The sequence below is a fragment of the Hyperoodon ampullatus genome, assembly GCF_949752795.1.
Source record: "Hyperoodon ampullatus genome assembly, chromosome: 2".
Lineage (NCBI taxonomy): Eukaryota > Metazoa > Chordata > Mammalia > Artiodactyla > Ziphiidae > Hyperoodon > Hyperoodon ampullatus.
Window position 1 is genome coordinate 113,218,634 of NC_136915.1, and position 60,948 is coordinate 113,279,581.

General features: G+C 48.8%; 2 protein-coding genes across 3 annotated transcripts; both read right to left on the reverse strand.

Moving 5' to 3' along the window:
* Positions 1-34,885: 34,885 nt before the first annotated feature.
* Positions 34,886-47,732, reverse strand: DENND4B (DENN domain containing 4B). Its single transcript, XM_079697007.1, has 27 exons — positions 47,401-47,732; positions 46,543-46,795; positions 46,221-46,290; positions 45,852-46,021; positions 45,535-45,779; positions 45,021-45,087; positions 44,866-44,924; positions 44,554-44,698; positions 44,103-44,278; positions 43,848-43,948; positions 42,854-43,069; positions 42,167-42,312; positions 41,727-41,866; positions 41,508-41,634; positions 40,882-41,088; positions 40,409-40,537; positions 39,392-39,581; positions 38,988-39,155; positions 38,339-38,727; positions 38,053-38,175; positions 37,683-37,852; positions 37,460-37,601; positions 36,991-37,227; positions 36,339-36,456; positions 36,082-36,247; positions 35,929-35,993; positions 34,886-35,828 (listed from the first exon to the last, which is right to left on the reverse strand). Exons 1-27 carry the CDS (start codon positions 47,715-47,717, stop codon positions 35,683-35,685), a joined length of 4,482 nt encoding a protein of 1,493 aa, XP_079553133.1. The 5' UTR covers positions 47,718-47,732; the 3' UTR covers positions 34,886-35,682.
* A 3,471-nt stretch (positions 47,733-51,203) lies between these two features.
* CRTC2 (CREB regulated transcription coactivator 2) lies at positions 51,204-60,722 on the reverse strand (the record flags this gene model as incomplete). 2 transcript variants are annotated; one of them, XM_079696419.1, is made up of 14 exons in its annotated part: positions 51,204-51,840; positions 51,972-52,158; positions 52,678-52,947; positions 54,267-54,673; positions 55,036-55,280; positions 55,411-55,460; positions 55,562-55,626; positions 55,798-55,827; positions 55,928-56,031; positions 56,202-56,270; positions 56,890-56,943; positions 57,522-57,655; positions 57,731-57,832; positions 60,570-60,722. In XM_079696419.1, the coding sequence occupies 14 exons, from the start codon at positions 60,720-60,722 to the stop codon at positions 51,620-51,622; spliced, it is 2,091 nt and encodes a 696-aa protein (XP_079552545.1). In that variant the 3' UTR covers positions 51,204-51,619. The 2 variants fall into 2 exon arrangements, with proteins under 2 accessions (XP_079552545.1, XP_079552546.1); XM_079696420.1 differs by having other exon boundaries at positions 55,562-55,641.
* Positions 60,723-60,948: the final 226 nt, after the last annotated feature.

Consider the following 60,948-nt stretch of genomic DNA (forward strand, 5'->3'; position numbering starts at 1 on the left):
GGTAAATTAGTGGTAAATTGAAATACAATCTCTAAATGCGCTCTTAATGACCAATTAAAGATACAATCACTCCAACTGAATCCCAAAATCGTTAACACTTGCAATGTCTGGAAGCTTTAGATCTTTCATTTTTCCTTCCTTTCACATGCTGTTTGACCTTCCCTTTGAACAATCCTAACTCTGCAGCAGATGGCAGGGGGAAACTATTGCATTTCCATAATACACGAAATAAAACAAAAACAAGAAATAAAGAGAAAAGAGGAAGAGGACTCAAAGGAATAGCTAATAGATAGTATTTGGTCTATTATCTGGCCTTTTGCTTCTCTTTAAGAGCACCTCCCCCAGGACTTCCCTGGTGGTGCAGTGGTGAAGAATCCACCTGCCAATGCAGGGGACACAGGTTCGATCCCTGGTCTGGGAAGATCCCACATGCCGCAAAACAACTAAGCCCGTGCGCCACAACTACTGAAGCCCACGCGCCTAGAGCCCGTGCTCCGTAACTAGAGAAGCCACTGCAATGAGAAGCCCGCGCACCACAACAAAGAGTAGCCCACACTTGCTGCAACCAGAGAAAGCCCACGAGCTGCAATGAAGACCCAACACAGCCAAAAATAAATAAATAAATAAATAAATTTCTAAAAGAAAAAAAAAAGAGCACGTCCCCCCTCACCCCATACCCTTGGCAATCCTGAATGATTAGAAACAGTCTGGAAAAAAAGAAAAAAGTATCTAACAAATTATAGCTGTTAAATTCAGGAGGCATTTCTCTTCTAGTCACCCCTCTTCCTCAAGCACACACACCTCCAAATCGGGGCAGGAAGAAGAGACTTGGAACAAACTGCTTCACCTCCCAGAAGAGTTATTACTACACTTCACTAGGAACGAGGTCACTACCACCTGGACAGAGAAGCCCTGTCTCATTTTGCCACAACAGAAATGTGTATTTTTGTTTTTTTTTTTCAAATAAAGACAGGAAGGAAAAAACTGTGTGTATGTATATACATCAAAAGGGTATTTTTCTTGCTCTAAGCCTCCCCGTTCCTTGTCCATCAGCACAAGTAAGCAGAGATGACGCAGACTTCCTTATATAATAGCCTGTGATTTCCTAGACTGCAGGCTTTTCCCTTTGTGTTCTGTATACACTTACACATGCGAGTGCGCGCACATTCTCATTGCTTTGCAGCCCCTGGCACGATGCCAGCACTCAGTCAGCTGGTTGACTCCATTCACAGAGCAGCATCGGAGCTGACACGGGAAGGGGGGTGGGTAGTGAGGATAAGGGGGAGCTAGAACCATCACTGCTACAGACAAAAGAAATTTAAAAAAAGATAAAGAAGACCTTAGCATAACATTCCTCTCACAGCTTCAGCTTGAAGAAAACTAGAATCCAGAGACCATTATAGCAAAAGGATGAAGTAGAAGGGTTGAGGATACAAACCAAAAGGAGCTTTGTATGAGAAACAATTATCCTGCAACAAATTTTTAAAAGCAACAGTACTTATTACTTCAACCCCATCAGAAACCTCAGCATATCGCCTTCTACACATAGTGAGGAAAAGGCTGTGAAGAACTGAGTTTCTGCTTTTAGAAAAAGAAAAAAAGGGCAGGGGGTGGGACGGGCAAGACAGTTAAACCGTACTTACAGGTATACATTTTTCTGCTCCCTCCTTTAGCTGCCAGGAAAGCTGGAAACAAGGAAGGGGAGGAAACAGAAAAAGGAGGAAAAAAAGGAATAAGAGATGGGTTTAGGTTTGTTTGTTTTGTTTTTTAGGGGGGGTTCCCTTTCTCTCTTCTATCGTAAGAGAAGCTCTTTCTATTGCACAGGGGAGGCCCCATACGTGCCAGCCCCCCTGGGAGACCTGCACAAACCCGGTCTCCAAGCGGGCACTGCCCTGCCAATCACATGGCGTACTGTTATATTAAACAAAAGAAACAGGGGATGCTTACTTTTACCCATGATGCCTAGCGGGGGCAGGAGCGGGGTGGGGGGGGATAAAAACCAGTTGTAGCCGGTTTATAACCTCAGGACATGGAATTATCTCTTAATTTTTAAAAGTCATTTGTGGTACAAAAGTCAGTCTCCCCACCCTAACTATCACCCCCATTATTCTGGACTAGTGCCAAACTTTGCCTTCATTCATGAGAGCTAGTTTCCTCTCAAATCATGATGCTTTAACTGTTTAGTTTCCAAAGCCAACATCCAAGACAGGAAATCACAGCATCAATACCAAACCCCAAATTACCAAAAAATGAAGACATTGGCAACCAAGCTCCTTTTCTTTATCCCTTATTGCTAGTGCTAGGGAACAGACACTGATAAGACACTAGATAAATTTACTAAAGATTTTTTTCCTGAAGCTGTCTCACAGGTAGATAGCTCATTTAGCCCTATCAATTCATACCACTCAGGGCAGTTGAATCCACATCTAACAAAAATCATATAGCAAGGTTTCACAGCAAAGTAGTCGTAACAGTACATGCAAACTATAAAAATGGCTTAGGTCCTTGTAATATATATTTTGCAACAATTTCTCCTAATTAACATTTTTTTTTGTTTTATAACAAATGTCTCCAATCACTTTATAAGGAGTTTATATTTCCCAAGAGTACTGATTAGGGGTCAGAAAGCGGTGGGAAAGAAATCCAAGCCAACCAAAGAGGAGGTAAGGCAGTGGTAACTGTTTTGGCGATCTACTAGCTGGAGGATCTTTACTCTAGGATCTCTGCAAGAAAATAATTCTTTATAAACAGTAACAGGGAATAATGGGGGCAGGGGAGAGATTTCCTTACTTTTCAATTGATATCTCTTAACAATATATCACCCAAATACGTGCCTCACTTAGGCCCCTGAAACTCAAATCATAACTGTACTTACTCCATCAGAATCTCTCACAAGGGGACTTCCTTGGTGGTCCAGTGGGTAAGACTCCGTGCTCCCAATGCAGGGGGCCCGGGTTCGATCCCTGGTCAGGGAACTAGATCCCACATGCATGCCACAACTAAGAAGTCTGCATGCCGCAAAAAAAAAAAAAAAAAAATCCCGCATGCCGCAACTAAGACAAATAAACATGTTTAAAATGCCTTAAAAAAAAAAGAATCTCCTACAAAACTCGTTTTGTCCAAATATTAAAGCTTCTAGAGTCTAGAGAATAGAGAAAAATAATTGACACCCTACCCAAAGATATTAATTTGTAAATAAAAGTTTTCCTGAGCAATCTAATATTAACTTCAATTTTCAGAAAAGGAATACTGAGCTAAATCTGAAATAGGTGGTATTGATCACTGGCATAAGGCGTTCAATAATTTACAAACTACAAAGGAAAACCCTACATCTACAACTACACCAAGCTAAGCTTCAAGTGGTTGATGTTGTACCATCTCAGTCACCATAAGCTGTACTTAATAGGAGCCCATCAGAGGTCTCCAGATCTAGATACTATCATTTTAGGAGGTAAAGGAAAACATGATGTCTGTGATAAATGGGGGAAAGAAAATAATCAATTTTCCTCTTAACACATTTCCACAAAAGACCAACTATGAATTTCAAACTGAAGTTCACTAGTTTCATGTTTAATTAGGGTAGGGAAGACTGTCCATCTTTTAACAATCATTCAGAGGTCATGCCCATTTAAATCCATACATTTGACTGCATTTAAACATTGGTCAGCCCGTGTGCCACAACTAGAGAGCCCGCGTGCCGCAATGAAGAGCCTGCATGCTGTAACGAAAGATCCCGCATGCCGCAGTGAAGATCCTGTATGCCGCCACAACTAAGACCTGACGCAGCCAAATAGATAAATATTAAAATAAATAAATTTAAAAAAAACACTGGTTATCAGTGTTTAAGATAACATAAAAGGCTTAGATACAGTTAAGCTGTCGGGAGTGATTACCTTTAGCAAAGAGTTAATTCTCCAACACTGTACAGGCTAAGACAGTATACTATGTTTACTACAATGCCTGCCTTTATATTAAACTGATTAGTAGTCCAGAGGTACCAGAGATGCTCTCAAACCAACAGGTATTTTTCTTCAGGATTCTCAAAAATTAAGAACTATCTGGTAGCCAGTGACCCTGCTCTTTTCAGCTAAATCATCATCATCCAAAACCAAAGGTATTTAACTGGGTAAGCTGAAAACTTTCAATTTAGAAATACTCCTTGGTAAATGTTATCCAAGTTGTGATGCTCTGAAGAATATCAAATTCTTTAAGAAAAAGAAAAGATCTAACATTCACGGAGCATGTAATACACTAAATATTTATTTAATCCATGCAACAAATCAGAAAAGTGAGGTCCTTTCCCCGTTTTATAGATATGGAAACTAACTTGGTAAAATTAAGAAATTTGAATGAAGTCACTCATTCAGCTAACTCATTCAGTAGATGCTGGCTCCAATGTCCACACTTGGTCCACTACAGCATGATGACTTGAGCATTTCTTGGCCAAAACTCAAGAGCCCAGTTCACTATGCTTGCTGTGCCAATCTCCATTCTATGCCACTGGACTAAAGAAAATATCAGCCAAATACAACTGAAGTAAAACACAAACTCTTTGATTTCTACTCCTAGAAGACTTCATCCAGGACTTCTTTTGAAAGGCTAATAAGCATATACAATCTAGATATGTACAAAAGACATCTGATAGATAAACATCTGGGAAGGTCAAATCATAAAGGGTAATAATCATCGTGAGGAAAGAGGTGATTATCTATCTGGACTCAGGAAACAGGATTCAAATTAATTATAACTAAAAGCTGGAAGGTACTCCTAAAAGACAAATATGAACTTCAGAGAATCAAATAATTTTTTTAAAACCTCAGCAATATCAGAAACAAATTTACAAAAACTATTTAGTTACCCATCTCTGCTCTTTACAAATTTTATAAGCAATTTGCTAAATTTTTTGTGCCAGTTTTTTTTTTTTTTTTTTGCCGTACACGGGCCTCTCACTGTTGTGGCCTCTCCCGTTGCAGAGCACAGGCTCCGGACGCGCAGGCTCAGCGGCCATGACTCATGGGCCCAGCCGCTCCGCGGCATGTGGGATCTTCCCCGACCAGGGCACGAACCCGTGTCCCCTGCATCGGCAGGCGGACTCTCAACCATTGCACCACCAGGGAAGCCCTGTGCCAGTTTTGATATATATCCTTGGGCTCAGAGAACAAATGGATCAAAATCAGAACCACTGCTAAAGTTTAAAAAATAAGATCTAGTTTTTCTTTTTTTCCCCCCGCCCACCATAAAAAATCTATTTTTTTTAAAAAAGCCAACTGAAAAATGTTAACATACACCTAAGATTACTTTGTATAAAATTCACAAGCTATTTATTGGTGTCCAAAGGAAACAAAAAAACAAAACAAACAAAAAAAACCCCAAACCAAGCTAAAGTTAAAAATCCCAAGCTAAAAACCCAAGCTGCATAGCTGTTAGTCCTCTCCTGCAAACTCCTTATAGTTCTGTTCTCAGTGGGTCTAGTCTATTTGGAGAAATCAGCTCATGATTTTGAAATTACTACTATTACAGTATCAGATCAAAGAAGAGTAGAACCCCATTCATATGATCAATAAGCTTCCATTTTTTCATTAAGTGTAGATAAGCTCAACTAATCAAAATGAGAAGTTAATTCTTAAGGCATGGGAGTTCTTCTCCACATATTTAGAAACAGTACATGCAATCAAGCAGTACTACAAAGAAAACCATTTTGCTGCCCCAAGCTTGATGCACAAATTGGGAATTACTTCCAGAATAATGCACTGATTTAGTCTTTAAAAACAAGTGATTCATGCTCATTAGGTAAAACAGAATAATTCCTATTTTAATGGGGAAAAAAATCAGTCTTCAATTACTTCTGAGTTATAAATTAGTGACTGACTGATGATACTTAAGTGTCTACCACTAATTGGGAGAATGTATTCATTAAAAATTTGGTTAAAGCAAATAAAATCTAACTACGCTGATACAGCAGAATATGGACTGGGTCTTACACAGGTACTAAAGAAAATGAGAACAAGACTTCCTGTTCTGAGATAGTATTTAAATTAAGGAGTATTGGTTTTTTTCAAAGTAGTATTCCTCAATGTGTTCCGTCCTGGGTTTATAGGAAATAAAATTGTTGTAGAGGGAACTCGCTGGTGGTCCAGTGGTTAGGACTCAGTGCTTTCACTGCCAGGTCCCAGGTTCAATCCCTGGTCGGGGAACTAAGATCCTGCAAGCCACGTGGTGTGGCCATTAAAAAAAAAAATTGTTGTAGAGGCGACAAAGATCTCTACTGTTCAAGTACTGCAAATAATAAAAAGTTACTCTTATACCCTACTCTCAATGACTTAATCAGCATATAGAAGAAGCAAATTACATCAAGCATTTCATCTCTCATGAGACATAAAGTGTTCCTAGACCAGCCTTTTCTATGAGGGTGGTTTACCCTCCCAAGGGCACTGGGAAATTTCACTATCCCTAGGAAAAAGAAACATGAAAATCATCTAGAGCATTAAGTTAGTATTTAACACCTACAAAATAATAATTCTCTTCCAAAAGACAAAGCAACTCCAGCGGGGATCCACAAGGTATTTAACTAGTATAGCCTCAGGGACTTTCCTGATGGCGCAGTGGTTAAGAATCCACCTGCCAATGCAGGGGACACAGGTTTGAGCCCTGATCCGGGAAGATCCCATGTGCCGTGGAGCAACTAAGCCTGTGCACCACAACTATTGAGCCTGCGCTCTAGAGTCCACAAGCCACAACTACTGAGCCTGTGTGCCACAACTACTAAAGCCCACGCGCCTAGAGCCCATGCTCCACAACAGAAGCCACCGCAATGAGAAGCCCGCGCACTGCAACGAAGAGTTGCCCCCGCTCGCCGCAACTAGACAAAGCCCATTCGCAGCAACAAAGACCCAATGCAGCCATAAATAAATAAATACATTTAATTTTTAAATAAATAAATAAAGAGTATAGCCTCAAATCCCTAACTTATTCTCATCCTTGTATCAGCAGCATGCTATTGATTCTTAGGGGACCAGGCCTGAGAACATCTCATTTCTTAATACTTGACTGCTGTTTTCATTCTCTCCTACCTGTACCTTCCCTGTACCTTTATAGGGGCACCAAGTTCTTTTCAGACAAGTCACATTTAAATGTTCATACACATCTGACAATAAAAATGCAACTCAAGGGACTTCCCTGGCAGTCCAGTGGTTAAGACTCCACGCTTCCACTGCTGGGGGCATGGGTTCCATCCCTGGTCAGGGAACTAAGATTCCGCATGTCACGTGGCACGGCCAAAAAACTAAACTAAACAGACAGACGAACAAAAAACAAAAATTTCAACCCAAACATCCTAAACACCTGTCATCAACTAAGTGCCACAGAGAAAAGTCATGTTTTAGTAGTCAAATTAATATTTTGTCATAGATTTTCTAAGCACATGGATTCTTTTTGACCTGGCTTCTTCCTGTTACTAGGTATCCACCAGTGTCTCTCCCTCTCTAGCTTTCAAAGGGTAGAGCTCCCAGTCTATGAGCAGCTTTGCTTAAAGCTTCAGATATTTTACTCTGCATTAAGCTTCCCATCTTTCGCTTCTGTTGTAAAGACTGCTCTTAGTTTTATCACTAAATCACAGACAATGCCTATAACATATATATTATATACACACACACACACGCGTGCATGCACACACGCACGCACACACACACACAGAGCTACCCACTATATGCTCATGTTCCACTCAATCTCTGACTTTAAAAGAGCCTCCAGGGACTTCCCTGGTGGTCCAGCAGTTAAGACTGAGCTCCCAATGCAGGGGGCTTGGGTTCAGTCCCTGGTCGGGGAACTAGATCCCTGCATGCTGCAACTAAGAGCCCACATGCCGTAACCAAAAGATCCTGCATGCCACAATGAAGATCCCTCGTGCCACAACTAAGACCTGGCGCAGCCAAATAAACATTAAAAAAAAAAAAAAAAAAAGAGCCTGCAACAAGGAAGAATCTAAGATAAAATAAATTATCACAACTACACGACTTCCATAAACTTTAAAAATCTATCCTCTACTTTAATAATTACCACACTGAATTCCTCTGCTCAACAGGCTATGCTAAAACTAGATCTAACTATCCATTAATGATCAGAGATGGAGAAATCGCTTTGGAATCTAACCTACTGTCCTGACTGGGCAAGTTAAGAATTCACTTCCATCTGTGACAATCTTGGTACACTTATGAGACAACCAGTTACTAGAATTTCAGGACAACCACCTCATATCACACTAATGAGACAAATGGAGGCCAACATAAAAGGAAAGATTTGGAAAGAGAAAAGTGGTAAATGTCTGATTGTCAAATTTAAATATCTTCAAAATAGGTTCTCTGTATTTTCAACATTAAAATTAACAACCTCAGTAATAGTGACACTTTCGGTCAGCTAATTCTTTGTTCTAGAGTCTGTCCTGTGCACTGCAGGATGCTTACTCTGGCCTCTACATACTAGATGCCAGTAGTAGTACCACCACCACCAGTTTTGAGAACCAAAAATGTCCCCATACACAGCCAAATGTCCTGTAGGGAGCAAAATCCTTCCCAGTTAAAAACCATTACATTAGAGTGAACACCACCAACATGATTTTACTCTCAAAGAGGTCTGTGGCTAGTATTACCAACAACCTCAACCCTGAAGTTTAACACAAATACTAGCAGAGGAAGTAAGAAAAGTAAGAATAGTGTCAAATACCTTTAGGGGTGGGGAAGGATAATGACTAGGAGGGAGCATGAAAAAGGCTCCTGGGTGGAGTAATCTTTTCTGTATCTCTATCTAGGTGGTCACCTTATAAAACATTTTTTGTATTTATACTACACCTCAATTAAAAAAAAAAAAGTTTACCAAAAAAACCCAAAACAAAACAGAGGGACTTCCCTGGTGGCGCAGTGGTTAAGAATACACCTGCCAATGCAGGGGACACAGATCTGATCCCTGGTCTGGGAAGATCCCACATGCCGTGGAGCAACTAAGCCCGTGCACCACAACTACTGAACCTGCACTCTAGAGCCCACGAGCCACAACTACTGAGCCTGTGCGCTACAACTACTGAAGCCCGCATGCTCTAGAGCCTGCGTGCTGCAACTACTGAAGCCAGCGTGCAACAAAGAAGTATCTGGCCCAAAGTGTCACTATTACTGAGGTTGTTAATTTTAATGTTGAAAATATAGAGAACATATTTTGAACATATTTTAAAGAGCCCATGCTCTGTAACAAGAGAGGCCACCGCAATGAGAAGCCCGCACATCGCAACGAAGAATAGCCCCCACTCCTCACAACTAGAGAAAGCCCGCACGCAGCGACAAAGAACCAATGCAGCCAAAAAAATAATAAAATAAATAAATATTTTAAAAAACTGATAGGCAAGAAGCTTGATAGTATTTCCTTGCTTCAATGCTGCTAGAAATCAGGTGCAAAAGGTACAGAACCAAGACATCTGAGGAACAGGGAGATGAGTACCTAAATATTTCTTGGTGATGCAATGATTTGCTCTTGAATTCAAGAGAGTTGACAGTATTCAGGTCCTTCCTTTAGCCACACAGCTCCAATTACTCATTCTTTTTTACCTACAAAGCTTTCTAAGATTGATAATCACATCTGAGATTAGGGTCATATATATCCTGTTCACTGAGACTTTCATACCTTTGATTTTGGAAGTTAAGAATGGCCCTTCAGGGCTTCCCTGATGGCGCAGTGGTTGAGAATCTGCCTGCCAATGCAGGGGACACAGGTTCGAGCCCTGGTCTGGGAAGATCCCACATGCTGCGGAGCAACTAGGCCCGTGAGCCACTACTACTGAGCCTGCGCGTCTGGAGCCTGTGCTCCGCAACAAGAGAGGCCGCGACAGTGAGAGGCCCGCGCACCGCGATGAAGACTGGCCCCTGCTCGCCGCAACTAGAGAAATCCCTCGCACAGAAATGAAGACCAAACACAGACAAAAATAAATAAATAAATAAAATTAAAAAAAAAAAAAAAGAATGGCCCTTCAAAAACCCCTCTAACAAGAAAATCTCTAAGTAGCATTAAAGAGGTCTGCATGAGATCAGGTATGAAATATACTGGCTCCTAACACTAAGACAGATGCTTATCCCCAAGCAAAAACCCCACTCAAACAGGAACTGGATTCTCTACTCCAACAAGCAGGGCAGATAAAGGGGATAATCTGAAACAAAAAGGAAAGTAGGAGGGATCATAAAAACTGAACAGCTTGTGTGCTTGTAAGAGTGGACCGGAATATTTTCAGACCAAGAAAGCAATTCCTAATACTGACTGAAATAGTAACTACAGAGAAGTTTAGATCTTCCTATATCCTACTTGTACATCCATATATTTCTTAGAAAAAAAAAATGTCATCAGACCAGATATTTTATGCTTCATTGCTTTTTATATCCAAGGCAACGGTATTAAAATCCCTTATTGAAGGGTCTTTTAAAAAAGAAAAATTCATTAACCAAACATTTCCAGTTGAATAAAAAATACTGTAGCTATGGCTTTGAAAACTAAAACAATATCTCTTAAAACACTTTTTATAAGGAAGAAAACATGAAGAGCACTGATTTTATTTTTCCATTTCTTCTAATATAATGAGAGCAGAACAGTCTTATGTAACCTGGGGAGAATGTGAACAAGACAGTTACCTCAAATAGGATTACTTGACTTTTGGCGCTGAACGTCTCAGACTACCCAATGGAGTGCAAGGGAAAGATTAATGTTTCTCAGGGAAATAAGTCATGACGTTTTTACAAATAATCAAAATTACATCATGTTGCCCTGAAGCGGAAGCATCTGCATAAGAAAAATTTCTTCTGTAGGGACCTAGCACTATGTCTTTAAAAAACACCAACTATACTGCAATGGATTCAAAACACCACTACTGCTATATAGGTTAAGTTCCCAAAACTAAACATTTGGCCAAAGTTTAATACACCTAAATGTAAAAGAAGGATTAATGAAAGAGATGTCCCTACTTCAGTGACTTTGTATGTTTGCATATTCAAATATTACATTCCTTTAAAATGCTGCTGCTCTACTGAAAATTGTCGGAAATAATAAACAATAAGCTACCAAAACACCAATCCCAAATCACAAAGCTCTGGTAGGTATTTAGAACTGTCAAATATCCAAGGTTAAATGAGAATCAGGAACTTTAATAGCAAGTTAAGGAGTGATTCAAAGGGGGAAAATACATTAGATTTAGACTTATTCAAGAAGATGAGACTACTACTGGTCAACCTTTTTTTTTTAATTTTTAAATATTTATTTATCTATTTATTTACGTTGTGCTGGGTCTTAGCTGCAGCACGTGGGGTTGCAGCATGTGGGGTATTTGTTGTGCCATGCGGGCTCTTTAGTTGCAGCATGCAAACTCTTAGTTGCAGCACACGTGTGGGATCTGGTTCCCTAACAAGGGTCCCCTGCATTGGGAGCACCGAGTCTTACCCACTGGACCACCAGGGAAGTCCCTGGGCAACCATTTTTAAAACATCCATGAAAGTCAATATCTGGCTGACTTTTCTTTGATTAGGATTTTCTTTCAAAAAACACAATCTGGGGATAACTACCTCCAACTTATTACAAGTATTCACCAAATAGCAGCTCATCTGCCCAGTTATATCACCATTATTCTAGGAAAAGAATTCATCTATACCACAGATTGGCCTTTTTCTGTAGAGGGCCCGACAGTAAATATTTTAGGCTTTGAGGGCCTTATCTTTTTTTTTTTTTTGCAGTACGCGGGCCTCTCACTGTTGTGGCCTCTCCCGTTGTGGAGCACAGGCTCCGGACGCGCAGGCTCAGCAGCCACAGCTCACGGGTCCAGCCGCTCCGCGGCATGTGGGATCTTCCCGGACCGGGGCACGAACCCGTGTCCCCTGCATCGGCAGGCGGGCTCTCAATCACTGCATTACCAGGGAAGCCCAGAGCCTTATCTTTGTTGTGACTATTAACTCTGATATTGTAGCAGTGTGAAAGCTGTCATCGACAATATGTAATAAATAAGGGTGATAATTTCCAATGAAACTTTATTTACGGACACCAAAATCAGAATTTTGTATAACTTTCACATATCATGAAATATCCTTATTTTGATTTTGTTCAACCATTTAAAACCATAAAAAGCATTCATAATTCTTAACTCACGGACTGGACAAAAACAAGCAGCAAGCAAAGTCTGGTCTACCAGCCCTTAGTTTTGCTGACTCCTGATCTACACTTCTCATTTATTTTTTTTTAAATAAATTTATTTATTTTACTTTCGGCTGTGTTGGGTCTTTGTTGCTGTGCATGGGCTCTCTCTAGTTGCAGCGAGCGGGGGCTACTCCTCATTGCAGTGTGCAGGCTTCTCAATGCGGTGGCTTCTCTTGTAGAGCACTGGTTCTAGGTGCAGGGGCTTCAGCGATTGGGGCGCGTGGGCTCAGCAGTTATGGCTTGTGGGGTCTAGAGCACAGGCTCAATATGGCTGTGGTGCACTGGCTGAGTTGCTCCGCGGCACGTGGGATCTTCCCAGACCAGGGATCGAACCTGTGTCCCCTGCATTGGCAGGCGGATTCTTAACCACTGCACCAACCAGAGAAGTCCCCCTCTCATTTTTTTTCAATTTATTTATTTAATTTATTTATTTTTGGCTGCATTGGGTCTTTGTTGCTGCACACGGGCTTTCTCTAGTTTCGGTGAGTGGGGGCTACTCTTTGTTGTGGTGCGCGGGCTTCTCATTGCGGTGGCTTCTCTTGTTGCGGAGCACGGGCTCTAGGCACATGGGCTTCAGTAGTTGTGGCTTGAAGGCTCTAGAGCGCAGGCTCAGCAGTTGTGGCGCATGGGCTTAGCTGCTCCCCAGCATGTGGGATCTTCCCAGACCAGGGCTCAAACCCATGTCCCCTGCATTGGCAGGCGGATTCTTAACCACTGCGCCACCAGGGAAGCCCTCTCATTTACTTTTATTAAACACTTCAAATTTACAGAAAAGTGTAGAGAATAATATAACAACCATTTACTTATCACACTAGCTTAAGAGATATAACATTACAAATAAAACTGAAGCTAAGGGCTTCCCTGGTGGCGCTGTGGTTGAGAGTCCGCCTGCCGATGCAAGGGACGCGGGTTCGTGCCCCGGTCCAGGAAGATCCCACATGCCGCGGAACGGCTAGGCCCGTGAGCCATGGCCACTGAGCCTGCGCATCAGGAGCCTGTGCTCTGCAACGGGAGAGGCCACAACAGTGAGAGGCCCGCGTACCGCAAAAAAAAAAAAAAAAAAAACTGAAGCTAAGTATTCCAATCCTATTTCTCTTTTCCTTTCCCCAAAGGTAACCACTACACTGAATTTGGTTTATCACTGCCATGGTATTTTTTTGGTTTTTTTTTTTTAGTACTTTTACTTTATGTGTGCAGGTATAACTATATAAAACATATTATATCATTTTGCAAGTTTAAAATTTTTATGGGATTACATCATATATATTTGTATATCACTTTGCAGCTTACTTTTTTAACATTACCTTTGATAATTCATCCAGGTTGATACATGTAACTAGTTCATTCATCTTAAATGGTATACAGAACGCCAACTATGGGATATCACAATTTAGTTTTCTACTTCCTGTTCACTCAACAAATTAATTACATATTATATGGCAGGAATTGTTTTAGGTGCAAGGGCTACAACAGTGAATAAGGCAAAATTCTTCTCTCCATGGAGTTTACTCTGATAGACACTAGCACTTGCTCTGTACTGATATTACCTCTTTCCAAGTGAAATCTCAAAAGTGACCCTAACCTAATTTTATCCAAAGCATAAAAGAAAGTGAAAAAAAAAGCCACTCATTTTATTTAGTAAATGGAAGAGAAATCCTTTCTCCTTCATTAAGGTTTGTTTAAAGATATTTCTTGCTAAGCTAAAAGAGATAAAAGAAAACTTCAAGAATAAATTTCACCCCAAATATCAAAATCATTAAGCTTCCAACATTTTAAAATTAGAACCCAGGGCTTCCCTGGTGGTGCAGTGATTAAGAATCGCCTGCCAACGCAGGGGACACGGATTCGAGCCCTGGTCCGGGAAGATGCCACATGCCGCGCAGCAACTAAGCCCGAGCGTCACAACTACTGAGCCTGCGCTCTAGAGCCCGCAAGCCACAACTACTGAAGCCTGTGCACCTAGAGCCCATGCCGCACAACAAGAGAAGCCACCGCAATGAAAAGCCCACGCACCACAACGAAGAGTAGCCCCTGCTCAATGCAACTAGAGAAAGCCCGCACGCAGCAACGAAGACCCAACACAGCCAAAAATAAATAAATAAAGTAAATAAATGTATTAAAAAAAAATTAGAACCCCGTTCACAGTTGCCTTCATCTAGACTTACACTACAAACAGGGAGTACTGATGATAAGACATCTGGAGCTTCCAGTTCCCGTTCCTCTTCATTTCCCAAAACCAGTGTCAAGCAATAAGGAAGATAAAGATCAGCAGTAGATCTAAATCTTTTGGTCAACAGAAGGAAATATTATAGTAATCCAAAACTTAATAGAACTGATATCAACAGGCCTAGAAGACAAGTTTTGCTCCTTGGAAATAAAATGACAGACTTGGAATTAAACAAGACATCACCACCAACAATAATAAATTAATGAAACAGTCTCCAATGCTCTTTTAATTCCAAAGGAGATGGTAACTTTGAACACATCTCATACCCTTGAACTAGTCAAATTTCCTGTCACTGCTTAAGGATGTGTACGAAAACTAAGTTTGTTTCATTTAACTGCTGCCAGTAGGCCATGAATGTGGGATAAAATAAAGAATGTATGTAGGGTCATGGTACCGCCAAAGGTAACCCCCTCCCTACTCTGGGCAAGTGAAGGCCTACTAATAAGTTCTAAGTTCACTAAACAAAATTTAAATCTACTGAATAAAACAAATCACCTTCACCCTAAAAGCAGAGAAATGCAATGAGGAAGAAGACAAATAACTGAACAATGAGCAGAAAACTAGTTGGAAAGGAAATGAGTCCTATAAGGCATTTGGTCTTATTTGTCTTAACATACCCATTCCCTAAAAACCATATAACCCTGCTGATTTAGCAGTGTTTGGCTTTCTGCCTCTGCCTACTGGGAGTTTAACAAGAACTCCAGTAAGGAGTTTCCATGAGAGCAGTCAGCTGGGAACTATATATGCTCCTTATTCCTGAAGTCATCCTGATTTTAAGACTGTGGTGACAAGAAATCAACTTGTCAAAACTTTTACATTTAGACTGACAATTGAGAGGTTTGAAGGACATTTCAAAAAAGTAAAATTTACTTCTAAAATGCGTACTCGGGCTTCCCTGGTGGCGCAGTGGTTGAGAGTCTGCCTGCCGATGCAGGGGACACGGGTTCGTGCCCCGGTCTGGGAAGATCCCACATGCCGTGGAGCGGCTGGGCCCGTGAGCCATGGCCGCTGAGCCTGCGCGTCCGGAACCTGTGCCCCGCAACGGGAGAGGCCACAACAGTGAGAGGCCCGCGTACCACAAAAAAAAAAAATAATAAAATGCGTACTCTTCTTCCCAACAATTGGCTACAGTTACATGCCCAATAATCAAAATCCAAAGATATCTGCATTTAAGGAAGGAAATTCTAATAAGGCACAAAAGTGCTTTCAAAGGCACTTGAAGACAGTACTCATCAGTGTCCAGCCACACTACTTCCCTCAAATTTAGATTTAAATTGAGTTGTTTTAGAAACTCTCGTAACCTGTTGGTGTGAATATATTAAATATAAATACAAATTATTGGAAGATAATTTAGTATCTAACAAAATTTTAAATGTGCATGCCCTTTGGTCTAGTAATTATATTTCTAGGAATTTTACCTACAGACATACTAAAATGTATAAAGATGTATGTAAGATGTTTCACTGGAACCCTGGTTATGACAGTATTCCCACACACTGGAAACACCCTAAATGTTCCTCAGAGGGGATAGAATAAGTACAAATTAAAATATATCCATACAATGAAATATTGCACAGCCACTAAGACAATGACAAACATTGTGTAATACACACACACACACACACACACACACACGAAGAGTACAGCATAATGCTCAAGAATTTTTTTTTTTTTTTTTTTTTTTATTGCAGTACGCAGGCCTCTCACTGTTGTGGCCTCTCCCGTTGCGGACGCACAGGTTCAGCGGCCATGGCTCACGGGCCCAGCCACTCCGCGGCACGCGGGATCTTCCTGGACTGGGGCACGAACCTGTGTCCCCTGCATCGGCAGGCTGATTCTCAACCACTGCGCCACCAGGGAAGCCCCAATACTCAAGAATTAGAGCGTAACAGTCAAACGTCCTGATTTTGTATCCCAGATCTTTTACTGACTAGGTATGTGACCTTAGGCAAATCACTTAAGCTCTCTGCACCTCAGTTTTTTTTTACCTGTAAAATGGGAATGATGACAGCGTCTACCTTTAGAGTATTGTGAGGATTAAACAAGTTAATTAATGTGAAGTGCTTAAAATAGTGCCTGCACATAGAAAAGCCCAATAAATGTTATTACTAAAAACATATCCAAGGGAATTCCCTGGCGGTCCAGTGGTTAGGACTTGGAGCTTTCAGTGCCGTGGGCATGGGTTCGATCCCTGGTTGGGGAACTAAGATCCTGCAAGCTGCACAGTGCAGCCAGAAAAAACAAAAACAAAGAAACCACATTTCCAAGGTATTAAATGGACATGGGCAAACAATTACAATGGCTAAAACTAAAACAACAAAAGTTGGGATAGACACAGATAGATGGAATAAAGAGAAGTTTTGAAAAAAGAATTTTCAGGATTTGGTAAGCTTAACTCACACTCTGACCCAAGTTGTAAAAGGTGCTGATACGTTGTTCCTCCTATGTTGGTTACTTAATTTATAAATACATTGTATCTAGTATTGCAGTTATTTTAGTATCTGTTTTCTCTTCTGTACTATGTATCTTCTTGAGGACTGAGACTGTATCGTTTATCTTTACATACTCTACAACACCTATGTGTGTGTCTTTTACATAGTAGGTGTACAATAAACACCTAATACCTATGAATGTTCATATGAATATATGAATGGTCAGGCTTTTTCAGTTCGCCACAACCAGCCGATTTAAGTGGTTACAAAGTAAACAGAGCTCCATGGAAAAGAGACCCAAGTTTTCTCTTTAACTGTCATTTTCCTAAACCAAACCAGTCTATGAGAGAGAAAACCACCTGGGGTCTATACTCTAGGAATTGGAAAAATAACCCTGATATTATATATAAAAATAATCACTGATCAGAACCTAGGATTTTCTGACATAATTTGGGATTTAGGACTACCGATGAAATTACAAAACAGACTTTATGAACTACGTAATCAGCATTCCTAAAATAAGTTTAATAACCTAGCAGTACTCGAATTATGTTTACTCAATGCTGTCTAAGAGAATAATAGCAATGAAAGTTATTAAAGAGCAAGACCTGCAGGCAATAGGAAAGGTATACAGCCATAAAGTTGAATATTCTTTCACAACAAAGTTCTGGTATCCATGAAAAGATTTTCACCCTTAAAATTTTCATTTAAAGAATAAGTAAATTCTCTACATATAGATTTGAAAAAAATCTACTATATTATTAAATGAAAAAAAGCAAGACGTGGAAAACTATGCCATCTTTTGTGTAAAAAGAAAAACTAAAAATAAATTAACATTTGCTTGCATATATATAAAAAACTCTGAAATGATAGAAAAGAAAGGAATAACAATGATGGGGCTTAAAACTAAGCAGGTGAGAAACGATGAAAAACTTTTCACTGTGTATCTTGATTTTTTTTTTTAATTTGAACCAAACTTTTAACAATAAATAAAATGTTCCAACCATAACAAACAAATTCATTTACAAGAACGAAAGCTATTCGGAGTAACCTTGTTTCTAATACCGTAGAGAAAAATACTGTGATCCAAGGAGGTAGGTGAAATTAAAGCTCTCCATGATAGGAATCAGCTACCATATTATAGTAACAGCATCCCATTCAGTTTAGCTTTATACTGTTTGGCCCAAAATAAAAAAGAATGTGAACAGAAAAACCCAGTCTAAAATTCATATGGCATCTCAAGGGATCCCAAATAGCCAAAACAATCTTGAAAAAGAAGAGGAGTCAGAGGACTTACACTTCCTGACTTCAAAATTTACTACAAAGCTAGAGTAACTGAATCACTGTGGTACTGGCATAAAGACAGACATACAGACGAATGGAACAGAGACTCCAGAAATAAAGCCTTGCATATATGGTCAAATGATTATCAACAAGGGTGTCAAGGCCATTCAATGGAGAAGGGACTGTCTTTTCAACAAATGGTGCTGGAAAAACTGGATATCCACATGCCAAAGAATAAAACTGGACCCTTACCTTAGAGCATATACAAATATTAACTCAAAATGGATCAAAGACCTAAACGTAAGAACTAAAAGTATAAAACTCCTAGAAGGAAACAGAGGAGGAAAAAGCTTCATGACATTGGAGTTGGCAAAAATTTCTTAATACAACACAAAAAATAGGCAACAAAAGAAAAAGTAAACTGGATCTCATCAAAATGAAAAATTTTGGGGACTTCCCTGGTGATCCAGTGGTTAAGACTCCGTGCTCCCAATGCAGGGGGCCCAGGTTCGATCCCTGGTGAGGGAACTCGATCCCGCATGCCGCAACTAAGACCCAGTGCAGACAAATAAACAATTTTTTTAAAAATTAAAAATTTGGGGGCATCAAAGGACATTATCAACAGAGTAAAAAAATAACCCACAAAATAGGAGAAAACATTTGCAAATCATATATCTGATACAGGATTAATATCTAGTATAAGGCACTCCTACCACTCAACAACAAGAAAACAAACAACCCAATTAAAAAATGGGCAAGGCCTTGAATAGACACTTCTCCAAAGAAGATATACGAATGACCAATAAGCACATAAAAAGATGCTCAAGATCACTAATCATTAGAGAAATGCAAATCAAAACAATGAGATACCACTCCATAGCAATTAGGATGGCTTTTATAAAAACAAAAATTAAAAAAAAAAGAAAGAAAATAGCCAAGTGTCAGTAATAAGAACACAGAGAAATTGGAATCCTCGTACATTGCTGATGGGAATGTAAATGATATAGTCACTGTAGAAAACAGTATGACAGTTCCTCAAAAAATTAAACATAGAATTGCCATATGATCCAGCAATTCCAATTCTGGGTATATACCCAAAAGAATTGAAAGCAGGGACTCAAACAGATGTCTGTACATTCATGTTCACAGCAGCATCATACACAATAGCCAAAAGGTGGAAACAACCGAAATGCCCGTTGACAGATCAACAAATAAACAAAACGTGGTAAAGTGTGTATATATATACACACATATATATACACACACATAGTGTATATATATATATATATATATATATATATATAATGGAATATTATTCAGCCTTAAAAAGGAATGAAATTCTGACACGTGCTACAACATGGATGAACCTTGAAGGCATTATGCTAAAATGAAATGAGCCAGACACAGAAGGACAAAAATTGTATGATTCTACTTACGTGAAGTCCTTAGAGTAGTCAAATTTACAGAGACAAAGTAGAATAGTGGTTGCCAGGGGCTAAGGGGAGGAATAATAGGGAATTATTTTTTAATGGGTACAGAGTTACTATTTGCCAGGCAGAGAGAAGTTAAAGGTCTTACAATTAGTAAGCAGCAAAGTAGAAATTTGAACCTAGGACTTTCCAACTGCAGAGCTATACTTTTAAAAGTGACCAAAACTTATTCTAGTTTAACCAAAGAAGGAAAGATTTCAACTAATTATGTAAAAATACCCCCAAGATTAGTACCAATACTAGACTATTTTCTCATATCCAGACACCAGAATTAAATGTATGCACAACACCAAGAACGGTTGGTTCTGAAGAACAAGAGAGTGCAAAGTTTTTCAGAATAACCAGCAAAACCTAATGTGACACTCTAGGCAACACGTGAAAGATGTGCTAAGCAGCCCCAGTAACAAGAAAATTAAAATGACCACTTTCAAAGGCTTCTTCAGATAATTCTTAAAGCTAGAAAACAATGAGTAAAAATCTCACTGCTTTCCTCCAACACACCTCTGCACCATAAAAGTGCCCCTTATACAGTCATCTTCACACTCTCAACCAAACTGAATCTAGAAGACAGCAAAGAAGTCACACATAACTAGAGACACTTCTAAGTTTTATTTTTTGATACAACTTTATCATATTGTATTTTACTCCCTCCTGTGAATATTATCAGGTATTCAGCCAGCCAGAATAGAAGGTTTAATCTGGAAATAGAAACTGCTCATATTCTAACCTTGGTTATACTCTTCTGTGACATCTACCACTCTGTCTTTGACAAAACTGGGAACCTACAATTTAATACCAGATATGTATCAAGTCTTCGGTAGTATGAATGCAACAGTCTAAACAGTTCATTACAGATGGTACCCCTTCATGTATAATAATTCATTAAATCTCAAAAAAAAATTTTACACCACTATTTAAGCTAGAGACATCTTATTCCCTTGAACCCTCAAGGGTTTTCAAAGTTGCACTTGCTATTTTTAAGATGTTTCTGTCCGCTGCAAGCACAGCTGTAAAAGATCCTTTTCCAGTCACCCATACTCCTTGAAAGCTTTCAGTTCAATATTAATGCATTATACAGAACTCAACTGGGAAATAGCTCTCCAAGCAGAAGGTGAAGAGTTAAAAATGCAGGCTAATGAAAACTTAAGACTGAATCCTAGCGCAGTAAGAGACCCATATTCTGGGCTTCCCTGGTGGCGCAGTGGTTCAGAATCCGCCTGCCAATGCAGGGGACACGGGTTGGAGACCTGGTCCGGGAAGATCCCACATGCCGCACAGCAACTAAGCCCGTGCGCCACAACTACTGAGCCTGCGCTCTAGAGCCCGCATGCCACAACTACTGAAGCCCACGGGCCTAGAGCCCGTGCTCCGCAACGAGAGAAGCCACTGAAATGAGAAGCCCGCACACTGCAACGAAGAGTAGCCCCCGCTCGCTGCAACTAGAGAAAGCCCGCGCGCAACAACGAAGACCCAATGCAGCCAAAATTAATAAATAAATAAAATTAATAAATTTATATATTAAAAAAAGAGAGACCCATATTCTAGTTTCCATTCACTTGGCAGAAAATATCTGGATTTAATATACTCTTAAGAAAGCAAAACTTTCAAATTCACAAGGCACTCAGACAAGGAACTCAGCAAGCATTCTTTACTAACTGAATTATAAAATGAGAAAAGAAGAGCATTAGAGTAACATAATAATTATTTATGGACACTACTACATGAGAAGAGTGTCATGCTACTCACATCATTTTCCATAGAATCTAATATAGGGTCTTCTAGCCAACCTGTCCAGGGCAGTAACAACACACATGACCAACTGCTTCAATCCATTTAATAACAATAATCAATCTAGCCATATAAATGTTAAAGAGTGGTTAGAAAAGTGCCCCTCCCTCCAAAATATGTTATCCTCTTGGGGAAATATTTTCAACATTTTTCGCTGGTAGCTCAACCTATTTAGTGGTGAACACCATTCAGGTAACCTTTATGCCTTTAAAGAACATAGGACAAATTTCTCAAAGTTTTGTTTTAATTTCAAGGCTAACGTATCATCTTTAAAGGACTGAAAAAAATCAAAGGTATTGTTCCTTCTTGCCTCTGATCCCCAGGTCTGTCTGCATGACTCACAGAAGAGAAAGAATGGGGGGCTTTACAGATTTCTTAGTGTGATACTACCATCTTTACAGAAAGGAAGGGTTTCTTGCTCCTGGCTCAAGGGATTCTGCTCACTCACAAAGCTGAAACCTTACTCTCCTGCTTCCTAGAACGTTAGATGAAAGAAGGTGGGGGCAGGAGCTCAGTAACAGTTATCCTCCTGAGAACTCACTGAAGGTGAGGGCCAAGCTGGATGAGCTGTGCCATTTGCCTTAGAAGATTCATAAGGAAAAAAACTGCAGCCTCCGAACCACTGAAGTTTCTAAAATATACCTAGTCTAATGCCACCATACTAGTTCTCTGAAAAACCAGCACACTAAAGCAGTCAATTCCCTCATTCAAGAGTGACAACCCTTAAAAAACAACAACAACAACAACAACCCATAAAGAACTACAGGGAAGCAGAATATCAAGGATGAAGTACTGTCTCCTCGAAGAGATGCTCTTTCATGGTCAAACAATTTCCAGAAGCTTTGCATCCTTTAGCCGTTCTTTTACCACTCCTAATACACAATGTATATTTAGACACGCAAGGCTCTGGGACATTATGTTGTAAAGAAATCTGCCTTAACGCAGAATTTTTCAAAACCCTATTTGACCACATTATATTTTCATATAAGACCTATTAATATTGAGGAAAACTATCTTTCTTTTGTTTGTTTTGTTTTTGTAAAGGCAAAACAAAACTCTATAAGAAGTGTTAGGAGAATGGTAAGATCACAACTTTTGGAGTCAGGCAGAGTTGTTCAAATACTGGATTCACCACTTTTATTAATTTTTGAGATTCTAGCAAAATGACAACCTCCCTGGGAACTGAGTTTTCTCATCTGTAAAGTGATCATAATATCTCCCTCACAGAGTTACTGTAAGAATATAAATAGCATAAAGCCTTACACAAAGAAAGTGCTCAACAAATGAGTTTATATTTACATTTTAAAAATTCCCTTCAGGGACTTCCCTGGTGGCGCAGTGGTTAAGAATCTGCCTGCCAATGCAGGGGACACGGTTCGAGCCCTGGTCCAGGAAGATCTCACATGCCGCGGAGCAACTAAGCCCATGAGCCACAACTACTGAGCCTGAGCTCTAGAGCCCACGAGCCACAACTACTGAGCCCGTGTGCCACAACTACTGAAGCTGGCATGCCTAGGGCCCGTGCTCTGCAACAAGAGAAGCCACCATAATGAGAAGCCCATGCACTGCAATGAACAGTAGCCCCCGCTCGCTGCAACCAGAGAAAGCCCCCATGCAACAAACACCCAACGCAGCCAAAAATAAAGAAAATTAAATAATTAAATAAATAAATAATAAAAATTCCCTTCAAGTTCCAAAAGTTGCAAAAATGCAATTTTTTAAAATCTGAGGGAAAAATTACAGAATCCATGACTGAAATACTCCCTGAGAAGTGTAATTTCTCAGGATTTTGCAAACTTTTTAATCCACTGGACTGAGAAAGCCTTTAAATTTGCCACATTTAAGATGATATAGCGGGACTCCCCTGGTGGCACAGTGCATAAGACTCTGTGCTCCCAATGCAGGATGCCCAGGTTCAATCTCTGGTCAGGGAGCTAGATCCCACATGCATGCTGCAACTGAGAGTTCAAATGCCACAACTAAGGAGCTGGCGAGCCACAACTAAGGAGACCGCCTGCCGCAACTAGGACCTAGTGCAACCAAATAAATAGTATTAAAAAAAAAAATGATACACAGGAACACACTACACCTACTGATAAAAAATGGATATGAACAGAACACGTTGTACAAGAGTATTTATGGTTTCAGTGATAAAAAGGGCCTTACATGAATATAAACAAGAAAAAATGAGTTGTGAAAAAGCTCAGCTTGTGTCAGCACATAATAACTAACAACTATACAGTGTTTTAGCTTATAAAACATCTTTACATGCATAATCTCATTTGACTGACAAAGAGACCTAGTGAAACAGATAAAGCAGCTAACTGATCCTCATTTCTACGCTGAGAAAACTATGGCTTGGAGACTTCAAGTGACTCAACCAAGGTCACACAGATGATAAATAGAACCAAGACTCCAAACTTGTTCTTCTGCTCCCAGAACATAACAAATAGGGCATCTTCTAAATGTACGCAGCATTTTCTCAACCCACAGAATTATTCATATTTTAAAATACTTTTTGGGTGACAGGCACCATGCTAGGCACTGGAGACACAAAAGTAAAAAGACATGGTATCTCTTTATTTCAGAATGTTGTCAGACCACTGGGGGGAGACAAGCAATATTTATAAATTAGAGTGAGATCAAAGAAGAAAGCAGGGCTTCCCTGGTGGCGCAGTGGTTGCGAGTCCGCCTGCCGATGCAGGGGACGCGGGTTCGTGCCCCGGTCTGGGAAGATCCCACATGCCGCGGAGTGGCTGGGCCCGTGAGCCATGGCCGCTGAGCCTGCGCGTCCGGAGCCTGTGCTCCGCAACGGGAGAGGCCACAGCAGTGAGAAGCCCGCGTACCGCAAAAAAAAAAAAAAAAAAAAGAAGAAAGCATATCTAAGTCTCTCTGGGCAAGTCAAGGAAGGCTTCCCAGAGACAGCAGCATTTGAGATGAAATTTGGTAGCTGATCTGGGAACTAAAAGAACTGTATTTGCAGGACTTCCCTGGTGGCACAGTGGTTGGGAGTCAGCCTGCCAATGCAGGGGACATGGGTTTGAGCCCTGGTCCGGGAAGATCCCACATGCCACAGAGCAACTAAGCCCATGCACCACAGCTGCTGAGCCTGCTCTCTAGAGCGTGCAAGCCACAACTACTGAGCCTGTGTGCCAAGAGCCCGTGCTCTGCAACGAGAAGCCACCGCAATCAGAAACCCACACACCGCAACGAAGAGTAGCCCCCGCTCACCGCATCTAGAGAAAGCCCGCACACAGCAATGAAGACCCAACGCAGCCAAAAATAAATAAATTAATTTAAAAAAAAGAACTGTATTTGCTCATGTATAAACTGTAAAGGGAGAAAAGTAAGGCTGGATAGAAAAACGAAGGTCAAGATTTACAAAGGGGCTTTGATATTATGCAGAGTACCTTTAAATGATTGGAAACTATTGAATACCTTTGAGAAGGGCAAGTAGAATAATCAGATCTCCATTAGACTATTTTGAAGAGAATATGATTGAGAGTTTAAAAGGAAACAAGACTAAAAACAAACAGAACTGTAAGAGATCATGGCAATATTCCAAATAAGAGTTGCTGTGGTCCTGAATTAGGAGACCCGTAATGGAGATACAGAAAAAAGGTATAGATTCAGAAATATTTGGAAAGTAATGGATAAGGGAGAGAGAGAGAACTGACAATGATGCTCTCATTTCTGGCTTAGGTGACTCAATGAATCACAAAAGGGGAACAGATGATGAAAATGTTGAGCTTGAGGTACCCATGGAATACAGAGATGGATATGTCTAGCACAAAGTAGACAACTGGAAACAGAGGGCTGGAGTTTAGGAGATGTGATAATATATGTGAATATATATGAAGATTTTTTTCCATAATCAAGTGTTATTTACCATTTCAATGGGGAGGCAATCATTTTATCATCATTATTTGTATACTGCTTCAAAGTTCAAAAAACATTTTAATATCCTGTATCATACTTACCACATTTCATAGTTTTGTTATAAATATGAGGTTAGGAAAAGTTATTATTCCTATTTGAACAAGAAATAGTTATTGAGTATTAACTATACGCCAGACACTGCACTAGGCATTAAACAAAACACCAAAGTAAATCCATGCTTTCACAGACCTTCCATCATACCAGGGGAATCGATAAGCAATAAATGTAACAAATAAGTATATTAAAAAGCTGTTAAGTGCTATATGAAAAGGAAAGAACAGAGAAGGATTACGAGTGAGGGGTGGAAGCTGAAGGTGAAATTTTAAATAGGGGTAGGATAAAGCCTCATTGAAAAGGTGACATTTAAACAAAGGCTTGGTTGAAGAAGGTAAGAAAATTAGTCATTTGTATTATCTCTGTGGGAAAAACTAGTTATTTCCCACTAGAGGGAATAACTAGTGCAAAGGTCCTGAGATAAAAGAGTGTGGCTGATGCACTTAAGGAACAAGTCAATGTGGCTGGAATGGAGTGAGCAAAAGGGAGGATGACAGGAGATCAAAAAGAGAAGAGTAGGGAGAGGCAGATCATGTAAGACCTTAAAGCCCAAAGTAAAGACTGGCTTTTACTGTGCAAGAAACGGGAGTTCAAAAATTTGGTGGCTTGGGAATTCCCTGGTGGTCCGGTGGTTAGGACTCCATGCTTTCACTGCTGAGGACCTGGGTTCGATCCCACAAGCCACGCGGCAAAAAAAAAAAAAAAAAATTTAGGAAGCTTGCCCAAAATCCTGTATCTAATAAATGGTGAAGCTAGGATTTGACCCGGGATTTCTAGACTCTCTACACTTGTGTTCTGCTATTCCAATTTGCCACTTATTAGCCCACAAACTCCCTCCAAGGAAGTCTGAATTTAACTATCTTCAAAAAGCTAACTTTATAAATACCTTCTAGGTTAGAGATGCACAACCTCTCCAATTAACATTTCTAATCCCTCACAACCATGAGAATTTACTAATCCTAAAGTCTAATCTAAATCCTAATATCCAGCCTATTTTTTGGTAGATTACAAACTCCACCTTCCCCGTAATTGAGACAAGATCAAGAAAGCTTTATTAGGAGACGTAAAGCATGACTTTCAGGTTCAAGTAACGATAACCTGAATTACTTTTAAAAATGTATACTAACCAGATGTGGAAAAAAAACAAGAGAATGGCTCAGGAATGCCAAAGTATTGTCATTTTCCTTAATAGTTTACTGTTAGTATTAATAACAATTAAGTTCACATGTAGTCAAAGAAGCTTCTGCAATTATTATGACTCTTTGAGATCTGGGATTTGATCATTTCATACCTCAAAATTAACAAAATATGTGTCCTCATTCATCTGTTGCTTTTGGTACTACAAGCCAGAACTCTTGATAGCGTCTTGCCGGTTGATGGCAACTTACAGCAAACACCAGAGGATTTGAGGGAGACATCAAACATTACTGAGATACCATCTAGAAGTATATCAGACTGGTTAAGCCCTTAATGACCCTGGGTCACTCCTTTCCTACTGAATAAACTCAAACTGTATAGGGATATCTCATATATCCATAAAATAGAAAATAAAAGATGGAACATGAAGAGGGAGCACTTCAAATCAAATCTACTCTTCAGAGGCTTTCATCACTACTACGCAAATATAGGAGGCTCTCTGCTTCATGGACTCTGGAGCCACCAAAATCCCCAACCAGTACCTACAGAAAAAACATCACAGGGATTACTGAAGATAAACTATATGGCTAATAGAAGCTTCCCCCCACCAAAGCCAGTTCTTTTCAACAGAAACTGAACTTCCTTATGTATCCTTTCCCAGGCTTAGCCAATGCAAGAGAACTGCAACTTTGTGTGGCACTGCCTGATAGGCTGGATTTTTCCTGAGCAAGAGGTGAACAGCTTTATGCCAGGACTAGATTTATAGTCAATCTGACTGTGTGTCTTTTTTTTTCTTCCCCTCTAAACTGTCTCAGAAAATGCCTGGCTATTGTGCCTTAATATGTAATGAAGCAGAGCTTTAAGTACTGCAAGTGGTCTGGAGAAGAAAGTCCTTCAGTTCCAGTATGGCTCAAATCATGATTTCTCTAGCAATTATTTTAATCAACCAAAGCTGGTTTGGCTTTTCTCAATGAACTAAATAAGCATCCTGAGCTGAGTGCAGAGGGGCTACTTGTCAGCATGACTCCCAATGAGGTGGCTAACATGGAATATGCTCCAGTCTAGAAACCAGGACAGCACAGCTGCTGTTCCCCTAAATATGCACCTTCAGCTTGGTGGGTGGGGGAGGTAAGGAAGGAAGGAAGAATCAGGGACATCGCTGGTGGCGCAGTGGTTAAGAAGCCGCCTGCCAAGGCAGGGAACACAGGTTCGAGCCCTGGTCCAGGAAGATCCCACATGCCTCGGAGCAACTACACCCGTGCGCCACAACTACTGAGTCTGCGCTCTAGAGCCCACGAGCCACAACTACTGAGCCCACGAGCCACAACTACTGAAGCCCACGTACCTAGAGCCTGTGCTCCGCAACAAGAGAAGCCACCGCAATGAGAAGCCTGTGCACTGCAACGAAGAGTAGCCCAGGCTCTCTGCAACTAGAGAAAGCCTGGGCACAGCAACTAAAACTCAACACAGCCAAAAATAAATAAATTAAATTAAATTAAAAGAACAACAGGCCTAGTTTACATACAACATACTAGATAACGCTTAATCCAGACGTCCCAGCAGAAGATTAGGATACTATTATTGACACACTGACTCTTCTTCCACACTGCTGTTCTCTAAACAAAACCCAACCTGGAGATCTGGCCAGGCCCAGCTTGGGGGCGGGGGGGAAGGTGGGGGCGGGGGGTGGTAAGGAGAGACATTAGTCCAAAAAAGGGGAGGCAGGCAGCACACAGACTTTTGAATGTACTTTAAGACTATGAAATTCAGAACAGAATTCTCACGTTTCCCTTCCCCACCACCCTACGGCCTTATGCTGAACACAGCAGTAAAAGTTACTGCCATAACTTACATCTGAAGTGCTGATCAGGGAACCTGGTTAACGTTGTTCCTAGACAAGTATTTGAATGTAGCCTCTGTTCAGACCCTACTGGGGCTGCCTCTAAACAGGAAGTTAACAGACATCACACATAGGCAGGGAAGGCAAACCACAGTGTCATAAAGATGAATTCTGCTGTCTGCTACTCATCACTCTCACCTCATCAAAAGTGTTCTCAAGTCAGGAATAGGCAGGACAAAAGTCCATAAGCCTCACCTCTTCTCAAACTGGGTCACTCAGCCTAAAGGTCCAGCCTTCTGATTCCTGCTAATTAATACTTATCTACTTCATTCCTTACCATGATGACTACCACTGCCACTAGACTAAAAAACTATATTCCTCTTAAAACGGAACACAGTACTACCAAATCAGTACTCCCATTAACTCGTTATTTATACAGCCCATCTGCTTAAAAAGCCCAAGGAAAGACTATTCTTGACCCAGCCCATTCCAACACAGTCAGAGACTGAATATCAGTCACAAAAAAGCAGCACCATTTCCAACAGGTGTGGGCCTTCCCTCAAAATATATTGAGCCTGTCCATAGCACCACCTTTACCAGCTCCAGCAGTAGCCTCTTTCCCAACCAAGCACCAACAGAAATGCTACTCCAAGACAATACTCTACCGAGACTGCTCCAACACCAAAAATATGAATCCAAATGGTTATCTCAAGGAAGAGTTTAAGTCAGTGTATCAAAGAAGGAGCAGTAAAGTTAGCACTAAACTCCCAAATAGGATAATCTCCAACATACAGACAACAACATATAGACAGCCCGCTGCTGCAAGAAAACAATCAGAAGTCATCTGTACTGGGACGGGGACTGGATGGCTGGAGAACACAGGTGAGAGAGAGACTTCTTTTCACTTTGTATCACATGCATGCCCTGTCTTTTTTAAAAATAATTTTGAGAGAAAAATGTTTTAAAGACTCAAAAGCATCAGCTCTTCTCCCAACACAGATCTGTTAAACGGGCTTTTACTCCAGCTGCTGCAAGTTCAAATCTCTCTTTCAGTCTGGCCTGAAAGCACTGCTCTTTTCCTTTGCTGAAACACACTACGTTAAGCATCTCCCTGCTCTCTTCACACGCACACAAAAGCCCTCTAAATAATCATTTATCAGAAATGAGAAAACTGGTTCTCGGAAGGCTACCTGATTCTCCAGATGACAGCAGCAGAAAAGGCTGATAGCTAGTTCAGTTAGCATCCGCATGCCACCCACCAACCATCAATGCCTCCATCTCCACTTCAGTGCCAGCCCTATGAACTAACACCTTGTGTGCGGAGGGAAGCTGATGCTAGGGAAGAATCCAAAGAGGCTACCATGCCTTTATGAAGGGGGAAAGGGCCTGGGCCGGCGAATGGCACCGAAAGCTCTGCACTCATAGGAGTGGCTAGCAGGGAGGCAAAAAGTACTCTAAGTCCGGATTTGGTTTAGGAAAAGGTAACTTCTAGTTCCATCGACCCTCAGGCACTGAACTGGGATACAGGTCCAGTGGGTCCCAGAAGCCCAGCTGAAGAAAGGGGTAGTTTAGTCCCTACAGAACACAAGTACCCACACAGGCTTAGACAATTCCCTTCTAAGGGAGGACGAGGGAACGGTGGACGATGAAATAAAGGAGTAAGGTTCTGCGCTCCAGATTCCTTCGCCTAAGAAAGGTAATCATCCCGTGCTTCCTTCACCCTTAAGGATCCCCCATTTGTCCCAACCGCCAGCAAACACAAGACTGAGAGCAGGGAGCGGCCCCCGCACCCTGAGGGCACCACTGGGGGTGGAGAGAGTTAAGGGGGGGCGCGCTAGAGAGGAAGGAGGGGAGCATGGCGGGCCTGAGGCAGTGAGTGAAAGCGGGGAAGGCGGGGGAAACGGGGCGCGAGGGAGGGGAGAAAGAGTAAAAGGAGAAGAAATGAAGGGACACGAGCTGGGGGCGCGCGAGGCCGAAGTGAAAGACCGGGGCGCGCGCGCGGAGCGGGGGGAGGGGATGAGGTGAAGGGGGAGCGCGAGGCGGGGGCGCGCGGTGCCGGGGTGGGGGGAGGGGGGACGCAAGGCGGGGGCGCGCGGGCGGGCGTCGGCTCGCGGGCGCTTCCCCTCCCCCCGCCCCTCCACCTTTCCCTTCCCCCACCTCCGCCACCACCGCCTCCTCCCAGCCTCCCTCCCTTCCTCGCTCCTCACCGCCCCCGGGCGGGCGGGCGGCCAGGCTGGCCTAGGCCAAAGCTCCTCACCTGGCGGTGGCGGTGTAACTCCCGGCTAGCTCGCCTCCCCAGGCGGCGGCGGCGGCGTCGAAAAAGGAAGAGGCGACGGCACAGTAGGTTCCGGACCCCGCTGACGGGACCGGGGGCGGGGGTGGGAGAGGGGGGCGGGCCGGACCCGGGCGGGCGGGCGGAGCAGACACTGCGGTACAGACGGGGGCAGCGGCGGCGGCGGCGGCTGCACCGGCGGCGGCGGCACCACACAAACAAGGACGCTGATTGGGCAGCTGCCAAGCGCCTCGACTCCGCCTTCCCCACACGCCACGACGCCCATTGGGCGACCTGAGCCGGCCTCCCCGCCCTCCTCTTCTCGGCCATACCAATAGGAGACGGGATGCCGGGGCTACACCCCACCCTTGAAGAGTGAGTGGCTGGAGAAGTGATGATTGGCGTACTTAAGACCCAATCGTAAACGGAGGAGGGGGATGGTCTAGCGGGGGCGCGTTAATGGGTACCTCGGCCAGTCCCAGACACATCCGGGTCTTCAGCAGCCCATTAAGTGTCGGGGGTCAAAAAATCGCTTCAGGCTGCAACTTTACCTTAGAGACGTTTTGGTCCCCAGGCAGCCGCCGTACCCCAGTATATCCCAAAACCGGGATTCCCCTTTGGCCTGTTCTCATTCTTCCAATTCTAAAGATGGAGACTGGCGAACGGCGCTGGGCTCTGTGTTGGGTGGTGTTTCATCCCGACAGAATCCAGAAATTTCACGATAGAAGTAGCTTGAGGCGCTCGGGCCTTGCAGTCTGTTTGGGGCGTGGCCTGTCTCCGTCTGCCAAAGGCCTTGAGCTTCCTGGTCTTCATTGTATCCCAGCATGGTCCTGTCGTGACTGAACCACGACAGGAGAAAAAAAGGCAGCTAGCCAAATTGCTGAGAAATTACTCCGTGCAGAGCCCTCGCAGCTCCTCTCGGGATCTCTTGGTCTTGTCAGGTTCACAGTGAGGGAAACAGCCTCCCACTCCACCGACTCCACCTAACTCAAGGCCCAGCTCCTGCTAGCCTCCCTACTTCCCCAAAGCAGCTAGGCCCACCTAAACTCTCAGCGTTTCTCGAGCACTTACCACAAGTATTGTTCTTGAGCATCTGAGGATAGGGACCAAGTATCAGAGTCAGTGTGTTGAAGGAATAATAATAGCTAACGTTTTGGGAAAAGGGACTGAGGCACTGTGCTATATATGCATCCTTTTTTATTCTTTTAAGAGCTATGCGTGGGTTATTTTATTTATTCCTCATAACTCTGTGGGGTAGATGCTGTTATCCCCATTTTACAGATGAGGAAAATGAGGTACAGACCAAATGACTTGCCCAAAGTTACACATGGTAAGTGGCAGAGCTGAAATTTGAATCCAGGTAGATCAAGAAACAGGTTCGGAGAGGCTAAGGAACTTGAAAAGGTCAGACAGCTAATTAGTGACTAAGCAGTGGTTTGAACCCAGAAATAACTGGTTCCAGAAGCACTAGAATGTGTTTTTCGAATCATTTAGAAGTCATGCTGTGCAATAGAAATGAAACTAATGAAGGACTTGTCCACAAAAATACAGGTGGGCCCCCGAACACACACACGTGCAGAGGCATGCCCCAATTCTAAAGTGGGTAAAACACCTTCTCTTTCCAAGAACATGGTCTCTGGAGTCCAACTGTCTGGGTTTGGATCTCTTACCAGTTGTGTGATTTGGGTGCAAGTTACTTAACCTCTAGTTTCTATGCCCTACTTTCCCTATCTTTAAAATGGGAATGCTTGATGAGTACCTAGTTCATAGGGTAATGGTGAGGATTATAAAATATACATTTTAAATGTTCAGAGGGGTACTTCCCTGGTGGCACAGGGTAAGACTCCACGCTCCCAATGCAGGGGGCCTGGGTTCGATCCCTGGTCGGGGAACTATATCCCACGTGCATGCTGCAACTAAGAGTTTGCATGCCACAACTAAGGAGCCCACGAGTCGCAACTAAGGAGCCCATGTGCTGCAACTAAGGAGCCCGCCTGCTGCAACTAAGACCTGGTGCAAACAAATAAATATTTTTTTTAAAAAAAGCTCAGGATAGTGCTAAGCCCATAGTAAGTACTCAGTAAACATAATATTAACTATTACGAGAATTTTCCTCACTTTTCCAACAATTTCACCCTCTTAGTTCAAAATTCAGCTTCGATTGGTATTCTACCTGTAGTACCTTATACCACACTGAAAATTATGTCATTTTAATTCCTTCACTGGCTCGGTTATTTCACACACGATACAAGACCTATTATGTGACTAGATACTCTTCTATGTGCTGGGGATATACAGTAAATGGGACAAAGTCACTGCCCTCATGGAAGGTACAGCCCTCTTTCCCTAACCTGCTGCTTTGTCCATTATCAGTCTAGTGCACTCTCTGCTGTCTGAAGGGCCATTCTTCAAGGGCTGCAAGGATATGAGAAACACAGTGGTGGAAGATACCAGCCTGAGGAAGATACTAGTGACGCCTGAGAAAATGCCTTTCAGCAAAATTAAAATCAGGCCGTGGAGGGGAACTTTCAATCTGGAGTGATCAAGCTCCAAGACAGACAGGTAAGCAAGGCCACTGGTGTAGTGGACATGACTTTGCCCTATGCAGGCTCTGTTTGTTCATTTTCTTTTTGTGGCTAACATTTATTGAGTGTGTTTAGCACTTTATGTAGATTATATATATTAATCTTTGAACAACCTCCCCAATTTGCAGATGAGGAAAAACTGAGGCACAGCAGTTAAGTAACTTGTCTGATGTAATAAAATTAGAATTAGTAAGTGCCAGAGACAAGATTTAACTAAAATTTGTCATACTCGAACCTACACACTCTAAAGTCAGGGAAGAGAAATGCGGCCAGGTAATTTGAACTTATCCTGCCCCTCATACAGCTCCCTAAGCCACAGGACAGAGACGTCAGATGCTGTGGTGAGTACTTTGCTATTGGAATCCCCAGATACTCTCGCGGTTAAAGAATTCTGTAGTTCCACCCATCTGACTATAGGCCTGTTGAAAAATGAGAAGCATAAGCTGGGAGGCAGAGTCATCATTATCATTTGTGAAGCAAGGGGCACTCTAGACCAGGAAGGCTGTATGCTCTATTAAGGTAGGGACTGAGCCCCAAAATTCTTTCTATAATTCCAGACGGTTCAGTGCACAGCTGGGCATGCTACACTCAACAGAAACTTATGTTTTCAGGAAGGAAGTCACTCAACTTTGCAGAAGGTTGTTGGGGATGATACAGGGAAAGTTTGATTCTAGGGAGTGAGGTCTGATCAGAACCTGGGGTGACATGAGGGTTCCCCTCTGAAGAAGGCATCTCCTAGTCCCTGGCAAAAACAGATGGCATTTCCTAAGCCCCTCCTTTGCAGCTCCTTTAGGACACTGCTCAAGTTAGGATGGGGACGCATCCTCTGGCTTGAAGGTCCCAGAATTCAGAAGTAGTATGGCTCTCTTCGTCCACTGATATCCACCCCCAGGAATTTGCGCTAGAGGCTCATGTAAGTTATTTCCTCCATTGATACTCCTGCCCTCCTTCCCCAAGATATTTCTGTTTTGTTGACTAATTCCCTTTGGTAATTGATTTTGCAGCTCTGTTAGGAGTGTTTCCTGTGTTTATTTCATTATATAGGAAAGAAAGGGAGAACTCCGAGTGGACCAAAAGGATTAGAAAAATGATGCCTGGATGCCTGATGCCCACACGCAGTGAGCGCCTTAATCCTTGCCCCTGTCTTCCTGGTGCTGTCCCCAGGCTGAGACCCTGGTTGGAAGAGTACTGCCTTCAACTAGAGCAACTAAGGAGGCCCTAGAATGAGTTCCAGGGCTCCCAGGATGCGTGAGAGCTGCCCTGTGGAGGTACTGGAGAAGTTGGGAGGGGGAAGCTGTGGGGAGAGGAAAGAAGGCAGAGATGAGCTCAGGGCCCCCAGAGAATGGAGTCTTTGTGTGGGGTACAGATGAGGGACAAGGGGGTGATTGTGTGGGAGGGCCGGAAGTACCACACAGACTGGCACCACCATAGCCAGCACCGGATTCACCCCTCTCCTGCTCCAAGAACTCCCTGTGCCCCAAGGGACCAGTACCAGACCTGGTCAGGGAAAGCAGTGTGTGCCTGAAGGCAGCAAGGGATGAAAAGGTGGAGAGGAGGATGTGCAGCCAGGAGAAAAAGTGAGGTATCCCCCACCATTATCCCAGACTCAGAGAACAGGAGGCAGAAGAAAAAAGACAGAAGCAGCTTTTACTATATTACATCCAACAAAACTTCGCAAGGAACAATCCTTATTGCACAGTCAGGGCCCTGGGTGGGTGAAGCATTCCCCAAGGTGGAGTGGACAGGAAGGATCAGGACTAGAGGGGCACCGATTTTTCCTAAGGGGACCCTGGGACTCCTCTAGCTCCCACCTCCTAACTTTCAAGGAGCTACAAACCACTGGACCATGTGGCCCCATTTCCCTTCTCTTTCTCACTGTCCATAAGAACCTCATAAGCAAGGGGGCTGTGGCTCCAGAATAAATAACTTAAAATAAAATACAAACACTAAGGTAGAAAGGCATGGAGAGCCTTGGGCTCCTTCGGCAATTCTAGGGAAGAGGGACCATCATTGGTGGGGAATGACATCCCTCCCTCCCATTCAGGGCAAAGGCTCAGTAGCTCTGTATCTTTCTAGTTGTTTTTTAAAACAAAAACTTATAAAATGACCAGGGCAGTGCAGATCTGTGGGTGCCCTGGAGAGGAGTTCCTGGTATAGGATGAGGCAGAGCAGAGATGTGCCAGCTCCCCCCAGGCCTCCTCCAACATCAACATGAGCACAGAGGGCAGGCTGGAGATAGGGGAATTGTGACTTTTGGTAACAGTGGGTCCCTCTTCCCACTGCCCCCATTCAGAGCCTACGGCTCGGCATACTTCCCAGCCTATTCCCAACTCCTCTATGAAAGCAACAGGGAAGCAGGTTATCTCTAGAATCCATTCTCCCTCACCTCCTCAGCCCAGGCTGGAGAAGGAAGCTTAAGGGTCCCTAGCATTCCAGAGGTGCTCCAAAATATTTTCGGCAGTCAATGGCCTTTGGGGTGGGCATCTGTGCCCGCCGCTGCCTCAGTTCCTCCTTGCCCATGCTGCTGGCCAGCTTGTTAAAGGCGGACTTGTACTTCTTGTCGAAGGCCACTAGGAAAGAGGGTGGAGGTAGGTCAGTATATTAGGATTCCAAGCTTCCACACCTGGCCCCAGATCCCTAAACTCCTCAGCCCCCTGCCTGCTCCCTCACCTATGTCCACGTGGTCCTTGCCCAGAGCAGCCAATGTCAGGAATAAGATCTCACGGTAGATGCCCCTGGAGCGGAGGCAAAAGAGTGTAAGTGAGATAAAGGGGGTATGGAGCCCGGGACCCACCAGGGACCTCTCAGATAGGAACACGATACCTCTGTAGGTGCAGGCCAGTGGGAGGGGGCCCTAAAGTTTCCAGCAGGAGCCCTATTGCCTTGTGCACCTCATTGAGACCGACGTGGCGCAGCACGGACTCCAGCAATGCTAGACTAAGGGATGCAGGTACTGGGCCTGGCCATACCACCCGCTGGGGGATCTGGCCTGGGTGAAAAAAAAGAAGGTAGCCAGGATTATTGAGCCCTCTAAGTCTGGGACCTTCCCCTTCCCATCCTAGGCCAAATACCAGACTTACTGTGGACCCTCCAGAGCACATAGAGAGGTGGGCAGCTATTGGGGTCAGGGGTCAGGACATCCCACAGCAGCCGCACCTGCACAGATGCTGGATCAGGCATTATCCAAGGAGATGGGGCCTGCAGGGAGCCAAGATAAAGGAGAGAGGCTCATGGGGTGGGAGGCAGGGGACAGGAAATGAACAGGCATTATTCCAAGAGACAGGAACATTACAGGACATAGCCAAAGAGAAGAGAGAAAGGAACTCTTGTTCCCCGTGGGAATGCAAGCTCTATGAGAGCAAGGACTCTGTTTTGTAACCTGCTACATCCCTAGTGCCTAAAACCCTGCCTGGAACCTAAAAGGTGCTCAGTAAATACTGGTGCAGTGAATAGAGCAATAAATAGATGAACATTAACAAATTATTGTCTGGGTACCAGGCACTACACTAGGTGCCTTAACAACAGCCCTTGGTCGGTGGGGGGCGCGGTGCGGCACTTATGCCATTTTACAGATGAGAAATTGTAGCTCAGAGCAGTGAAGTGAAAGGGCCGGGAGTCAAACCAGGTACAACCAACTCCAAAGCCTGTGCTCTTTCTATAGCACTGAAGACACAGAGGACTGAGAAACAGAGCTGGGAGATGAGGAAGCAGGGACCATATCAGGGAACTGACCTGGGGAGGTGGGGGGCCATCACAGGAGGCCAGCACCAGGCATGGCAGAATACTGGGCAGGCGTAGCCGCTGGAAATACCACAGAAGGTTCCAGAAGATGATGGGGTGAGCAGCAGGCAGCTCAGGCAACGCCAGCACCTCACTGCCCTCGTTCTCTACCAGCGACTCCAGTTCCTTACGCAGCACCAGGGGGCTCAGATATGCCCATGCCCCACTCTCAACACGCCGGGAGGTACCCTGTCAGGCACAAAGCGGGAGGGCAGTGGAGGGCATGTACCACGGCCCCATCCTCAGAGCCACAATCCCCACTGGGCCACCATGTCCAACAGCTTCTGGGACGTCCCTTGCCCTCAATGCCTACCTCCCCCCAGCACCACTGGGGCCACCCACAGGGCAACACACACACACACACACACACACACACACACACACACACACACAGCTCGTGCCCGTTTGGCCCAGCCCTTACCCCCACGTGTCCGTTGCAGAGCTGGGGCTCATCCAGGGCAAGGCAGAGCCTGCGGTCACTGAGCACAGGGCCTGGACCCCCAGGGACAGGAGCATCTTTGCTGCCACTGGCACCAGCAGAGGCAGGCTTGGGGCTGGGGGCACTGCAGCGAGATAGCAGGAGGGTCAGCCCTCGGATCTCCACCTCCCTGCCCCACCCACAGCACTCGCCCTGCTTTGGGCACCTTGGTCGGGAATCAAAGGTCTGGACACTGAGCAGGGGCACAAAGGGGCAGGTGCAGAAGGGACAGGTTGTGTTGAGGTTGGAGTCGTCAGGTGCCCAGCCAGCCATGATCTCCTCATCATACACCAGGGAATCACAGGCGCGGCACAAGGAGCAGCTAGACAGCAGGATCTGCAGGCAAGGAGACCCCGGGAAGCAGGCCCCTTTTGGCCTCTAGGCTCAGGAGCCTGTGCTCCTTCCCCAGCCCCTCTCATCTTCACATCCCAGCCCAGGCTCCTCCCACCTCCTCCCAACCCCTGCCTTTGACAGAGTGAATGGGTGTGGTGTATGTGTGTGTTCAAGCACATCTGCGTGGGAGGGGTTATCCTCACTTCCAGGGAAGGTGGCTGGAAGGATCCAGGGGTGTCACTGAGGCGCTCTGAGGAATGGCGAACGCTCACGCTGCTGAGAGAAGATTCTGAGAGGTCCCACTCACTGCCCAGAGAGGCTGAGCTCTGCCATTACATGAGAAAGCATAGTTAGCCACACCCATGCTCCTCTTCACCCGGGATGCTGGCTTCAGCCACCCCTCGAGGCCCTCTCTGGGCACTCCTGGTTAGCAGCTCCTCCCCAGGCCTCCTGGTGCTAAAGTGTCTGGACCCTCCCCTCACTGGCTACCTCGGATGCAGTGGATCCAGGGCGCTCCCGGGGGCGCAGAAGGCTGTCCATGGGGCTGCGGCGGGCTGGGGGAGGCAGGTCAGGGGGCAGCTCAGGTGGGGGAACATGAGAGGCAGGGGAGCGGCGGGAAGGAGTGAGCAGCTGTTGGAGGCGGGCACCCAGCCCTCTTCGGGGGGTGCTGGCCTCATCCTGACGCCAGCCAGCCTTGGACACCCGCCCACTTGGCCCTTGCAGGGTTTCAGTGGACTGGGTACTCAGGGCTGAGCCTGCGTCCCCTGGGCTGCCTCCAGGTGCCGGCTCCTCCCCGGTCAGGCTCAGGTCTGAGAGGCTTCCATCGTGCCAGGGCACAGGTGATCCCCGGGGTTCCAGTATCCCCAAGGCCTCTATCACTACAGGGCAGAAAAGAATCAGGGAAGATGGAGGCCAGCCCCTCCTCCAGGAACTGAGTAGGCACAATTCCTGGTTGTACAGACTCTGGCACCACAGCCCCCACCATAGTGACAGTCCAGGCAAGATTCCCTCAGCGCCTACAGTGCCCACCACAAAGCACCACCCGTCCATCCTGGCTCTGGCCTTCCCCTCTTTCACTGGCAAGTGGTCAGGGAAGCTGACGGGGCTGCGGGTTGGGGTGTGGGACAAGGGCACTCACTGTGGGCCACGCCAGCCTCCACAGTGGGCTGTGCCCCTCGGGCACTACCCAGGCTGCCACTCTTCACCAGGCGCCCCGTAGGCGAGGCAGGGTCCCTCAGGCTTCGCCCAGCCCAGGTAGTCTGGCGCTGAAGGGGGCGGGTAGGGGAGGGGCGCTCCAGATAGGGCTCTGTAAAAGACAGAGAGGGGGTTGAAAGGCAGCCAGCTAGAAACCCAGCCCCCAGTTCCAAAACAGAACTCCTTACGTGGACCTGGATTTACAGGGCTCCTCCCAGGCAGAACTTCATCTGTTTTGTTACCAGCCAAGTATAGTTTATCCACTCTGAGAACACCCAGTGCCAGCCACTACACCAGCCCCAGCTCTCCATGCCTATCCCCCTGCCCGTGTCACCAGCCCCTACCCACCTGTCTGGGAGCCGCCTGCCTCTTGTGCTGCCGTCTCTGCCTCCTCCTCCTGCTTCTGACGCTGCCACCGCTGCCGCCGTTCTCTCAAGGGCTGGCGGAACTGAGCAGCCCCCAGGACCACGTTCCGGAGCTTGGCCCAGCGCAGGCGCCCACCCGGTGTACCAGACGGCCACTTGCTTTCCAGCACGGCCTGCCAAGCACAGTGCCCATGAAGATGGCCTACTTCCATACCCTGGCCTCAGCCTGACGCCAACTGCCTGACCTGGAGCCCCAGGGACCACCTTCTCCTCCAGACATACTGCCTAGGACTGTCCTGCCAATGGCTCAGCCAGGAACAAGAGCCCAGAAGAGACAGTTGGCAGCTGCTACCCTGAGGGGTTCTAGAGGAAGCCAGAAGCAGTGGAGACAACCTGGATCCAGACTCTGCTGTTTATAAACTATGGGCTTTGAAGAAATCGGTTCATTTTTTTGGTCATTAGTTTCCTCATCTAAAAAACAGGAAATATAGGTTAGTATCACGGTTGAGGGCCTGAATTCAGGAAACATCGGCATGCCTGTGTGCATCTCCTAACTCCCTAACTCACTCACTGTGGTACCTCGGACAAGTCACTAAGCCCCTGCAACCTCATGGCCTCATCTGTAAGATGGGGACAATAATCATTCCACTTCATGGGGCTGTGGTCAAGATAAAATGACTTGATGTGGAAAATGTATTTGGAACAGTGCCTGGCACATTGGCTCCCACTATTAGCTATCATCAGGAGGTAGCAGTACTCGCCCAACCTCCTTGTCAGGGGTACTGTGGGTGAAAATCCAAGCAGCCACGTATGAGAAAACCGTCTGTAGGTGCTAAGGCACTAGAGGAGCACAACGGGTGACAACGGTGACAGGACCTTGTTGGATTGTATGGGCCCGACCTCCAAGGAGAGGGGAGAGCAGCAGGTGCCAGGGAGCAGCATCCTCCCCCCACACACACCCAGCACAGGCTTCCATCCCCCCCCACCCCAAATTAGGTACCTTGTTATAGTAGCCGTAGGTGATGGTGTTGGGCACGATGCCTGCCCGCCGCATGTCCAGCATGACCCGCACGGACAACACGGGCTGCCCATAGTGTGAGCAGAGCTGCATCAACACCCGGTAACACACCTGGGCCAGGAGACACGTAGGATGAGAGCGGACTCGCTCCCAACCCAAATCCTCAAGTCTCAGCGAGCACCCTTCTCCAGCCTCCCCAATTCTCACAGACTTCACTGGCCCCTGGCAGCTCCTGGGCTTGCCTCAGAGCCACCTACCCTTCCTGCTGACCCTGCCACCCTGCAGTCTCTACTGCTACACCCTGAACATGCTCATTAATTCAGTGAATGTGATGGAGCACCTGCCCAGCTCTCAACTTGTGTCCGTGCTCCCCATCTGCTTTCCACGGTCACCAAGTTTCCCTCTCACAGCCCCCATGCCTGCACAAGCCCCTGGGACTGGGCGTGGGTGCCCACCTCGTCGGGCAGCACCACCTTGCGGCTCTCCATCTGGCGCAGCACCTGGTAAGCCGTTTGCAGTGCCCGCACCCTGGAGGGCGCCGACCGCACATAGGCAGGCAGACACAGGAACCACAGCCCATAGCAGTGGCCCAGCAGGCACTGGGCCCAGAGCTCAGGCACAGCTGCTGACTTCTGCGCCATCCGCTGCGCGATCTTCATCTCCTACATAGGGCAGGGGACACACCTGGGTGAGTACAATGCCAGGGCAGGGCAGATCTTAAAATAGTGTAGGAGAAGCAGCACCCTCCCTGAGAAGGGTCTGTGCACTGACAAGGCGGGAGAGATGCTGCACACACTGCCCAGGATCCCCAAGCAGAGATGCCTAGCTTGAGCTTGGGCAGGTGCCCTGGAAGAGGCAGCAAGCCCCTGGTTTCCCAGAGTGCTCAGAAAATGAAGATGAGGATGATGACAGTGGTAACAATAGCTAATATTTCATGTGCCTTTTATGTGCCAGACATAACTGAAACCTTCCAACGACCTTACAGGGTAAATACTATTAGACCCATTTTACAGATGAAGAAACTGAAGCAGCAGCCCTTGGCCTGAGCCAGATGCCTCTGGGGGGCCCACCTGCGGGTTACCTGTTTGGTACGGCGAGGGGCAGGACTGCTGGGGGCACTACGGGATGGACCTGGCACAGGCAGAGCCCCGGGTTGCTCTTGAGGAGACTCAAACAGCTCAGCCCGTAGTTCGGGGAACCCATCGTAGCTGGAGGGGCAGAGAGAGGCAACATCAGGAGCAGTCGGCACTAAGTCAGCCTGTGGGGCCTCACAACAAGTGAGGGGACAAGAGGCTCTCACCAGTACTGGGGGGTAGATTCACTGCCCTCTGGCACCGGCGGCTCCTCGGGAGGTGTGATAAAGACAGTGAGCTCACTTCCCGACAGCTCCTCCAGCTCCACCAAGGGTGTTGGCTCCGGCTTCTCCTGCTCTGGGTGGACCTGGAGCAGGATGGTAAGAGAATGAGCATCTCGCAGGAAAGCACAGCCACAGGGAAGGAGGTAGTGGGTCAAGATTCCACCAAGGCCCTGGAGACAGAGCTGGGGGATGGAGTGAGGAATGGGAAGACGGTATGTCTATGAGGCCGGTCACGTATGCTGCATAGGCTGTGCCCTGTATAACTCCAGGGGCACCATCCCTGCCACAGATGAGATGTAGAGTGTTTATACCTGGGATAACAGAGACTGCCAAGAGGAGAGCAGAGGGCAAAGGGCATGAGGAGAAGGGATAATGCTCAATACCTTGTCAACACAAGAGTCAAAGAATTCCAGGGCAGCATGCCGAGCAGAGCCAAAAGAACATTCCTCAATGAACTGCGAGAACATCTGTGTGTGCAGCAGCTGGGAGTACAGCTTGTGGCTGGAGCGTTCCCGGGATTTGAGGAAGCCTGACGAATGAGAATGGGGCAGAGAGGAAGGTTACCAGGGGTCCCTACCACAGGCACCCCCTTTCGAACCCTTTTCTTGGCTCCCTGCCAACTTGGCGTCCAAGGCCATCAAAGCCATCCCCTCTTTGGCCCCTCTGGCACCACTACACCACACGCCAAGCCGAGCAGCTCAGCTACCCCAGCACCACAGTCCCATGGAATCCCTCCCTTTTATCTGTTGGCACCTAGGACCTCAGACTGGGGAGTCTCCAAGGGAAGAGAGTTTCGCCCATGGGGGCGGCTCACCCCAGGCGTCACTGTGTCCCCACCAAGCCCAGGGCTTCCCAGAGGGCAGGGCCACAGCTGGTTCATCTTTGTACCCTTATCCCCTCTCCAAGCCCAGAAGAGCATACAGCTCAAAGCTGGTGCCCACAAAAACGTGTCCTGAGTGAAGGAACAGGAAACTGTGTGATTCCCCGTCCCCTTGGGCTTCCCCATGGAGCCCAGCCCCTGGCCACCCCTCCCGTGACCCCCTCCCCAAGCAGAGACAGGCCCCCTTTACCCTGCAGGAAGAAGAGGTTGTCGACATCACGAGACCCCTCAGAGGGGGCCTGGGTGAGCGGGCGCAGGAAGTCCCGGTAGCCCTTGAGCAGGCAGGCCATGAAGCGGAGGAAGGCTCCCTGCACCTCGCGCTCCAGCCGGGCCCGGCGGCCGCACACTGCCTCATAGTCTGTCAGCAGGAATTCCAGGGAGGCCTCCTCCTCGGGTCTAGTATATGCTGGGGACCAGGGCAGCCTGAGAATCAGGGCCAGCACCCGTAGGGCTTGCCTCAACCCTGCTCTTCACACAGAAGTCACTGTTGGTACCCCACCACCCGCAGGTCCTAACAGACCTGGTACCAATAGTAACTAAAAAGTTACCTTCAGGGACTTCCCTGGTGGCGCAGTGGTTAAGAATCCGCCTGCCAATGCAGGGGACACGGGTTCGAGCCCTGGTCCAGGAAGATCCCACATGCCGCGGAGCAACTAAGCCTGTGCGCCACAACTACTGAGCCTGCGCTCTAGAGCCCACGAGCCACAACTACTGAGCCCGTGCGCCACAACTACTGAAGCCCACGTGCCTAGAGCCCGTGCTCCTCAACAAGAGAAGCCACCGCAACGAGAAGCCTGCGCACCGCAACAAAGAGTAGCCCCCGCTCGCCGCAACTAGAAAAAAGCCCGCACGCAGCAATGAAGACCCGATGCGGCCAAAAATAAATAAGTTAATTAATTAATTTTTTTTTAAAAAGAATTTACAAAAAAAAAAGTTACCTTCAGGTAACCGTTTCCAGCCTCCCCAATGACAAGCTCAACCTCCCTGACATATTCAGGAATATTAATGTGACATGCGCTTCCCTCTTGCTTAAACTGGAATTTGAATTCCTCTCACTTCCACCAAATGAAAGCCTAACTCCTCTAACCTCCTCAAGTAAGGTCAGCTCTCCACAGGCCTCCCCAAACTGGAGGCTTAAGGTCAATGACAGTTTCCAGCCTCCCACCCCCACCCACGCTCCTCACTCTGATCCAGCTGCTGGTACAGGTTTGTCAGTGTAGCCAGCAGAACCTTGTAGGGTCTGCGGGGCAGGATCCGAGGGGAGAGGGGCTTCTTTTCCTCAGTCCTGTGAGATGAACAGAAGGAAGAAAGGGTGATGGGGCTCCTCGCCAGCCTTCTCCACGTTTTGCCTGAGGCTCCTTTTGAGCAGGTACACTGCATACACCAGCCCTCTCCTGCCCCCACCTCGAAACCCCGTGGACAAGACCCAACCCTCTTACTGGAAGAGTGTGTTGGTATCAAGATCAACACAGATGACATCCGCAGGCGGGTCATGCAGATCGAAGTAACTGGAGTGGATACCCACGATGAAGGGCACAGGGGCGCTCAGCACGTCTGCCAGCACTAGCGGGCACAGCGGAATGTAGGGGCACTGCCAGTGCAGCGGGAAGATCATCTAAAGCATCAGGGAGTGAGGACCAGTGAGCAGGGCGTAGGGGCAGCAGGAGAGGGGGCCTTGGCCCTGGGGGGTGGTGCCTGTTGAGAGAAGCTGTGGGAGTTGGGCTCCAAAGAAGAGCTCCTGACGGAAGCTGTATGTCCTGTAGGTCGTGCCCAAGGGTAAAAGGCTGAGGAACCCTCCCCAAGAAAAGAAAAGTAAGGAGAATCTAGGTAGAGACTGGGGCATCAGAAGGAACACTCTAGGCAAGGCAGTCTGGGCACGGTAGCACTCACAGAGACGAGGGCCTCGCAGACGCTGGTGAGCAGGTCCGGCCGCAGTGAGTGGACTAGTAGTTTGTGCTCCGTGAGCACAGCCAGCAGCAGCGTGATAGCCACCTCAGGGCCCAGGCTCTGCAGCAGCTGCAGGAAGCTGGCACCACTGCGGGCAATGCCAAGGTGGGGGAAGAGTCAGCAGGAGGCCTTTCCCTAGTCACTGGGCACAGACACCACCTGGGCCCAGCCTGCATAGACCTCAACACCTGTGCCCACCTGCCTGGCACCTACCATGTCCTTGGTCATCAAAGCCCCCCCAACCTGGGCACATACCTGAGGGGCAGGGGTGAGGATACAGGCTGGCAGAGGAGCAGGTTGTCATAGGGAGACATCTGGGAGACAGAAGAGCCACAGGTCAGGATGGTGAAGACTAGCCCCTGGCAGTTCTCCTCCTCCCATCCAGCCCCAGCCTCAGCCTCAGCTCTCACCTGCACCAGGATGCGGGGTCTCTGTGGGGAAGGGAAGGGGACATTGTGAATGAAGTGGGAGATGTGCCTGGGGGAGAGAGGGGTCCAGTCAGAGGCAGACTCCCAGTCTACTTCATTCAGCCACATTTGCTCTTCTCCTTCACCTGTCCACAAAAGCCTTACTCCTCCCTGAGATCCACCTTGAGCCTGGTGTCAGCCATCAGAGCCTCCATTATGTACAGCATTTATGCAAATCAGAAAAGAGATTCCCTCTGGGCCTGCATAGCCCCTGGCCAGGACTTAGCTAACAAGTGTAGCCTGGATTTCAGGCCCCACTCAGCCCCTCAGCCAGGGGCACTTTTGCAGTGGACCAACTCTCCAGCCACACACTACAGCCCCATCCCCACTCCTCTGCCCACCCAGGTCCCCACTCCCCCCACGCCCCCCACCGCTCCAGCCTAATCTCGTCCATCACTCCTGGCCTCCCGAGATCCCCTCATAACCCTTCCCAGTGTCGGGGAAGTTTCGTGCTCACGCTTCCAGGGGCAGGCGGTGGGGGCCTGAGATGGAGTAGCGGTAGAGGAAGGTGAGGAAGGCGCGGAAGGCAGGGAAGGCAGGCCAGCGGGACAGCACAGCGATGGCACGGCGGCTGCGCACAGCTCGGCCCCCCAGTGCCCGGCCCCGCTCCACGGCGCTCAGCAGGCCCAGGGCCCGCGCTTGCCGCTCCGAGAGCCTGGTCCTCGGGAACGCCTCGTAGAACTGCAGGGCAGCACCGTACACCTGGCAGGGGCAGAGGGGCAGTCAGGCGGGCCCTGTGGAGCCTGGACCCCTGACCACACTCTGCACACCCACCTTATCACCAGCTGCACCCGTGAGCACAAAGGTGGAGAAGACGGGCACGGGGTACTTGGTCTGGGCAGGCCAGCACTCGATAGTGGCCCCCATGGGCAGGCAGAAGACGGGCACTGACTCGGGCAGCGGGAACGCCTCATTGTCCTCCTCTGGGTAGCGGCCCAGCAGCTCTGCACCCCCGGCAGAGTGGGGGTACCCAAAAGGAGTAGGGTCCATCAGACTCCAGGGGAAGGAAGCAGGGGATCCCAGAGAAGGGCCAAGCGGCAAAGGGGAAGTGAGTTCTGTGGACACTGAAGGTACCAGCCAAGAGGCACCAGGGCAGAGGGACACAGAGGGTCAAGGGGTTGGAGAGACAGAGGGGCTACTCACCTGCCTCATACACCAGCGTGTTGGCCTTGGCCAGGCCCACCTTGTAGCACAGGTACACTGCTGGGCCCCACTGCCCCAGAAATGGCAAGAGACAAGCAGACACACAGCTAACAAAGGTTTCTGGGGTTCATTTTCTCCACCACCCCTACGTGGTCTTTGTCTTTATAACTCCCACTAATCCCAGTCCCCCAAGACGAGTCACGCCTCTGGGCCCCACCCTGCCGTTAGACGCCTTGGTCCTAGGATACCCTTTGTGCCCAGGGTCCACACCGTCACACAGAGATGGTGCAGGTCTCAGTTTCTGGCTCAGGGCCCTACTCACCATGCCAGGGTTGAGGTTGTGGGGCAATTGGCAGTAAGTATGAGGCGTGACCTCGCCCTTGCTGGGCAGCACCAGGCAGAGGTCAGTGATGCCCAGGGCATGCAACCCTGCCCCCTCTGCTGCCCGCCGGTAAGTGAGGTAGGTGCGGGGGTGCCCAGGGCCTGGAGGGGCCAGGTTGGCTGAGTGGCTGTAGGGTGTCGTAGCTAGCACTTGGAAGCCAGGCTTGAGACGCTCCTTCCCCTCATACAACACCCTTGGCACAGAGAACAGAGAGAGATGTCAAAAGTCCAATACAGAGGAGAAAGACCCCAGTCCTGCTAGGTCTGCCTACCTAGTCCTACCTACTCAGCCTCGTCAAACCCCAACACCAGGGCCCACTTCTTGCTGAACTCTGCCCTCCAAAATCCTGTGCCCCTCTTCTGCCCTTGGCTCTACTTCTTGATCAGTAACAATTCCTCAAACCTTCCATGGTTCTCAAGCTCATTAATAAATACTAGGAATAAAAGCTACCATTTATTGACTGTGTGCTAAGTCCCTTATATGGATTATCTCATTTAATCTTCTCAACCACCCTATGAGGAGGTATTATTTTCCCCAATTTACAGATGAGGGAAAAGGCCCAGAGGGGCTCAATAACCGGCCTAAGGTCACATAGCTAGCAAGTAGCAGCACTAGTTTATGCACCCAAATCTGTGTGCGAACTAAGTACGCACAACTTCAGGCCCTTCTCCCTGGCCTCTAGCCCACTCTCTTCCCATTCCCATTGCACATCCCTCATCCCATACCCCTACCTCTCCCTGCCTCACCCCAGATCTCCTCCCAGCCTCCCTTGGTGCCAGCATGGGTAGGTGCACACACCCCAGCTCAACGAGGGGGGGCCTGTCACGCCCCCTCCGGTAGCAGATGACTGGTTGAGTTCCACCCAGGAGCCCAGCACTGAGTTCCAAGGGGTGGCCCCCGGCAGAAGCCTGGATGCATGTGTAGCCCTGGGGCACCTCCTCGCCCAGGGCCCTAGTGATGACTGCCACATCTGTGATGGGCTCAGCTGGCCGGGGAGGGCGAAGGGGCCCGCTGGGTTCAGGAACCCACGTTTCCTCAGGCATGGGTGCTCCGTTCCCTGCAAGCCCAGCTATCACGAAGTAATCCACCAGCCGGGGGGGCCGCTCCTCCGCCATGGCCCCCCCCTCACTCACTGCATCTGGAATGGTCAAGTGGGGGAGAGATGAAGCAAGGAAGGCTGGTGTTGCCATGGCAACCAGGGAGTCCCCCTCTTGCTTCCCTCCTCTTCCTAGTCCTTTCAAGGAAAAGCAGGATCAGTGGTCAGCCAATCCTAAACTCTCCCGCCTGTGACATCACCAGGCCCTCACAGCCCACCACAGCTCCTTAAAGAGACCAGGACCCTCCCTCTTGGTGGTACCAGCCCTCTTCCCAAAGAACCCAAACTCCACTCCACCGCACACAGCTAACCTGGGCTCTGACATCATAGTTTCTGTATCCCTTTTAAAGACCCCACCCCGCTTCACTCCCTAACATAACAGAGATCAGTCTTTTCTGTAATGGCCTGCAATGACATCATTCCTTCTGGCCATGACATCATGCCAACTTTACATTCTTTTTATGGGTTTCTGGCCTTCCTACTCTAGTTGATATTCTAAGAACCTCATGAGCCAGCTAATATTCTTAAAGAGCCCACTTCTAGGTTTCTGTGAGGACTCCACAAAACCCAGTCCTTAAGCGTCTTTTCATCAGACTCAAGTGTCCTTTTTTCCTAACTTAGCTCCACTATCTGACAAAAAAACCCACTGCCCTCCAACCTCCAGGATCCTTAGGTATCCCCAGTTAAGTCCAAAGCAGCAGTGGGAGACAGTCCCAGCAATCCCCAAGCCCTCCTCCATGGAGCCCAGAGACAGAAACAGGCTCACAACGGGTCTTCAGTAACTCTTCTCACCTGCCTTCATGGCCCAACCCCAGGGAGTAGGAGCCCCAAGGGTCCCGGGGTGCCCCAGGGTGCAGAAGCTGGGAAAGAGCTTGGTGGGTGGCTTGCAGCTGAGGACCGAAGGCGTGGGGGCCGCTTCAGAGGGGAAGGGAGGTGACTTCCTGAAACAGCGGAGGGGAAGCTGCAGCTCAGCGGAAGCCAGCCTATGGGTGTGAGAGTGTGTGTGTGCGCGTGTGCTGGGGGGGGGGGGGGGGGGTACCGTTGAAGGTGCCAACACAGCATCATTCCAAGTTGGAACCTTAGACTAAAGGACCCGGAGCAAGGCAGAGGAGGCTCAGACTGGATCCAGGATGTACAATCCTACCTAACCTCCCACCCTTGCCAAGAGAAGAGGGGGCAAAGGAATCTCAGTAGCCAAGCTGGCTCTCCTTAACCTGGCCTCTGGCCACACACAATACACACACCAACTCCAGCTTAATTTAGTCTCCGCATCTGCGAAGTGAGGCCAGGAGTTAGCGTCAGCCTCCTGATTTAGCTCTGGGACACAGCCCCATGCCTCGTCCCGTGCTGGCGAATGGGAGCCCTATGCCCTATGCCCAAGGCAGCAGCGGGAGCCATGAGGTTGAGACCAGCAGAAGAGCGAGTGGCCCCCATCGGCAGGACCTCCGCACCCGGGCCTCTCCTCACCGAGCCAGGGAAGAGTCCTGCAGAAGGCAGCCCTTTCTCCCTGGGGAACGCAAGGGGCAGGGGCGCCACTCCGGGTCGCAACGCCCACAAGCCGGGCGGCGGGAAGTTCGCGTTGGGGCAGAGGGCGCGCCGAGCGGGAGGAGGCTGAGGAAGGAGCAGGAGGGCAGAGAGGAGCAGGCGCGCAGGCGGCCGGAGACATGACGGCAGCAGCGCCGGCCGCCGCGTGACCCGAGCGGAGGGAGGGGTGCTCGAGCTCTAGGACCCGCGGGCGCAGGAGGGGTGCAGGGCGCCGGGGCACTGCTAGCTAACTCCGGGCTGCGCCCTCCCCTCCACTTTCACTTCCCCAGGAGAGAGGAACCGGAACCAGATGTGCAGCGCCGGAGAACAGCTGGGGGAGAGCCCCCGCCCCGCCGGCGCTCCCTCCCTTCCTACCCCGCCCCCCGCCCCGCCCGGTCCAGCCCCTACCTGCCTGCCCCGCGACGCCCCCGCCGGCCGGCCCGCGGGCGGGTGGCTCGGAAGGCGGGTTGGCGGGCCGGCGGGCGGCTCGGCTACCCGGCCCCGGACATGTCGCACCCGACTCGGGCGCCGCTCCCGCCGGGGTGACGAGTGAAGGAAGAAGAAGCGGCCGAGGGCGCCGGGGCGCGGGGCGCCGTGGAGGGAAATCCGGGCGATCCCAGCGTCCCCGCCGCGCTGCGCCACGCGGGGACTGTGCTGCCGCGCCGCTCGCTCGCGCCGCACGGCCCTTCCGGCTCCCGCTGCGCTGGGGGCCGGGTGCTCCTCCGCGCGCCCCGCTTTCTCTGCTCCCCCCACCCCCCCTCCCCCCTCCCGGACCGCGGGCTCCGCGGCTCCCCCCCACCCCCAACCTCCCGGGCCGGCGGCCGTGACCCTGGCAGCGCCTGCCCAGCGCCCGACCGCCTGCAGCGCGACCTCTGGCGGCTGGGAGGGCCCCTTGCACCCAGGCGGCTTCCCACCAACCAACCATTGCCGCAGGAACCTGACCCCGACCCCGACCCCTGAAGTCTGGGGCGCACTTCCGTCCCACCCTCGGTCCTACTCAGATGTGGCTTTCCTGCCTGGATGAAGGCCCTGAAAGCCTAGTTTGCGGAGACCCAGGTGGCTGCCCCTACTTCCAGGTTTAGGGCACACTGCATTCCCTTCCAGCCTAAGCCAGAAGCTCTCAGTTCTCTTTTCTGAAAATGACAACAGTTTTGGAAAGAGGAAGAGGAGAGGCCAGGACTGTAGAGTGTGGGAGAGCAGAAGAGGTGGGGGTAATGGAGAAGGGGCACAAACTACTCTTCTGTGCTGCATGGAGGAGAGAATAGAGGGCAGAAGCTCAGATGGTCAGAGGGCTAGCAACCCAAGCCAGAAAGAGGAAACCTCTTCAGAACAGGTTAGCACTCAAGCATCTGAATGAATGAGTGGAGAAGAGTGGGGAGGGTGAAGTGAATTCATGCATTGTGAGGGGGCAGGAATGAGACCTAGGAGCATGGGGTCAGAGGCTGGCCAGGTATCACAGCTAACTTCCAGGTCCTCTGGGCTTAAAGGGCCATAAAGAAGAGGGAGCCAACCTGAGACCTACCTGGCGTCAGTAGTTTTTAAATCCTCTCTCCTTGGGAGCCTTAGCACTGAGGCCAGCTACCCCCAAGAAAACTGGTATCATTCTACCATAAAAATCCAGAGCCGAGAGCTCAGCCAGCAGTCACCTCTTCATCTCCTGACTCACTGCCAGGCCCTCAGGGTTGAGAAAGAGCAGTAACTTGTCTGGCCAGTCACAGCGCCTGTCCCCTGATGCTGCAGCAAGGCCCTGGACAGATGAGAGGGCGCATGTGCTGCCCCGGGGGCCTGTGCCCAGCCTGTACCCCTATGTCCAATGCTGAGTACAAGTTCTGAGCTTCGGGGGCCCCTCCACAAAACCACATGGTGTTGAAAAAACGCAAAAAGCATACAGATGAGAGGGCCCGTGCCCCAAGAACTCCCTCGATCCCGACCTGCATCCCCAACAGTAGCCAACGACACCAAGGGTTTGATATGATTTTTTTATTAACATAATATATTTAATAAAAAATAATATCCACTCTGGCTCTCTCCTCCATTGCAAGGGGAAGAGTGGTGAGGAGGGGCTGGCACTGCCCACCCCTAGGCATCCGGACAAGCCCTGCCTCCAGGGCTCCCCTCTACCCCCTGCTTTCCAACAGGCTCTGACCTCCAGACAGACGGTTCAAAGTTACAAGTGCTTTAGGCCCTCCCTTGAGCTCCCCCAAGCCCCATCCCTTGTGCAGAATTCAGGGGCCACCTGGACAAACCCCTTGCCTTTTCTCATTCTTGGGATCCTCCGTTCATGTTAGAAAGAGGATCTGGGGGCAGAGAGTGAAGTCTCTACTGGCCAGGGGGAAGGGAGGAAAGGGACAGTGATGGGGGGACAGGGCCGAGAAGAGGGATGTCGATGAGGTGCCCTCACTGCAACCGGTCACTGCGGAACGAGTCCTCCACAGCAGGGTCAGGCAGCAGGGCACAGGGGTCGCTCAGCATGTTGAGCCCCTCCAGGCCCAGCGGCTCCATGCGCAGCTCCTCCTCCAGCCCCAGCCCCAGCTCCAGCCCAGCTGCTGACACCTCAAAACCAGGCACTCCAGCCAGGGCCGCTGAAATCTCCTTAGAGAAACCGGGGGAAGGGTCTCCTGTGTGGGCAGAAGAGAGGAGTGAGGACCCCATGCCTTGCGAACTCTCCCAAGACGCCCTCAGTCTCCTGCTGTGCCACCAAATGTATCACGCCCTCCTTCCAACCCCCATCACCACCCACACCTCTTACCTGTGAGGATGATGTTAGGCCCTGAGCCATGGCGGGAACAGTGGGTTAAGTTCTGGTGGTTGAGGGCATGGGGGTCCTGGGGGCCACTCACTGGCCCCTCACCCCCTAAAAATCCAGGCCCTTCGGAAAAGCCAGGGGGATCCAGCGCCAGGCTGGTTGATGGGTTCTCCATGCTGAACTGCTCCAGCTATGGACACACAGACAGGCCTTGAGAAAGTGGGCTTCAGAACAGGGTGGTCCTGCCTGCCTTTGCCTAGCTCTGCTAACACATCCTCTTTGCCCAGTAATATTCATACACCTCCCCCTACCCCACCCCGCTTCCCACCTCCACCATGGGAACAAAAGCAGAGACAGCGGGAGATGGCCACAAGCACAGCGACAGAAGTGAGCACGGGGCCCAAAGTAGGTGTGGGCACCGTACCTACTGGGACAGAGCATGCGCGTGCCAGGAAGACAACGGGTCAAAGCGGTAGTCGTCAAAGAGCAAGCTGCACGGAGGTAGCTGGGGGAGAGGGGCAGGAGTCGGGGTCAAATGCAGGAAGGGAGGAGCCCCAAGTTGGCGGTACTGTGTTACCTGGGGGCAGGTAAGAAGCCTCTCCCCGACCTAGATCTCCCAGTTCAAAATGCCCCCCTCGATACCACTCAGGCTCTTTTGGCCCACTCCCAGCCCCTCCCCTGCTTCTGAGCTAGGGACCCGGGTACTCACGTTCCCCAGGCTGAAGTCACTCATCGGCCGGTGGTAAGACTGTTGCCCATGCCCACTGGGGCTGGGGGGGTACAGCGTCCCATAGTGCAGCTGCCTGCCTGGGGGCTGCCCACCAGAGGGCTGCACTGAGCAGGCCTGAGAGGGCAGCCCTGGCTGCTGCAGAGGCTTTGGGGTGGGTGGCTGGGTGGGTAGAACCAAACTTGGGGGACTGTACGGGTATGGAGGCAGCCGCTGGTCACTGGGCAGCTTACTGGTGTCCAGGGCGACGCCCTGAAGAAAAGCGAGGAGAAAGGGGGAAGCTTACCCCTCAACGTGCCCCCTGAGAGGAGCTCTTTGTCAGGGCTTCCCACCCTTTTAAGCTGCGACCATTGTCAACACAAACCCAAAAGCGTTCCATTGGGCATCTCTGGGGTGCGACTACTCTCAAAAATGCGTCTCAGGATGAAAGTGACTGAGAGAGGTTAACACAAGGATAATTTTGAATCCACTCTAGGAGTCAACTATTCCTAAACCTTGGTACTTTAACTACTGTTAGTAATCAACTACTTGTGACACACCTCACAAGGGACTGATCACACAACAGTGACCTTGAGAATGGCTGTTCTAAAGCCTTGAAGAGGCCAGAGGGACTGTGAGAGGAAGGAGGGAGGAAGGAGGGAAGCTAGGCTTTTACTCCAAGTTCCCAGAGAGCAGAGCCCTTGCTGGCCTGACCTCAGTCTTTCCTACAGAAAAGGGGACCTGCATAAAGATGGAACATAGAACACACATTCCAGGGAAGAACAACAGAGAAAGGAAGGGGAAGTAGGGCAGAGGAGAGGGAAGAAGAGCATTAGGGTGAAAGAAGGGGAGCAGAGATAACAGAAAAGGGGAGAAGTATGGGGAAGGAGAGAAGAGCTAAGAATGTTAACACTGAGGAAAAAACCCTAAACCAAGAATTTTTAGTAATGGTCCCAACTCTTCCCTAACATGCTGTGTAAACTTGGACAAATTACTTTCCTTCTGGTCCCCAGCCACCTCATCTGTGAGATGAAGGGACTGGGCTCCATCCTCTGACAGTCTCTGACTCTACGAAATCTATGAAAGAAGGAGAGGAGATGGGAGAGCGGATGGGACAGGATGGAGGCAGGAGAAAAAAGACAGACAAGGAAAGAAGGATAGGAACAAAAAAGAGAGAAAAGGGAAAGGACAAGCTATCATTTGTCGAGCGTGCACCTGGGCTAGGCATGGTGCTGTGTACTTTCCGTATGTGATTTCCTTTGATTCCTACATTGCTGTCCTGGTTTTATAGATGAGGATGCTGAGGCTCAAAGAAGTTAAATAACTGTCCAAGGAGACTGCTAGTAAGAGGTGGGGCCAGGATTTGAAATCAGAAAACTTAACCCCAGAGTTTGCATTCTTAAGCCAAGAGGAAACAAGGTGGATAAGAGCGGGGCAGGCAGAGGACAGAGGAATGCAAGGGGATGGATGACACCAGGAGTACAGGAGTTAAGAAGAAGAGGTATTTGAGGAAAGCATGGTGGGAGGGAGAGAACTTGGCAGGAGAAGGAAGGGAAGGGAGACAGACATGTAGGGAAGGGAGCCACGCATACCTGAGTGATGGAAGACAAGGTGGGTGACATTGTTGGCGAAAACTGTTTGGGCAGTTGCTGTTGGGACCTTCTGGCGTCGGCTGGGCCCGCGGGCAAACTCAGGGGACTGAGGGGCACACGGCGGTGGCGGGGGGAGGCCCCAGGGGTAGAAGCTGGGTAAGGGGGCGCACCCAGCACCGGAGATGAAGCAGAAGAGGAGGAAGAGGAGGAGGAGAGGGCCGGGGCGCTGAGTGAGGGGTGACCCAGGGAGGTGGTGGGCAGTGCATGGCGGGCCAAGGAGGAGGCAGGCAGTGAGGGGTGACTGTGGGAGCCCTGGAGCTGGGGCTGAGGACTGCTCAGGGAAGCCTGGAGGTTGGGATTGCTTAGGGAAGACTGCAAGGATGGGTGGCTGAGAGGTGAATGAAGTCCTGTAGGCACAGACAAAAAACCAGAGATGCCAACATTACTGATGGGAACTGGGCCCCTTTCTGCCCAGAATGGGTAGCAGTGGCCAGACTATGGAAGCGGCAACACAATGTCCTCCCTACTCTGTCCCTGGAAGTCAGGATGGCATTGCCCGCTTGGGGGTTGCTCTCCATCTTCTTTCTAGGAAAAGCCACACCTACCAGTTCTCACTGGCAGAAAACTGCTGTGAGGGAATCCTGGGGTACACAGGTGAAGGGCTGGTGTGGGCAGTCACAGGAGAATCCCAAGGTGCTCGAGCCTCCCACCCCTTCATCCCTCCAGCTAGAAAGCACCCCAGGGACACACAGCCAAGACAGCCACTCACCTGGTGCATCATAGCCTGGGCCCAGGCCCAGGCCCCTGCTGATGCCCAGGTGGGTCATGGTGTGGGTCAAATTGGAGGTACTGTTGCCCCCACTCAGGCTGGGGTAGACTGTCTCCTCTGGGTCCAGGGGGGTGGGCAGCGGTGGGGGAAAGTGCAGGTTGGTGAGGTCAGGTAGGGAGCCTCCCGTGTTCATGGCAGGTGGGAGGACAGGCACAGTGGCAGGCTGGTCAGGAGATGGAAAGATGCTGGGGAAGGAGAGGAAAAGATGTAAATGGGGGTGGGGGGCAGTGGTCAGGAAAGAGCAGAGATCAGCATTCCACATTTCCCTTTGCTTCCCTCCTCCACCCGCTCAGCTGACCTCAGAGAGATACATACTTAATTCCGGGGACTTCACAGGACCGAGGTCGGGAGGAGGATGAGGACAGCTGAGGAAAGAAGGAAGAAGGTGGCAAATGAGGACAGAGCTCAGTGGAGGACCCTGAAGACCCGCCCCCTGGAAAGAAGAGGGACAGCGGGCCACGCCTACCTTCTTAGCATCCCATGGTTTCAGCAAATGCTTGTCATCTGGCAAGTTCTCCTCAATAGCAGGGACTTGAAAGAGAAAGACTGGTGATGAGAGGGTTGAAGAAGAAGGCAGGACAGGAAGCAGACGCAAGTGGAAGGGCTCCCACTCCCTGGCCCTGAACAAAGCTCCCAACATCAGCCCAGAGATTCTCTGGCATTCAGTACCCCCACGTATCAAATGCGGTGAGGAACACATACCTTTGGAGTCCATTTCGCCATCCAGAAAACCTGCAAAGGATACGGTAGAGCTGGCTGCAGTGCCCACTTGCCTACCTGCTTCAAACAAAAGCTCCACGGCTACTCCCTCCCCTGGGACACGGCCACTTACCTCCGCGGCGGCTGGGCAGGACGCTGGGGGGTGCAGGGCCTGGATAAGTGTCCTGAGGGCTGGGGTTCATCACACTTGTGTGAAGGGCAGAGTCAGAGCTTGTCCTGTGGGGGGAAAAGAGATGAGCTGGCACCTGTGACAGTCTTCCTGGTCCTCATGCCCTGCTCAGTAGGGGAAAACACTAGCTGGGCTGGGACAGGGTGGGGTGAGAGAGCAGGGCCCCAGAAACTACAGATAAGAAGAGATGTGGCCTAAAGAAGGCAAGGGCCATCACCTGTTAAGTGCAGATGGTAGTCGAAACAACTGCCCCTTCTCTGCAGGGAAATTGCCCCAGGGCATTGTCCTGGGATGGAAAAACAAAGTGATGAGGAGGAAGGCTAGCAATGGACCAGAGGGCAGGCATGGGGGTTGGAAAGTGTGGGGCAGCCAAGAGGGCTGGGCACCCAGGATCATCATGCCTCTTTCTTTCTGGTTCTGCTGATATCTGTGATCCAGGAACCCTCTCCCCAGACAACCTAGGAGATATGGAAATAACTCCTCTCTGCCAGGACAAGCTGAATAGGAATCTTGGAGCCCAGCAACTGTGCTGGGTATAAGTCTTAGGGATGAGATGGACAGGGGAAGGGTTCAGAAACCTGAATGCCAGAACACTGCACCTGGCACCCACTCTTGACAGGAGGCAGCCATTTTCACCTGCCACCCTACCATTCTCCACCCGCCCCCACACCCCAGCTGCCATTAGTCCTGCTCTGGCTGGACTGGGAGGCTTGGCCACACGTGTCAACATGGCCAAGACTGGACTCTGACCCACCTACTCCACCTACCCCCACCCCTCCCAGCCCTGCCATTACGGGAGGAGGCACTGCTGAAAGCCTGGCCCAGCAGGCCCTAACCCAACCCCAGCTCCCGCCAGAGACAAGTCAGAGAGTGGGCAGGAGATCCTGCCCGCCCTGGACACTGACCTCCGCCAGCTGGACTCCGGGGGAGGAGATAAGTAGGCAGGACTATAGGGAGAGCTGTCAATGTGAAGAACACCAGTTAAGGGAAAAAGTGAGGAGGGGGTGGACGGGAGAGAGACCAGATGAGAGAAAAATAACAGAAGGCAGCAGATGAGCTGTTTCAAGAAACAAACACCTTTCTCCTCCTCTACAAGGAGCAACAATAGGGGCAAAGGATGGAAGAGAAAAAGGGAATCAGGCCTAGAGAAGCTGGAAAATATAGGTGAATATCTAGGCAGGGCTTGGGGGAGACAGGTCTGTGGAGGTCTCTGAGACTGAAAGCTAAGAACAGAAATGTGAGCAGGAGGGAAGCAAAATCCCCGTAGCATGAGACATACCAGGGAGCCCTGCCTCTAGCAGCCAAGAGCAAGCTGAAGTGAGGATGGTCAGTGCCAGCCAGAGATGGAGGACACAGTCTCAGGAGGGGCAGCTCCCTGTCACAGGAGCCAGTGCTGAAACACGCACCAAATGTCACTTGTCAGGGAACCTGGGTAAAGGAGAGCTCCCGCAGGATGGCACTGGACAACACTTCAGGTCCCTTTTCCTACCATGAGTTCCTGAGGAACCCCACCCCACTGCCCTCCAGACTCCGCAGCCCCTCAGTGAAGGATATGTGGCGGGGGTAGCGACGAAGTGGGGACACCATTCTTCGGGGATCTCGCTGCACCCGTTCCACCAGCCCGTGGTGCCGAGTGCTCCGGGATGAATCCAAAGGGGAGTGGAGGGGGCTCTGCCAAAAGAGACAGGCAAGTCAACAGAGGGAGCTGCGTGAGAGCCTGCGCTCCCCCCGCTGGTGTCCACTCACCTGGAACTCAGCCAGGCCACAGCCAATCTGGTTCACGTTGGGCAGAGAGCCACCATAATGGGAGCTCCTCGTGTATGCCAGTCGCAGTTTTTGGGCCTGTAACTGAGACATGTAGGACAAATGGGAATGTCAGGGAGGGTCCTGAGCACTGTTCCTGTGGCCATCCTTGCCATCCCTGTCTCCAGGACACGCTACTATTGCTGCTGCTTTTAAGAGACCTGCCAGAAGAAAAGCCAGTACTGGGGAGAAGGTCCACTGAGACCTGGTGCAAACAATCTGCCCTAGCTCTTCCTCAGGCTGCCCCCATCAATGCTATCACTAATGCCTGGCGTCACCCTGCCAGGTGGAGCCTGATACTCTGCTCAGGGCCTGTCCTAGTCGGCATCAGTCTAGACAGAGTCCCTGAGGGGTTGCCAGGAGCCCCTAGACTAGTCACATGGGTTAACTCCTGGGGAAGGGTGCCTATTAGGCACCTCTGCTTTCCCTTCCAGATGCGTCCAGGACTAACTGGAAGACAAGGGAAGGGCCACAGGTGGATGCCATAGAGCCATAGCTGCCAGCCTCTTTCCTCCCCACTCTGGAGGGTGGGCACAAGCTTCTGGGCTCTGCCATTTGCCCAGCCTCAGGAAGGCTACACAGAGCCTGTACCTCCCAAACTAGAACAACTAAGGAATGATGGCTCTTCTAACTGGAAAAACAGTGCCAAAACAAAGAGGCATTCTTCTACCTAGTCTTAAAGCCCCTGAATTGGTAGGGGAGCCTGGAGAATGGGGGTGAGAAAAGCAGTAGCCCACTCCAGCCTGGCCCAGAGCTGTCTCCTTGGCCTCATCCTCACTTTGGGGAGATACATCTGGCACTGGAGTAAGACACCACAACCCTCAGCCTGGCATGGTTTTAGTCTGCCTAAAGGTCTCATGTCCCTCTGTGAGAGGTGAGCACCTACTTCTAAGACTCAGCTACTGCCACCCCAGTCAAATAAGGAGACCCAGGGCAGCTGATGAGTGGTTAAGATTCTAAGAGCTTCCAGGGGTCACACCGTTGTGCATAGGCCAACAACAGAACTGACTTTCTGTTCCGAGAGGTCAGTCCAGTGAGTTTAGCGGGCACTAGGCTGACCTTTGGGCCACTTCAAGACTGCTACTAATATACATGATAACCCCAGCTTCCAGGAGTATAGGCCCCAAAGGCCACATCTGCCTCAAATGAGACCTCCCAGCTGGCCAGATAACAGGCTGAGCTCCAGGTCTCTAATCCCTAACTTTAGATTCTTGGGTCCCCAGGCCCTGGACATGTATGCCCACTAGATTTTTTTATGTGCAGAAGAAAAGTTACCCAACAGGGGCAAGGTGAGTGGAGGGGACCTTTTGACAGACCAAGGCACCACAAAGAAAGAAGGCCCAGTTTTGAGCTTTTGTTTGTACCTATAAGCCCTAAGATCCCACTATGCCTCTGCTGTCAGATGGAGGTCAGCCTCTTGCCCACCTTCCTGCCTCTGCCCCCACTTTGATCAAAAGCTCCTAAAGGGGGGACAGTCCACAGTTAGATCATGATCCTCACGGTGGTTAGAGGGGGTTATGCACACACACACACACACGATTTGCTTCCCCACCTAACTTTCTCTGTTCTGACTCCCAAAAACTAGGACACATGGTCTCTAGAGACTCAAAAGAGTAAAAAACACAAAAAAGACTAACAGAGTCAAGGGAGACACACACAAAAATACAACCGGAGTTACAGTCATAGGCAGGTTCAATCAAAGGCAGTCAGACGAGCAGAAAGAACTTGGAAATGTGGTATTTATGTTAGGCCATCCATCACCCCTTAAATTCCTTCTAGCTCCCTGCCATAAGGGATCACTGCAATATCCTCACCTGCTGTTTTGAGAATAATGTGTCCCTAAATTAGGACTGCATACCAGCTGGGCAAACTCCCACCCCTCTCTCTCTCTGACATCCAGCCCTGGGAAGCAAGAAACCAAGATCAGGGGGCTTCAGAAGCAACGCCGCCAGGATTCCTTCTTTCTGGAACTTCCCAGGAATGAATATTCCCTACACACAGAAGACCCTCCAAGGCACCCCATAACTGACCCACAAAACAGTCATCTCCCTAGAAAGTTCAGCTAACCATCAGGTTCCACATAACCTATAGCCAACTGGTTACCCCCTTTCGTGATCCAAAGCCCTATCTCTCCTCCAAGGCGGCCAAGGCAAAATACCACCAGTCTGTGAGCAATGGACCTCACCTTCATTCACGTCAGGAAACCACAAGTAATATTTGAAAAAGGAAGCAAAGGGACGGGACGCAGGAGGGGACTTCCTGCCCCACTATACCCAGCGCTGCCGTTCAAACCACTCAAGGGGCCCTTTCCCGGAGATACTAACTGCCGAGTGTAGCACAAGGCAGAGGGACCAGATGAGAGGAGATCACCAACTGAGAGGAGCCAGACTAGGGCAAGCAAGCCATCCCCCAACCCCATAACCCAACATAGAAGATGCTTCAGCAGAGTCCCTGAGAGAACTCAATCAGAGATGCACAAGGACCACCCACCTCCTACCTCCGCCGGGCTTCGGGGACCATCTCCTCTCTCTGTCCATTCCTGCCTCACTTTCTCAGTTCCCATTCGTTCCCAAACCCTCCAGCCTCTCTGGAGTTTCGACCTCTTCCCGCAAAACCCGTCTTCCTGCCCACCGGCCCTCCACCCGTGCCTCCCAGACGGCGGCGCCCGCTACCCCGGCCGCGTTCCGCCTCTTTCGCTGCGGCTCCCGCCCCCGCCCCGCCTCTCGGCTCCCCGCTCAAGAAGTGCTCTGCTCCGCTCCCGCTTGCCGGCGCGGCCCCTCACCCGGGTGGAGCCGATGTCCATCATCACCTCCTCGAAGGCCGCCGTCTCCTCGGCCTGACGCTGCTTCTGCAGCGCGATCTTCTCACTAAACTTGCGCGGATTGGAAGCTGAGGCCGTGGCCGAGCCGGGCCCGTTCGCCCCCGACGTCGCCATCTTCCTCCCCCGTCCCTCCCCGCCACCCTCCCAATACAAGCCACGGCCTCCGCCGCGGGCCCCGGCCCGGCTCTTCCAGCCGTAGCCGCCGCCGCCGCCGCCGCCGCCTCAGCAAGCACCGCGAACCCGGCCTCAGCCTAGCCCTGACCTGCTGCGCGCGGGGACCGCCGGGAATTATAGTTTGTTTACGTGACTCCTTCGCAGCCCCAGTCACGCAATACGGGAG

What these genes read in the sequence shown, in the direction of transcription:
- DENND4B (XM_079697007.1), bottom strand. Translation starts at nt 47,717, where the DNA reads ATGGCGGAGGAGCGGCCCCCCCGGCTGGTGGATTACTTCGTGATAGCT. An exon ending in ATGGCCCCCCACCTCCCCAG is followed by an intron (nt 36,457 to 36,990) that starts GTCAGTTCCCTG and finishes GGCTCCCTGCAG; the next exon opens with GCCCCATCTCCTTGGATAAT. An exon ending in ACTGGCCTGCACCTACAGAG is followed by an intron (nt 35,994 to 36,081) that starts GTATCGTGTTCC and finishes CCTCCGCTCCAG; the next exon opens with GGGCATCTACCGTGAGATCT.